Raw genomic sequence first — 72,089 nt, 5'->3', positions numbered from 1 at the left:
GCCCCACCGAAGATGGCCGCCACACGAGACAGGGCGAGGGACCCGCGAAATGCGGTGTTCTTCCCAATTACAGTGCAGGTAAGCGGGACAGAGGTGCAAGTATGCGAGGCCAGTTAAAAACAGGGGAATATAGAAATAAATCAAACTGATTAGACAAAAAGAGGCCATTTTAAAATATGCACGCGGAGCTGCACGATAATGCAGCGCTAGTCCTGTGATGCACCAGAGCTTGTGAGCTCTGGGTCGCTAAACCGCCCACAATTTATGTACGCTTGCTGCAGTCATGGACCATCTGGACCCTCAAGTACAGGCAGTGGCCGCCCTATTGGACGCCTCTAAGGTGTTCAATTGCCTGGAGTGGGTCTACCTCTTCCCACTGCTTCAGTGGCTAGGACTTAGCTCCACTTTTCTTCAATATACAAAATTGTTATACACGCTCCTCACAACACGCGTACGCCTGAATGGGACCCTATCAGAGCCCATACAAATCACTCGAGGAACACAATAGGGATGCCATCTTCGCCGCAATTGTTCACAATAGTGATGGAAACTCTGGCGGCCAGAATATGGCAGCATCACACGCAGCACAGAATTAGGTTCTCTTCCAGAGGTCTAATAGTTTCCCTATACGTGCCAGGCTCTGAAGGCAATATCAAATCTAAGGCAATGCAATACAAAAACTTTGTGCAGCAGCCACAGCTGTGGCTCCCTGCCAGACTGCCTGTTGACCACCTGCACCATTGACATGTTGTCTACTGAGAAAAGGACACTCTTGTGGGACAGTTGTGCCCCACAAATCATGGCAGCCTCTATCAGGGGGAAAAATTCCAAGAAGGCGATGCTGCGTCTACCCTCCCTTCATTCTGGAGGCCATTCCTCGGCACACCAGTGTCCCTGCCAGTACAGACCGAACCCTCAGGCACCGGCGGCAGTAGAGAAAATGAACACATCCCACTCCATGTCCACCCAGGATGCCAGGGGAATCCCATTGAAGGCTTGTAAAAAGACTTTCAACATGTGCAGGTCCTCCCACACCCCTGCTATCAGTCAGACATTATGATGAGGCAAAGGTTGGCCTGAAAGGGACAAACCTATGAGCCTGCAATAAGTCCTCCCTGCTCTTACCACCCTACAGGCAAAGTTCAAATGCCCCAGAAGCATTTGCACTTCCTTCACTGTCACTTTCTTTTTTGCCAGCATTATGTTCAGTGGAGACACCATTTTGGTCTTCTTAATCTTCGGCAGTCGAGCCTCCCCTGCTACAGAGTCAATTTTGATACTCATAAATGCCATCACTGTTGTGGGCCTCACTGTTTTCTCCAGGGCCAGGGGCACCACCAAAGCTGGCATCAAGCCTTGGAAACTTTCCAGTGAGTCCTGGCACTTTTTCAATGTTAATGGGTGTATGAGCCTTTTCCTCTAGATCCCCGTGCCCCACTACCCAGCCGGAATCCCCTCGTCTGTATTGGTTCCCCTGGGGCACCCCTGTCTCACTGTCTGCATTTTCTTGTTGGTGCCTGTAACCCGTGGCGGTAGAGGTGCCTGTCGTGAAGCAGGCGACCAACGCGTGTCTGCCCGAGCATTTTGAGCATTTGTGGTAGAATTTGCAGAGTTCGCTTGTGCATAAGCCTTTATTGTAGTCCCAGCATGCTTTCATTTGAGTCCCCAGGTTCCTGCTGCTCCCCCCCACCCTGCCTCAGGTGGGGTGATCCTGAAAGGGCTTGCATACTATTGGTAAACTACTGGCTGTAAATATGGTTTTGCCGAATTTTTCCAGCCCCATAGTGTGTTACCAAAAGTCTGTGTCTAGCTCCCCCATTGGGCGTCCAGGTTCACTGCCAGTCGAGCCCGGAATTCTTCATCAATTTGGGCCCAGGTATTCCCCCGAAATTTAGATGCGCCTTCTTAAAGACATCTATGTACTTGAATATGGCTACCGCCCTCTCTGGGAACTTTTCACAGTACACACTGGCATATATAAGGAAAGCCACAGTCCAGTTCTCAATAGTCACCGGAACTCTTGGGCTTTTGGATATCTCTAACTCCTCCTCTTTAGAGCCCTCTTTGGACCTGAGTTCCCTGTGTAGTAGTTTAAGGATCTCGACATACTCCCCTTTACAAATCTTCTCCTTCATCGACGACATTAGATGCGCTCCTAAAGGTTTTGCTGTCTCCATGTACGGTAACTTCTTAAATTACACTTCTATACTCTCTTTTCTGTCCCCGAGTCCTGCTGGTCACCCTTGTGCCCCCTCCTCCTGTCCTACCCTTGAATCCCCTTTGCGCTCTTCTGTCTTTGCTGGGGTTGGCACTTCCAGGGCCATGCGCACAGGGGGGTCTTCTATCTCTACTATGGTGTCTCGCACGTAGCGCCCTTTCCTTAAGTGGGCCTCCACGCTGGCTTTGGGCTCCTCAGCCTCCACCCTTATGGATACCATAGTTAACTGGGCCTCCCCACTTGCTGAAGGCTCTCTGGCTTTAATCCCCACTGAGACCTTCTACACGCCGGCCTCCTCACCGAATGTGTCCCCCCGGACACTCCCTACCCTCTGTAACTGCATGCACCTCCTGTTTCGTCTTCTTACCTGATGCCAAGGTCAGTGCATGCTCCGGGGCCCACCTTTTCATCAGCAACTGTGGAACATGGCTCTCTGGACCCACCCTGTATTGCTGGGTTCTCTCCTCCTGAAAAATACTAGTAGCACATACGTCAGCGGACTCCCCCCACTGCTCCCTTCTCCCACCATTGGGCTTCCATCTCCTCCCTCAGCTCTTCTTCCTCCAGACTTTCCTCATTGTAATCTTGCTTCATGTGTGTTCCCTCACCAGCGCTATCACCCAAACACTGCGCCGGGGACTTAAATGGGGGCTGTACCCTGCCCCCCATCTTCTTACTGGTATCAAGTACGTACGCCCTTGATCCAAAGTCGTGGAGTATTCTCAGAATCCTTCCACCTGTTGCACCACTGGGGTTGTGCTGTACCCACTTGTGGCCATGATCTTGGGGTCCAACATTTCATGCCACGCTTCTCTTCTCCTCTGGGCCGCTGAGCCGCACGTGGCCCACCCAAGTCAGGCCCTCCTTAGGCGTTCCGCCCTGCAGAAAAAGAACATGGTCCGGTATGCTGGTCAAGTCAAAACCTTTACCTAGTGGTTCCCCCAACCCATGCTGTGTTGCCCTGCTCGCGGCAATGGTACCCCAGTTTGGAGTCCACCCCTTGTCCCTGCCCCCACCCTCAACACGGCCCCCCTTAGGCACCAGAATTGCTCACGACCCCCAACGTGTCATAGACCCTGCTTGGGGGCTTAATCACCCGCGGCCTGCCCGGTGCCCAATCCTTCCCTCCCCCCCCTCCCAGCTCCTCCCCTTCACTCCGTTCCAAGGCATTCACCAGCCTGCCTGAACACTCAAATCCGGAGACTCCTGCTCTGGGATCCCCAGTACCCTCCCCAGGCCCCCCCTTGCAAAGCCCTTGCGCAACCCCTCTCTGGCTTCAGAAGGAGCTCTGTCAATCCATGAGTCCATCTCCCATGCCACTCCCTGTCCCACCCTGCCCCCTTGGTCCCCACCTGGCACTTTCCCACCTCATCCCCCCTCCAGCCACTGCCTGTACACTTACCTGAAATCCACTTCAGGCCAAGGGGCCTTGTGTGCCCTCAAGTCCCTGAGGTGGCTTATTTTGCCCTCCAAACCCCCCCCCCCCCCATGTCTGCTGACCAGGATTACCCTCCTGCCTTCCCTCCTGCCTTTTTTGGCTACGTGGGGCTGCTGGCTCCTCTGCCATGGCAGGAGGGGCGCCTTATATGTGCTCAGCAAGGCAGTGAAGCCTTGCTGGGCACATATAAAGCCTTACGCTGTCTGGCCACGCCCCCTGAAGCGTCATGCGAGGCCTCCGCTGGGCCCCAGGAGGCCTTGCAGTCAGCAATGTCTTTTTCCTCAGGCGAGACCTCCCCTTCCCCATCGGAGGCCTCGCCAGCCATGTGCACACTTACACATCGGCCCTGCTGCCCATGAGGGGCTGGGCTCGCCCCAGACTCTCACCATTGCCAGCAGCCTCAGTCCCTGCATGCAGGACAGCACTCGTGAGCGGCCCCTCCCTCTCACCAGCCGTAGGGGTGGAGTCCTGTGCTCCGGGACGCAGGCCAGAACCACAGCAGCAACCCCCGCGGACTTCTGCGGGGGGCACGACTTCACTCCGGACAACATCCTTCAACAGTTCAAGCCTTCCTAGCTATTCCTAACTTTTTAAATAGGGGAACAGAACCTTCACCCCTGCACCTACCTAACTACGCTACCACGGACCAAAACTAGCAGAGTGACCAAAAACTAGCAGAGTGTGCCAGCCACCATGCCACCAAGTTAAAATGGTGGCTGGCACACAAAGTGTGTGTGCTATATATGTTGGGCTACTATAACATAGCCCAAATAAGGCCCAACCCACCATGGACTGCGCCACCCCGGAGGGCAGACCTCCCTCTGGCCGACCGTCCCCCAAATCCTCACTGTCTGCAATAGCTTCTCCTTTTGGCTAAGCACAGGGTACCAATGAAATGGAGCAGAAAACTAGCACAGAGCGTGAACGACTAGCTATTTGACGTGGTTTAATGCTCCGATCAATTGTCGCACTACTGGAGCATGCTGCCATCAAGATCCCGTCCCAAGGACATTTGGGAACCCTTGCTGAAATATTTAAGATCCAGAGACGCTACAGACTAACCGCTACCAAGAATCCACTCCTATATGTCTCAATACAAAGATTTCTCATCAACACCCCTTTTATCGAAATATGGAAGGCACTTCTCCTATGGTAAAATTATTTAAAACTCTGTACAATACTTGTAGAAATCGGTTACAATGTAATACCCTGTATAGCAATGTTGAATACGGAACAAAAGAATGTGCACCCTGTACACGATGACTAATGGTTGAAGATGGAGTTTCCTACACTCACTGCATGTCAGACAATAGGGGAGAGGATGTGGCCTCATGGCCAGAGCGGTCGACCTCAAAGCTGGGGAACCGGGATTGAGTCTTGGCAAGGACGCTCAATATCCTGTGATTCTGGGCAAATCACTGAGGGCTAGATGTAGGTAATTGTAAATTACCGATTCGAAAATACCGAATTTTCACGATTCAGTATTTTCGAATCGGTAATTGCAATGTAGATAATAATTCGGTAAAAAATACTGAATCGGTAAGATTCGGTATTTACATTACGGTATTACACTATCCACAAGTACAAGCTCTTATGGGTATTGTCCATCATTAATAGTACAAGAGGTCAAGCATCAATAGCATCTATGTGTCAATATGAAGATAGCAGCATATCTCCGGTTATTTTCCAGCCTGAGGGATGTAACCAATCAGTGGTGGGTGTGATGCTCGCTGCATATATCTGCCTTGATACGCTCTGTTTGACCTGGCACTCATTCATTCATTCATTAGAAACTTTATTCGGTTATTATCATTAAAAACAACTACTCACCAGGAAGCAACACCATCCCCACTTTGTGGACATGCAGACAAGGGCATGTGGTCTTGACAACACTGCTGAAGGCTCCACTCTTCTTAGCCGTTTGCTGCAGAGAACAGTCCTGGAAAGCCAGATTTCCTAAAATTCAAGCAGTGCAGCGCCATAAAATCTGCAGTGCTTCTGGGCTCAAAGGGTAAACAATTGTGCAGCGTCGGCGATGCGGCGAGCGCAAGGTAAGTGGTTTTATTTACTTTTTTATTTTACTTTCCGTATCCCATCTTCAGTTGACTTCCCACGCGCCCCACACGGCCCCTGCCCAGCCTCACTGCTGTGACCTGTGTTGGCCGCGCACGTTGAATTGAATGCAGAATATTGCATCGACAGCTCTCGCAAAAAGTTGTTGTAACTGCTCATAGTAAATCTCATAATGTATATAATTTTGAGCAAAAGACATGTATTATACAGAGAAAAATCAAGGGATTATCTTTTTACGTCTCGCATACAAACAGTTGAAGCTGTCTGGTGAGAGGTTAATATACACATTCACACACAGAATGAGCAAAAATGCAGCCCCCGCATCTCACCTCCCCCTGTCTTGTCAGTGATACCGCTGGGCCACTCCATATTTTTCTTCAGAGCACCAGGCGGCAACAAAATGCCTTCGCGCCTTTAAAAGTGTGAATCCACTTTGAGATTCAGATCTTATCACTCGGGTGATCCATCACTAACAGATTCTCTCTATTTAGCATGAGAGGTGTTTGACAACTGCTGTTATTTATCCTGCATTTTCTTGCTGCGATAAGAGGTGAAAATGTGTTCAGGCGCGGTGCGTCCATTAGTGCGTGGGGGCGTAGCCCCCCCCCCCGCCCGCAGCCGCCCGCAACTCCGACGTTTCTGAACTTAAGTAAACTGAATAGTTTACTTAAGTTCAAAGACCGACGCCGAGGGAGAACTGACAATGCATGCCAGCCAGCATGGCGTCTGACCGCCCACCTCCTGGGCGGTCTAGCCTCATGTTGCCTGACATGCATTGTCAGACATAGGGGCAGCAGGCAGCAGCACAACACAAGTGCGCATGAGAGGGGACGGAGGGCGAATTTTCGCACTGTGCCCACTCATGCGCACTTGTGTTTTAACTTGTTAGCGCATGCCCATTAGGAGCCCCTCGGTCTCCTAATGGGCGTGCTGCGGGCAGGATTAACTATGCCCTGGCGTTGCAGATTGGCTTAGGGGTTGCCACTCAGTGCTGCTGTTCCTGTTCCGGTTTCTGTTTGAAGATGAGGAGCCAACGCGGACCAGGAGCACAGGCGGTCAGGTAAGGTTTCTTAATGTTATTCTCCCTTGGCGCACCCCCCACTGCGACAACCTCCCCCCGCAACCCCCCCCGCAACCCCCCACCCTCACGAGTACTGCATTGATTTGTCAGTTTGTTAAAGAAGATGAAGATAAGGCGTGTAACCACTGTTCAGGAGACCGCTTCCAGGCACCGAGGGAAGATCAGTGCTTAGTTGAGTCTGTGTGTGAGAGACTACAGGCCTCAACACTCACTGTCACTCCCACATGTTATTGAGGCTTTTGGATACAACGCAAGGGTGGGCAAAGGGACTAAAGTGATGAGCTCAAGAAAAAGGCCAGATACCAAGGAACAGGAAAAAGTGGCTGAATGCCAGCACGGTCCCACTTTCCTTTGCAGTGTAGGGTGTTGCAGTGACGAACAGCCCAGTGTCTGTGGGGGGGCTGCTTGCATTCTTGGGTCTGTGCTGAGCACCCCCAGCTGCTCAGAGGCCCCAGCTGACGTGGTGTTATGTACTGGAGTCTGTCACCAGGCAATGTCGGGCCTAGGCAGGCTGAAAGATATGAAACCTATTGAGTGCAGTGCATTGAAGGGTGAGTGATGTCTGTGTGAGTGCAGGGTGAGCAGTGTGCCTGTGTGAGTCCAGGGTGAGTGATGTCTGTGTGAGTATAGGGTGAGCAGTGTGCCTGTGTGAGTCCTGGGTGAGTGATGTCTGTGTGAGTGCAGGGTCAGCAGTGTGCCTGTGTGAGTGATGTCTGTGACAGTGCAGGGTCGGTGATGTCTGTGTGAGCGCAGGGTGAGCAGTGGGCCTGTGTGAGTCCAGGGTGAGTAATGTCTGTGACAGTGCAGGGTTGGTGATGTCTGTGTAAGCGCAGGGTGAGCAGTGTGCCCGTGTGAGTCCAGGGTGAGTGATGTCTGTGTGAGTGCAGGTTGAGCAGTGTGCCTGTGTGAGTCCAGAGTGAGTGATGTGGATGGGTGAATGCTGGCTTAGTGATGTGTCAGGTAAGGGTGAGTAATGGGTCTATGAGTGCAGGGTGACTGTGCCTATGCGAATGCAGGGAGAGAGATGTATCTGTGCAAGTGCAAAGAGACTTGTCTGGCTACTCCCATAGATGTATTGGCCAAGATACCTCTTTCTCAAATGTGCTTAAGAATGCACCATTTGCCCACTCTTTTTTCAAAATGTTCTCGTGGGAGAACCCCCGAGTCCCCCATAGGTGGTTGGGCCTCGCTCGCTGCGCGCGCTCGTCACAGTGCAGTATTTACACCTTACCACTTTCAAATGACACCAGCCGCCCCTGAATGTGTTGCAAATTAAGATTTTTGTACCTATCTGGCAGGTCAATACGGCTGACACATGTACTCCACTCAGATCCTTTTCTTGTCCTTTGTCTATGTCGGACTGGAGTAGTTATAATCCATGTAGGTGAGTCTAATGACATCAGCCTACCCTGTACTTTACTACGGAAAGAAAGTCACTAACAAAAAGTTTTGTAAAGAAAGCAAGACTTCAATAGTTTAAATGACTGAATGCAAGAAATACGCTACACTGAAATGCAACCCCACTACCTTTGTTCACATTGCTTTTTGGCCATAGGGCACTGACCAATGACAACTTGTAGTGTGAAAAAGCTCACTTTGATGAAGCAGCCGCACATGAGAAATATTTATATATCCATAGGTAAATTACCTTAGAAAACTATACCCCTCACTAAACATCAAACTTAACGTACCGCTTTGATTACCCCCTAGCCAAATTGCCCCCCACAATTCCCCCCCCCCTCGACTGTCTGTCACTATACCTATACTCCACATGCTGAACTAACCTTACGTCTTAAACATTTTGGGGCAGATTTACAAGCCCCTGCGCCACTTTTGCGTCACTTTTCCCATGTTAAAAGTGACGCAAAAGTAGCGCAAGCGGCTTGTAAATATGCCCCTTTAAACTTTAACTTCCTGTCTTCTGCAAGTGTAAACTTACTGCCACGGTGCCACCCTCCCATTCAAGCTGCTTTAACCACCACATCAGCAATAAAACCGATTAAAACCTTGAAAACATCTCTGCAAATCAGCAGCTAAGCACCTGCCCACATTGCTTAATTTGCAAAACAATGAGTGCCGGTGCCCAAGGCCCTGCTGGAATTCCGCAGCTGGTGCTAATTAATGTTGGTGTGACGAATGCCAATGTTGGGTAGCCCTCAGTCATTCTCAGGCCTCTTTAATTCGCTATCAGACACTGACTGCCTCTTTAACCCCTTCGATGCTGATGACGAGCTCAGCTCGTCATCAGCCACGGGTGGCTTGTGCTGATGACGAGCTGAGCTCGTCATGTAACGCGGTAATTAGAAAATAGCCGCACAGCGCAAAAATAACCGCAGCAGCGATGCGGGTAACTCTCTCGTAACTGTCCCTGCTTTCTCCCTGTGTGAATGATTTTCTGTCTTTCTCTTCCTGTTTGTGTTTTTCCCTCTTTTGCTCTATTTGTTAATATCTGTTTCAGAAATGTAAGTGGCTGTCCCCAAAAATTACCACTGGCTCAAATTAAGCACCTCCACACAAATCACCCCTCCAACCCTTAACAAAGGGGGATGGAAGAACGGATTAAAAAACCTGGCTCTGACTAGGTAACCAGCCATCGTGCCAGAGTGGTGACTGATACCCCAAACCCCCTGTGAAATGAAATGTAATTTTATCAATATCATACCAGAACACTTGCAGAAATAAAATATGGTCGGCCCCATTAAATCCCGAATGTGTTTTTTTTGTCAGCATTACATGTGGTTTGTATGAATAAAATCAATTAATTCTGAAGTTATTACATTAATAATGTTTTTTTAATGAAGCATATTGGGTTAGGCTGTAACTGAGAGTTGCTGTCTTGTTCTCATGTGCTGAATGCACTGAACAGTCAGTGACTGGTTTCCTGGCAAATTAGAGAATTTGCTAAATTGATTGTGGTCTTTTTTTGTTTTTTATTAGCATCCCATATCACATCTGGCTACTAGGTATGGTGACAATAAGTAACAGGAAGCAGAAGGCACACATCACATTTCCGTAATATCCATAAACAGGAACTCCAGATATGGGACATATTCAAGCAGGAAAGGTACTGGCAAGGAGCACAAAATGACACCTTGATAATGAGCCTTTGCAACACAAATAAGCCTGGCTTATAACTGCAAGTGCAAGCCAGATCTATTGGCCCAGGCATTGCTTGTTTCTTCTTCCTCTTATCATAATTATTATTCCTGCAAAGGGTTTCTTCCCCACACATTCCTGCCTTTTTTTATTAGTAGTTAGTAGTTCATTATTCGATCAAAACAGAGATCATTCACAAAAATCGTAAACAACGATCTTCCTAATAAATTACATTATACAATATTAAAATAGGAGGCATGAGATAAAAAGATCAACAATTCTAGGATGGATAAAGAACAAAACAAATGTGGTAATATGCTGTTAAAGACAAGTGATATCATCAGTCTCGTAATGACATTTGCTTATTGTGTCTGTATTTGTGTTGTACCAGGCTTTACCCCACGAATAGCATCTTGGACCTAATGCGCCAGGTATATAGCAGGTACAGTAATATGGCGAATGCTAAGCACTTTGTGGGGTCTGATCGAAATATTCGCATCGCCTCTACTTGTTGCTTAATTGATAAGAGCCGACATACAGGTATTAGCCATTTTTTCCTAGTCTGTGCATAGCAGGGACAAAAAAACATGTAGTGATCTAATGTTTTCGAACTAAGGAAACATGCTGGGCACGTCTGGGTTACAGAAGCCTGAGTCCACCTACTTCTAAAGTACTTTAGTGGTAAAGTACCATACCTAACTTGTAAATAATGTGCACATGCTGTCACGAGTATATCAATGATGATCAAGCGAGGGATGGGAACGTGTAGGAACTGCGGTGGAAAGGGATTTCCTGTAACAAAAAAAATAACATTAATACTGGGCAGTAATCCTATCTACTCTCATATGATTTTCGCTAGAATGTAAACTATACCTTATAAGTCTTTCCAAAACATGAGGTTTTTTCTTGTGAACAGAACGCTAATCAACACCACGCCAGTAACTGTGTATGGAAACACCAAAAACCTATTATCCAATCATACTCACATCCACACCCCGTATTTCCCAGAACAAAAATAGAACAGAACAGTTTGTCTCCAAAAATCAAGGAATATATTTCCCATCCAATAAGTTCCTGGTAGAAACCACTCGGTCTCAGTCTTTAGCAACAGAAACAAAAAACACCCAGGATAGGTTATCCTTATACGTGTGAAACTCCAAGGTAAATCCAGGACTTTAGTCTCCCAACAAAATTAATGTCTTGAACAGTTTGAAAGTCACTAGTTCAAATAAGCATGGGGCCAAGTCTTGCGCTAGAATAAGGTACTGCCATACACTCAGTAGAAAGTACAGGATGAAATGCTGCTCTGCTCCTTACCGAGAAAACCCCAGACTCGATAGGAATCCACCAGGTCTCTGCCTCCGCGAGAGTACTCTTCTTCTTCGATCCTCGCGCTCAGCCAAACGGTGATCAAGAATGCAGCCCGCCGCAGCTGCGAGCGGGCAAAAGCGAAGGGTCCGGTCGCGCTCATACAGAATGGGAGACGCGAGTAGTTGACGTGGCTCAGCCGAGCCTCTGGATTCTCCCCAGAACAATTATCCGAGAAAAAGGAAGGAACGCAGGATCCCCAGTCTCCAACAGCACGACTGTTGGCAGAAGCAAGTAAAGCCAGAATTACGTACAACGCTATCGCCTTGTCATGTGATTTTTATCAACAAGCGCTGACATGTAGTTTTTGATGTCTGTAGCAATGTAGGCGCATACAACTCTCAGTTCCTGACAGTACGCCCTCTTCCCAAGCGCCTTCTCACACTTGGTTTACCGGGATGACGAGCATGGAAAAGGCAAACGGCTCTTGGAGCATGAATCACCGAGCAAGGCTCCCAAGACCTCCGCCGAATATCCTTTCCAGGACACCAGATACCACAAACGCCCCTGACGTGTCTTGGAGTCCAGAATACGTCGGACCTCATATTCAAGTTGACCATCCCGGACTGGAGGTGGAGCCGCACGACGAGCAGCCCTAGCAGGTTTCAACAAACTGCAGTGGAGCACGGGATGTATCCGCAAGGACGCAGGAAGCTTCAATTTTGGTCCGAAACGATTACCCTGGGCAGTCCATTTGCTCGCACCACATGTTGCAGAAGTAACTGGGAGGTTTGACATGCTGTGGGTAGGTTCTTGCAAGGTATAAAATGACCGATTTTTGTCAGACTGTCTATCACTACCCCTGGTCCAGCGGTAACCCCAGAACAAAGTCAAAACTGATGGTATGCCAAGGCTGGGAAGGTGTGGGAAGAGGCATCAGTTGTCCTTTACTTTTGCTATGTTCACCTTTTGCCCTAGCACAAGTCTCGCATTCGCCCACCCAGGCGTTCACTTTTTTCACCATTCCTTCCAACCAGAACCGTCTTTTGATCAAATGCAATGTCTTAACGGCACCAGGATGCCCTGCCACCACTGCATCATGACACCAATTGAATGCCTTGAGTCTCAAAGCATGGCTAGGCAAATACAGTTTGTCTTCATACATCGGTATTCCATGCTTCAGTCAACGATGATCGTTTTGTCCCGCCCAATGCTGCCATTGATTCAAGGTTCTGTGGTGTCTGACTTGATCCAGAAATTGTTCCACGGTAACCTCACATATCACTCGTTCTGGAGTCACGATGCTGTTGGAGGTTTCCTGACGAGGTAATGTATCTACTCCCTGTTTGGACAGTGAATCCGCTTTTTTGTTGATGGCCCCTGGCCTGAAGGTGATTAGGAAGTCATATTCCGTGAAAAATAACATCCAGCGCGTTTGTCTTTGTGACAGGTGTCGTGCGCTTCTCATGTACTGAAGGTTCCTGTGGTCGGTATACACCGTGATGGTGTGAAGAGCCCCCCCCACAGATAATGTCTCCACTCCTGGAATGCTCGTGTTATGGCATACAGTTCTTTTTCGGCCACTGTATTATTAATTTCTGCGGCGTTCAATTTTTTGGAGAGGAAAGCTACGTGATGTAACAGGCCGGTATGTCGATCACGCTGAGACAACACCGCTCCGATCGCTTCGTCAGAGGCATCCGCTTCTACCACAAATAGAACGCCAGTTTGAGGGTGTCGCAAAATCGGAGCAGTACAAATAGGAGCAGTACAAAAAGCCTGTTTCATTTGACTGAAAGCCTCTGACGCTTCGACAGACCACTGATATGGTGTCCCTTTTCGTAATAAACGTGTGATGGGTGCGGCCAGCAATGAGAACTGCGAGATGAATCTCCTATATTAATTGGAGAAACCCAAAAAACATTGCATCTCTTGGAGATTCTTGGGTACAGGCCAGTTCTGTACTGTTTCAATCTTTCTCACAGACATACCTAACCCCTCAGGGGTCATAATCACCCCTAAGAATTCCACTTCCTCTACATGAAACTCACATTTACTGAGTTTGCAGAACAATCCATTTTCCTGTAATCTCTTTAGAATCAGTAGAACGTGGCTTTGATGCTGTTCTGTAGCAGCTGAATAAACCAAGATGTCGTCAATATAGACGATAACAAACAGATCAATGTTTTCCTTCAAAAAGTCGTTGAGGAAGTACTGGAATGCCGCCGGGGCATTGCAAAGCCCGAATGGCATTACCAGATAATTAAACAACCCATACCGCGTTTTGAAGGCTGTTTTCCACTCATCCCCTTTGCGGATCCATACCAAGTGGTAGGCCCCCGTGAGGTCCAAACGGGTGTATATTTGGGCCTCCTTCACCTGATCCAACAATACGGGGATGAGTGGAAGAGGAGACCGTTTATTTATGGTGTTCTTGTTCAACATGCGATAATCGATGCACGTCCTCAATTCACCATTTGCTTTTGCAGTGAAGAAAAGAGGAGATGCAGCAGGTGATCGTAATGGTCGGATGAAGCCAATTGAACAATAGTGATCCAGGTATTCCCTCAGGTGTTTGGTTTTGGGATTAGAATAGACGTGCCCTCCACCAGATCGATGCGACAGTCGTAGTCGCGATGTGGTGGTAGAGCCTCAGCCTGTATTTCGCTGAACACCGCAGCATATGCCTCATATTCTTTGGGTAGGATGGTCTCTTTTTCCGCAGCTGTCGTTATTTGGTAACCCCGAGTCAGTGCCAGAACATCTGAAAACGCGTTTATCATACAATTGTCAACGCATTGAGACGACTGGAAACTAAGTGTTTTCAACCTCCAATCCAAGGTGGGTTTGTGTTGCCATAACCAAGGCATACCCAAGATCACCTCATATTTGGGAGCCTCGATGATGTTCAAAATGAGATTTTCCACATGATCTGGAGGATCAAACGTAGCTCTTCAGTGTGTTCTGAGATGGGCCCAGATTTTAACGGAGTGCCAACTACCGCTAGTACTTTCCCTGGTTTCTCACTGGGTACTCTAACCAGTCCCAGTCTTTGAACTAATCCATCATCGATGAGATTGCCTGTGGCCCCGGTATCGATCATGGTTAGTACCTTATGGGTTTGTTGACCTGTCTTCAGAATCATTAACAGTACTATGTGGGATTCCGTATTTCTATGTTCAGTAACTGCAAGAGACGTCAGTTTCCATTCCCTACTCCCTGTCTCACCTCCCGAGACCGCGGCCATCGTGGTGCTTTCTTTGTCGGGGTCTCCTCTGAAGGTGACCGCTACTTGTTTACTGGGCATAAACAACCCTCTTCTCTTAGGTTTAATCGGACATTCCCTAACCAAATGACCCTTTTTGCCGCAGTACATGCAAAGGCCTTGAGCCCGCCGGCTTTCTCTCTCAGCTTTGGTCAAAGGGGGTCTAACCGCACCCACATCCATGGGTTCGTGGTCAGCTTCCCTGAAGAAGGCCGGTAGCGTATCTCTGGATGATTACCCAACATCCCTCTCTCTCCTCTTCTCCTGACACCACTCCTCTCCCCCATTCTATGGTCTAACCGTATGTGAGGTTAATTATATCAGTACAAGAGGTGGGTTGTGGATCTATTTGAGCCAACACGTCCTCTATGTCATCCCTCAAACCCTGATAGTTTAAAGCCATTCGCTTCTCCTCTGGCCATGCTGTTTCAACTACTACTCGATTAAAATGTGTCATTTATGTTACTAGGTCTTTTTTAACTTGATGTAGATCTAAGAGTTCTCGGTCAGCATTGAGCGTGGTGGCCCTACGATCGAACACTCTCTCGAATTCCTTCCGAAAAGCGGCCCACTCGGAGAGGATCGGATCATCATTCCTAACAAAAGACACTGCCCAGTTTGCTGCATCCCCCGTTAAATATGAAATGGCAAAGGCCACTCTGGACAAGTTGGTGGGAAAAGAGATTGGTCGACATGAGAAATGAAGAGTGATCTGAGTTTAGAAAATCTGTATCTTAAGGGGGTCCCCTGCATACCGTTCAGGACTGGCTAGAGAAATTGGTGGAGGTACGGTTACCTGTATTTGTGGATTCCCTGTAGCGGCAACGAAAGGATTCCTGCCCTGCCTGTCCATTCTCTCTTTCAATGCTGCGGTTTCTGCCCTGAATGTTGCCAATTCCTGTTGTACTAAGACTAAGGCCTGCAATACATTATCTAGGGACGCCATACCAAGAGCGACCCTGATCAGGAGGAGTATTATTTCGTGGGTACGTGATTTTGTCACATCCTCTCTAGCTCCTCAGGATCAGGGTGATGTTAAATGGGGTCCACCTCCTGACTTCCCCTACACTCTGACTATAAATATATACAGAGTATAGAGATGATCAAGCGAGGGATGGGAAAGGGTAAGAACTGCGGTGGAAAGGGATTTCCTGTAACAAAAAAATAACATTAATACTGTACAGTAATCCTATCTACTCTCATATGATTCTCGCTAGAATCTAAACTATACCTTATAAGTCTTTCCAAAACATGAGTTTTTTTCTTGTGAACAGAACGCCCCCTGTAAGAGACAAGAACCACTAATCAACACCACTCCAGTAACTGTGTATGGAAACACCATAAAACTTATTATCCAATCATACTCACATCCACACCCCGTATTTCCCAGAACAAAAATAGAACAGAACAGTTTGTCTCCAAAAATCAAGGAATAGATTTCACATCCAATAAGTTCCTGGTAGAAACCACTCAGTGTCAGTCTTTAGCAACGGAAACAAAAAACACCCAGGATAGGTTATCCTTATACGTGTGAAACTCCAAGGTAAATCCAGGACTTTAGTCTCCCAACAAAATTAAAGTCTTGAACTCCGCAAGAGTACTCTTCTTCTTCGATCCACGCGCTTAGCCGAGCGGTGATCAGGAATGCGGCCCACCGCAGCCGCGAGCGGGCGAGAAACAGGAGAAGTTCACGCTCAGATGAGCGGAACACGAGAAGACGCCCACCGCAGCCGCGAGCGGGCAAAAGCGAAGGGTCCAGTCTCTCTCATACAGAATGGGAGACACGAGTAGTTGACGCGGCTCAGCCGAGCCTCCGGATTCTCCCCAGAACAATTATCCGAGAACAAGGAAGGAACGCAGGATCCCCAGTCTCCATCAGTACGGCTGTTGGCAGAAGCAAGAAAAGCCAGAATCACGTACAACGCTATCGCGTTGTCACATGATTTTTATCAATAAGCGCTGTTTCCGCCTAGAAGGCATTCTGGGGCATGTAGTTTTTGATGTCTGTAGCAATGTAGGCGCATACCACTCTCAGTTCCTGACACATGCATGTGGTGATTCAATTTCATCCAAAATATCCTCAAATAAAAAAGTATATTTAACATCTGAAAATCTTCCTGTTAAAATGCCCTGTGCTGCAGCAAAGTAACTGGAGTCTTCGATGTAAGCCCAGAATTTCGCTTTTAAAAGGGGTAGTGCATTTTTCATCTGGGATTTAGGGTCTTCAACCCTAGTCTCCTTAGCCAGTGTCTCACCTCTCCAAACCACTTCACCCGACCTGCTACATCGAGGTTCAGAACTTCCTCAATGGCTTCTTTCACTGGAATTTGGATTTGACCTGTCCCTATTCTAACGCAAAACAATAGAGATTTCAATTCTGCTATGTGATTTAACATCTTAGACAAAGGTCTAACCAGACCGGAAGAAGTGGGGTACTGTTTGCCAGTTTCAATAATGACCTTATACATTTATTTTCAGCTAATTATAGACTCTTACGTCTGGTCTAGGCCCCATAATTCTGCTCATGGAGAGTCGCCCCAGACCTTTGGCTCGATGAATTTCTAAAACCGGAGAGATAGGACAATTTTTTATTATTATTTCCCACCTTTTATCCAATGGCTTTGCAACTCTTAGTCTTTACTTGACTGCTAAACTTATGTCAAAATATTCCACTCACTTTCACAGGAGCTGTTCCACTAAAAGTTATTTAGTTTCCATTGGGTAGCTAATATTTATGAAAACAATCTCAAAATCAGGTTGACACCTAACATCTAAATACTGCCAGTCTGTAGAGGTGTAATGGTGTCCATCCATTGCTCTATCCTTAACACTTACATGTCTGGCATTTTTTTTTACCACACCCATGGTGAAACCTCAGAATCTTCTTGACCTTTTTCAGCTTTGTCTCCCTTATAAGCTTATTGTCGAGATTGACTACTGATGGAATGTTAAGTAGTTGCTATGAGTTTGGAATGTTGTTTCTTGAAGTGGGAACAGACATTGGAGTTGTAGCGATGAAGCTGGAGGTCTAGTTTCTCTTCTACTACCAATAAAGATATTTCAACTTCTTTCCTGAGTTGGAGTAATCTTTACACTTCCCTTATGACATTAATGGATATTCTTCTTTGGATAGACAATCCCTTGGATCTTTTTGTAAATACTTTTATTTCCTCACCTCCTGAAATTTGTCACCAATAATTGGTGTCATATCTTTCATACAGTAAGGTACACAGACTAGGCTCTCTTTTCTCAAAAAATTAAAATGTTCCATGTTAAGTATTCTTCCGGTCATTTGGGCAGATCATCTCCATATCTCTTTATCTATCCTTGTCTATGCCCAGACTTAATCTTTCTGTTGCAAGTATTTCAGGGTAAATCTTTAATTGGATTTGCTAGCCCACCACATGAAAGATTTGGAAAGCAACACGCTAATCATCAGGATTCTTATTGTGAAGACGTCTTTATTTTTAATATGTGCCTAGACAAGCTCTTATCTGCTTTGTTCTTCTAGCTAAATTCAGGGCTCAAACTCACTTCACCCTGTGGCATGACCTTTCATTAAAACAAATGAAAGAGGCTAATTATAGGATATGTCCAGGTGGAAGAGTCATTTGCATATGCAGGATAAAATTATCCATCGCTCACTAATGAAGGATTCTAAAACAGCAATTCTACAGGTATACCTCACCCCTCCCTTTAATATTATGGACCAATTTGTTCTCTTTAGCAGGTTAGCCTCTAGCACAAATGGTAATGAAGTCATCTTTAAATGGTTGTAATCTTTTTGAGTCAGTAAGCCCAGATGTTTTACCTGGTCCCTTCTTGTCAGGTGAAGTCGCTTCGATGTGTGCTCATCATTAAATCTTATTCAGTAAATATACAACTTTATATGGAAATTGTCAAAGATTGCTTACTGGCGAAAGACCTCCAAGAGTCCTAGGAGAATTGGAAGTCAAGTTTCTACAACTAAATAGTACCAAAACAGAATTCATTCCTTTCTGAATAAATGGTGACACATTCTATTCTCTTTATCCTCTATAGTCCCCCCTTCCATTTTCAATCTGAGGTTCACAGTCTAAAATAAAGTAAAAATCTTGGCTTTACTTTTGATTAAGACCCATCTAGCGACAACCAGGTCAACACAGTATTGGGAATATTTTATCAACTTCAGGCTCAAGAACCCATAAACACTTTTCAGATCCCAAGCTCTACCCCTTGACCTCTGGTTATATCGAAAGGAATTCATTAAAAAATGGAGAACCAAATATACTAATTCAAAGAAGACATAATAATAAATGCTCACCTCTAGATAGATAGGCAACAGCCAATTTCAACTTCACATAGTACTGCGAGGGTCATTATCCAGTACAAGGTGAAATTAACTGGGGCTTTCATGTGAGTCAACATTAATCCCTACTTAAAATGAGTGTGTTGGTCAGTCACCAGAGGCAATTTGTGTTTTCTGCGAACTTCACCCTCCTCTACCTCCTTGCTGATGCCTGACCCACATGACAAATATCCCAGCATATTACGAAATTTCTCCTATACCCAGAAACATAACAATTGTCTTAATTTCAGATGGTGTAGTACCCCCAATAGAATCTACATTTCAATTTACAATACAGTCATGAGCACACAATATTTGAAAAGCAGACTTCCCATAAAAAAAGAAAAAAAGTCTCACTTCTCAATGCAATCATACTGTCATATCTATCATTTAAACTTGACAGAGTGATTGTATGGAGAAGTGGGACATTTTTTCCATACAAAACCACCTGAAATTAAGACCATTTTCTTTATGATTCTGGATATGGGAGAAATGTAGTTTCTATGCTGGGATATTTGGCACATGGATATACAAAGTGAGTTAATTTTTTAGGATCTTAATCTAGATAGTGACATTCTTATCAAGCAACAAAATGTAGGGAAGTGTAGTAAAACAAATGAGGGATCGAAGCATAATAATTTAGGACATATTGAAAGCAAAAATATTGGTCTTTTGATGGGATGTGGCCATATGGAATTTATAATGATGCTGATATAAATGGTGGGAGGTTTTTAAGAAAATTGTTTGGTGCATTTTGGGTTACAGGATGTATATCGGTAGGGAGTCGTGTAATGTTTGTAAATTGTTTTTTTATGTAATGTATTTGATTCTTATATGTATTATTGTTGGAAATGTTGTATTTATGTACATATATTATATGTTGTCTGTATATGTTTTAAATTCACAGCCTAGATGAAGTCCTATTAGACGAAATGCTTTGGATGGGCTGATTGACTTTTTGATGAAGGAATCAATATAATTGGATCTTAACATAAATACACGACTCTTGATGGACTGAATTCGATTGGATTTGCGGCTTTTGGATAACTAAATATTATGCTTTGAACTTTCATTTTTCATACTGAGACATACTAATTATGATTATTTGTACTCCTTTTTCAGTTGTTGTGTACATGTTTTGACGAAGTATGATTCTTAAGCAGTGGGGGTCAATAAAAGTTGAGTGAAACAGTTTTTATATAAAAAACGACAGACACACTAGTGCGACACAAGATTGCCTACTCTGATTATGTTAAGTTTCTTGTACCTAAGAAGCAACTAGCTAATTATCAAGGTTCCTTTTGCGAGACCATCTACATTTCTAGCATCTGTCTAGATGAGCTCCTATCTGCTTCGTTCCACTAACTAAATCCTGGGCTTAAACTCACAACACCTGTGGCATAATCTGGCATTGCAATTCCCATTCCATGTCTGACCAGTACTCACTCAACCCCAAACCATATCTTAATATGACTCCGCATCAGAGTCTAGCTTTGCTACCAAACAAAGTTATTGCTAAGAGGTGACTACTGTTACGATCTTCGAAGGCCTACCAGGCAGATATCACTTTAAACAAGCTAACCACGTGCACTCTTTTCCTACCAACAATCAGGACTGGTGTCAGGTCATGGGGATGGAAGTGCTGCTTACCGTGAAGTTGGATTCATGTCTGAGGAAGCATTACCTTTCAGTAAAGGGAATGTTTGTGGTTAATACAGATTGTGGGGTGCTGATTGGCTACAAACTGCATCTTTTGGGAATTTGTTACTCTCTCTCTCTCTCTCTCTCTCTCTCTCTCTCTCTCTCTCTCTCTCTGTCTCTCTCTCTCTCTCTCTCTCTCTCTCTCTCTCTCTCTCTGTCTCCTAAGAGCCCCTGTGATAGAACACGAGTCTCTAACAGGACATTTCTTATGTACGCAATTATTAATACTCAAACTGTGTCAATTCCACAGCAGCCTGGTAGAAACTATATTCACATTATACAAATGATCGCATAGTGGCATAGCTTGAAATTTCTTGAAATCTCCATGCACTGTCAAAGCACAGAGAGTTGGTTATACAGAGATTGACTACAACCTGCAGACCACCTTGACACCGGAAGTGACAAGTGTGGAGATCAATTCTACTGTCAGCAATCAGCTATGTAGAAACACACAACACGTTTGTGGTTCATAGGTCTAGCACCTTTTCTGCACCGAATGCATACTTTTTCTTTATAAAACCACCTGAGACTAAAGTGTTTCCACATTTACACCTGAAATTACTGTCCCTCAGGAGATACTAAGATATACTTTCATAATTATTATTAAGGTTTTTTTTCCTACTGTATTTTTGATCAGGAATGTTCAAGCCCCAGGCTTACTGGCCATAGAGGGCGGGGAAACGTGTTGGCAGCCGCTCCTAGATGATTACTGACTGTGGATTGTATCTACATCACCTAGTGATCACCTTACACTCATGCCATGAAACGTGCATGAACAAAGTCATCTTCATCGTACATAATACATATCTGAAATATTATAATGAAACATCAAATGCTGATGTATGACACTCCGTTTACTCTATTCCTGTATTAATTGACAGGGAAGTAGACGCATCCCGCCCTGAGTGTGCAAAAAAGGCAATTATCAACATTAATACTACAATTATTCTAATAGATGGTCACTCTGGGGGCTGGGCCTCCAATGGTATTCTTGTTTATCCATTAAAAGGAGACTTTCAAAGCTCATCAACATCACAACAATGGCTTTCAGAACCGATAAAGAAATTCCTTTCCTTCTATCAAAAAGCCCCTTCTTGCATCCATCCAGCCAACCAACCCCTTCCTGCTGAGAAAGTCCAAATCCATTTATCCTTTTACCTGTCTTTTTTTGCAAACCCTAGTGCAGTTAGCCATACAGCTACCTATGGACTGATCCATACCTTTCTATAAGCTCATAAAACGAGCTGTGACATAGGCTCCTAACTAGCTGCAGACCATGCAGGTAAGAGTGGTGGGGCGGGGGTGGAGGGAGTGGTTTGACAGACGACAAGGGAAAATGTATTATTTATTTAATTTTCCCTCATGGTCGTCTGTCGTATCACCCCTACCCGGCCTCACCACTCTTACCTGCACGGGCCAGCCTCACTACTCTTACCTGCACGGGCCAGGGCTGCTCCTAACAGTGGTGAAACACAAAATCATGGGGGTCCTCAGCAGAATGTGGCAAGGGGCCCCCAAGTCTCTCATATCTCACAGATATTCATTGGCTTTATGCTGATTGGGGTCGTCTTGATTGCTTGGGTGGCCCTGGCGTGTTGCCACCCCACCCCACCCCAGCATTGTAGATGCTGCAAGGGCCTGTTTTATGCCCTGCCTCCTAAGAAAGCGATAGCCAGGAGGATTCCCCATACTTTCTTACAGAAGACCTAAACTTTGAACACCTCATTCATAACCACAACATTCTTCAATCAAAATCGGTCTATCCAATGCCATTATGAGTGTGTATCATATCGATCAAACAATGTGTTATGGTGAGTAGAAACAAAAAGGGATAATATAGCAATTATTGATGTGACTAAGAAGGCTGAATGTAAATCAGCCAGGGATTGATCATTTAAGGTGTTTATGTAGAACTATTTCCTTTGCGAAAGTGGCGAAGATGTAAATATACATGTGAGCAAGCATCTCAGTACAGTCTTTGCTTTGTTGCAGGAGGAAAAAGCTGCAACTCTTTTAAGATATTATCTCTGAAGCGTCAATAAACCAGTGTGAAAAGACCACGTAAACTAAGGACTGCAAAGCGTTTACGAAGGGGATCCTATGAAATGCTTGGGCAAACTTTATCTGGAGGAAATGCAGGGCACTTAGGGCCTTCTTACGATGGTGGTCAGATAAGCATCCGACCACCATCGCAGCAGTTGTGGGACAGCCAGACAAGTAGTCGGAGGTCCCACCCACCAGATTTTGATGGTACCACTGTGTAGGTGCTCAGAAACATCAGTTTTCCTATTGCGTCTTATGCTGCAGCCGAGAAGAGGGCCACAGCACAAGCTGCAATAGGAAAAGGGATGTTTTTAAACATCCATGTACCGTGTGCCAGGCACCAGGTGGTGCCTGGCACACAGTGCAAGGATGTTTCGGGGGAACCACATGTACCCCCCTGGCCACATAATGGAGGCCCGTGAGGGATGGGGGCCCTTCTAGGGGTCCCAAAGTCTCTTTCTGACAGCCTTTCCCTGGCCATGGGAACACCATAGAAAGGATGTGGGAAATGGACATTGGAATCCCTACGTCAGTACCTACGTAGGTACTGTCTTCATTGTAGGGATTACGGTCCGATCAATAACTTGACGGGCTCCTTGACCCTGTCGGAGGCGTCGATCTGTCCCTCTAACTACTGCGGTCGGTTAGACTGCATCATAATGTGGCAGTCGGACCGCTGTCCTGAATGTCAGTGGGACCGCCACCAATGGCCTGTCGGTGGTGGTCCCACCAACATCCTAATGAGGACCTAAGTGTTATTAGGTAAAACCAAGCCACATCCAGTGTTACCATGTTAGCTATAGTAGTTGTCGCCGACGTTATGGGCAAAAAAAACGTTTTTTATTGTTCTATAAGTCCAGTTCAGAATCTATTGCAATGAGTAATGGGATGCCACTAGCTAGATGTCCCGCTCAGCTGTTCTCCTGCCAGCTTGTACAATGGTATTTAATTATAAAGGTATTTGCAGAGGTCAGACCTAATTTAGGTGCAGGTTGTATGTCAAAATTGTAAGGTCAATAATACCGGCCTGGACATAGGTTTGTGTATAGATTTAGCGCTGGAATGCCGCCGGCTAGCCATGCGCTCTAGAAATGCCTTTTCAATTCAATTCAATTCAATATTGATTACAAACATATTGTCAAGTTAAGCATACACGTGGATGCGAAGATTAAGGGTGGGCGTAAAATCCGTTTAGCGGGCGAATTTGCGGATTTTCCGCGATTTCGCGAACCGCGAATCTCGCGAAATCGCGGTAAAATCCGCGAATCAGCGGGGACGAATTTTCAGCCAAGCAAGGGTTACAGCAGCAGGTGCAAAAGTTGAACGTAATTTCTTTGTAACCTTTTACAAAAGGGTTACAAACAAATTAACTTCAACTTGGACACCTGCTGCTAATTGCTTCCTGGCGCCTCGTTGCCTACTTGCAACTATTCTCTGACCGTTCTGACCCTTGAAGCAGGGTCAGAGAATATTTACAAGTAGGCAACGAGGCACCTGTCCAAGGAATTAAACCTCATCAGGAAGCACTTACAGATATAAAAAACAGGAAGAAGGGAGAGGATGGCAAATACACCCATTTTGAGTTGTCAGGAGGGGTTAAACTAAAAGAGACCTTTACAGCACAATTTTCATATGCATTTTGCTAAAAATAAAAAGCTGTATGTTCTGTAGGGGCAACTCAGGAATCTGGCCCTTCAGAGATCCGGCCTCTCTTTATTTCTCTCGTTCTCTCTCTCCCTCTCCCTTTCCCTCTCTTTCTATCTATCTATCTATCTATCTATCTATCTATCTATCTATCTATCTATCTATCTATCTATCTCTCTCTCCCTCAATCTCCCATAAACGACTGCATGGGTAACTTCGCTATGCAAGCGGCTCGCGAAGACGCAAAAAGCCCCGCGAACACGCAAAAAACCCTGAGAACACGCAAAAAAACCAGCGAACACGCAAAAAAACAAAAATTCGCACAAATTCATGAATTTTGCGGATCGCGAATTCGCAAATTCACGGATCGCAAATTCGCAAAATTCGCCCATGCTTAGCGAAGATGCGCTATTCTTAATTCCACATTACTTACTTGACGATATGGTTATAGTCAAATAGGTGTAAGTGAATGATGGCATAAAAAAAAGACTCAAAACCCAAGGGCGATGAAGGGGTTTCCAGAGAAAACAAATACACAGGATCTGAACATTCAATTTCTGAGGGAAAAGAGTAAGGTTTGCCCCTTTTCTAATGTCTTCCAAAGCGGTGGGTCTTTGAGTGCTTAGAGACGTCATGAACGTTGGGGTGAATTTCAATTCCTCAGATTAAAAAATTCTACAGTTCACAGCGTTGCAATGGTTGTAAATAGAGTTATAATAAATGTTGAAATCCTGTTTTAAAGCCACGGGAGTCTTTGTTTTGAAAAGACGAATTACAGTTACAGAGACACTAAACAAAGCTTAATGTATGCTGCTATTTGGATGAGCGCTGTGCTGGCGTTCTTAAACTGACATGCCTTGGACTCATAAATAATTTAGACGCTTTTCAGAATGACAGTAAAAGAATATCTATGTAAACCATGCAAGGCTTTAACATACGCAGTATGTATAAATATGTTGGTAAGTGGTTGTAAATTTGGAAACACAAGACGGTTTAAGTTCTTTCTTCGATTGCAGATGCTGAGCACAGCGCAGGATGCAAGAAGCAAGCCTGAACAAGGACGAATGAACTGGAAGTTGCACCTGTGTTAAATCATTGCATTTACGTTTTAAATATTTTACAAATAATCCATTTATGTTTTTTTGTACTAAATATTTTGTGCAGAATATACTGCAATGCAGATACCTGAAATTTCAATTGGACACTAGCTAAAAGGATTGTCACTAAGGTGTACTTGTTAGAAGAAGTGAGTTCAGCCACTAGTAGTCTCAAGTAACAATCAGTAGGACTTTCTTCTCAGGTAATCCTACATTTTTGCCTTTTACATACCATATTTGTATTTCAGAACTTTATTCAGGATCAATTTTCCTTCATGGGAAATTCAAATGATATCTTTTCCTATCCCAGGATTCCCAGACTGTATACAAAAGGAGAGAACACACTGCCTGGCATACCAGCACACAATTAGCCCAGATGCATTGTGGTAAAGGCAGTGCATGATAAAGCACATTATAGTTGAGAGTCATTAGTGGTCACCATTGTTGGTGCACCCAGTGCAGTGTATCTCTAGGCACTTGATTCAGGATTGTTGCCCTTCTTCAGTAGAGAGTAACGTGAAATTTGGGGGTGCTGGCAATGCTGCTCACAGTCTTCTTAGGTATAGTACGAAGTTCCGGTGGCGCTAGAGAGCACGGAGTTCAGCAGTTCAGGAGCAGAGAAGGAGAGCAAACAAGCGCGGCCGTGAACGCGAGCGCCGTGAAGAAAAAAGCAGCGAAAAATCGCGGAGAAAGCCGCGGGAGAACAGACCCCGCGGGAGAAGCCGCCAGAGAAAACTGGGAGAACCCGGACGAGGCCGGGAGACGTCGCCCGACCCGAGCCCGAGTGTGCCGTGCCTTTACCCGCTTTAACTGCCTCAACTGGAGCCAGACCAGGGTCCACAAACACCCCCCCCCCCCAGAATATGGGGTGGAGCTGCGGCGGCGGCGGGGTAACTGGTTTTACGGGCATATGGGCACCCAGGCACCTAGGTATTCGGATCTCAGCACTCAACCGCAACCCCCAGTGACCCCCAGCGGTGGGGAGAGGAGAGGAGAGCCGCGGCAAGCAGTGAAGCAGCGGGCGGGTAGCAACGAAAGGAGCGCAGTCACGCGTAAAGGCCGCGCAACGGTCCTGACTCACTTGTATTCACTTGTACTCACCTTGGACTGCTAGCACTGCTGCCAGACTATAGCAGCCCCCTCCAGCACCCTCCAGGACTTACAGCCTGATTCATCAAGCCGAAATCGGCTCGCAAAGGGCCAGATTCTCAGAATCTGGCCCTTTGCGAGTGCGATTTTTGCATTTGGGATTCATCATCCCAAATGCAAAAATCGCTATTTAGAAACTCGCAAATTTGCGAGGAATAGCATTTAAGGAATCTCTATTAGAGATTCCTTAAATGCTATTCTTGAAACATTTTAAAATTGCGAAATCGCAAATTTCGGTCGCTATTTACCGCGAGGTCAAACCTCGTGGTAAATAGCGAAAACTTAGAAAAATGCTTTTAAAAGCATTTTTCTAAGTTGCGTGTTACACACACACATGTCCTTAGGACATGTGTGTGCGCAACACCTGTTGAAATGTGCATTTAAGGGGTGCTACAGGGTGTCCTTTGGACACCCCTGGCACCCTTCAAATCGCTATCTTATTTGCGATTAGCAAATTGCTAATCGCAAATAAGGAATACTCCCCATTCATTCCTATGGGCCTTTTGGCCCATAGGGATGAATGGGGAGTTATTCCTTATTTGCGATTAGCAATTTGCTAATCGCAAATAAGGAATCTGTAGGAATCGCATTTAATTTTGCGATTCCTACATGAATCCCGTTTTGCGAGTCTGTAATAGCGATTCTTTATGAATCGTTATTTCAGACTCGCAAAACGGGTCTTTCATGAATCTGGCCATTAGTGAGGGTTAGAAGGGGGGTGCAAAGTAACAGTCAAGACAACAGGCGACCGCCACCCTTGCGCTACGAGGGTGATAAGGGCAATAAGGGTACGAACAGTGGATGGATGCCCGTAGCCCAGCAAGATAAGCAGATAAGCAGACAGACAGACAGAAAATTGAAGAGCCAGGCTCACGGACGAAGATATTCTTCAGGAGGAAGAGGGAGCCCGGTTCTTCTATTCTTGGCTCACAAACCCAAAACCTGCATTTCTTCCTCCATATACTGCTGTGTAGGTTGGTACTGGACCACGCCAAGACCTCAGTACCCCTCTATTAAGGCACACAGGGGGACTAGGAGGGGATAAAGAGTCACCAGGAAGAGCATAAGGAGGTGACAGGAGCATATCCCTAGCGTATCCCCAGCTCCAGTTGTGGAAATGAGATCTGGGAAAATGCGTCTACCAGCGGAAAGTAAAAAGCCCCCAAAAAAACATTAAGGAAGACAAACGCGGAAGACAAACCAACAGGGGTCCTATTGAGCCCAAGGGAGAGGTTGGTTTCAGCACCAACCCCAGAAACTACAACGAATCCCACACGAAAAACTGGGCTCTTAAAATTCTTTTACTTAAAGGACCCAATCGCTGCGATCTACGCACCAACAGCCGAAACCAGCAAACTGCCAAACCCCATATCCCCGATTAACGTATCCTCCCCACTGCCCAAAAGCCCGTCGAACAAGACCAATGAGCAACAAGGTTCAAATCCCTCTCCGCAGTCCACGGGCCCTCTACCCCAGGGAAAATAAATGGCTGTTACTGCCCAAGTGCATCACCCAAACCCCTATTCAGGGGCAAAAGACTACACTGAAATTTCAAAGGACACTGCGGATGATCCACTTGCAAATGTTTCCCATCAGAACGTGAACAATAGCGCAACATCCACCGAACTGGTTGAAGAAACAGCTCTTAAGGGCTCAAGAAGCCCAAAGGAGGGAACCGCAAGACACAGCAATTCATCCTTTTCATCCCCTCGTGAAGGGGATCCATGGCTAAAACCGCTGTTTTTATCAAATGACTCTGAATTATCCATGTACTTAGATACACAAGGTAGAACCCTACAAACTGAACCTAGTTCCAAAATCATCAGCTGAGCTCTGGCATGGCGATGTCTACTCCACGCTGCCCAGCGGAAAAAAGAGACCAAGAAAACCTTACAATAAACGACAGCCATATTATGCCAATAAATTACTGCCACCCAAACCAAACTGCACCGATAACCATTTCATCAGGCAGCATGACGGACTCAGATCTTAAAGATTTAAGCAAGACTCAAGGAGATCAGCCATCTACATCATGGACCAGGACCTTATTAAGCTCCTTAGATCAAGCCATTAAGGTCCTGAACTACCAATCGAACAAAATGGAGGTGCAGATTGACCTTATTACTTTAGTGGCGGGCCACATTGCGGGCATAAACTCAAAATTGGATTCAATTTCGTCACTAGTAATAAATCAGGGGAAATCAGATGCCAACACCTGCTTTAACAAACTACAGTGTAACTGTGGATGCGGAATTATAACCGAAAAGTTAGCAACTTTGCCAGCCATCCTGTCGGATATCGTAGGGGATGTAAAACAGTCCTGCAATCCGGTTAAAAAAGAAACTGACTTTATATTGGGAATGTCGCCTTCAGTTAACACGACGAGCAGAAACGAGCTCATAAGTAGTAATCCGCAAATGGTTACAGAATACAACCTAAGAGAAGCGGGGCAAAAAAAGTCAGCATTAGACCTGGAAGCAACACAGCCCACTCAAAAAACCCAGAGGGGGGAAAAACCAACCAAGAGACAAAAGAAAAAAGTCAGGAAAGCCAGGTTAAAGTACAAAAAGCAACAAAACACAGACCTAGCCAACTTTATCCCGATTTTCAAAACAAATACCGTGCAGGAATCCAACGCTTCATTGCTGATCACGCCACAGGGCGGAAATGAGGGATTAATTTACTCGCCAGACAAGTTGGGCATTCACATCTCCAAGAGGGATGGAGAACCAAGTCAGGGAGCCATAACAATACCCTCCAAACAACACAGTATCACAAGCTTCTCATCGACTACAGCCGATAGTCATAAAAGAGAAACTAGATCAGCCTCAACGAAAGTTCATAAACCGCGGCAAGGATTTATAGACCCTACGAATATTATTGATAACGGAGGCCCTGAGCAAACAAAGTTAAAACGAGCCGTGGGAGAAAATATCGGCACACAAAGTTTGCCCAAAACAGACATCAACCAAGGCCCAGTGTTTACAAGCATGCAGAAAACACCTGCACAATTGGGTACAATCTTAAACGAAAAACAAGGAGGATTATCAGAACCAAAGTCTAAATTGGTACAATCCCGCATGTGCGTTACAGTTTCAGAAAACAAACGTAGCTGCACGCTATTTCAAAGGGAGCCTATACCTTTTCCAAACGAGCAACATAATTCCTTACAAAACCAAAATACAATAAACTCAACGAAGGTAGTGAAAACGGACCAGGAACGAGAACCCTCCACCAAAAGAAGCCCTGTTAATGAATCCATCAAGCCTATATCGTTTAAAGCAGGCTTTTCACAATTGTCCGAAGAACTCCTCTACCATCCTGAATCACCAAATCACAAATTAATATTTATCCCAGAATATCCAAAAAAGGGGCCACAGGACACCCTCAATCATGGCAACCTTTTAAAACTGTTTTACGCAACTCCAGCAGTAAGAGAGATAACGAAGGCAACGAAGACACAGTAACAACTTGGGCCTCAAAGGCCATCGCAGATAAGATATTCTCCACAAAACCCCATTTCGAAACATGGGGTATATCAATTGCCTGACATAAACATCTAAGATATCCTTAACCCTTACAAAACAATTCCCACAACGAAACAAAGGGGAACGGAAAAAGAGGACCTCCCTTTCCTGTTTACTAGGTGCTCATGCCATCTCACCGGTTGCATCAAGTACAAGGGATGGGGCACCCCGAAAGAAAATGAGCAAAGAACTAGTCAGCATGGCCGGGAAAGAATGGATTGGACTTGGATCTCCATGGTACTGAGCAATAAGGCTACTTAACCCAGATCAAAAATCCTCTAGGGAATCCTGCACAAGGAAGGAAATACTGAGTGTAAACAAACCAACAAGTCTCTCATTTTGTTCCTAGAATGTACACGGCTTCCAAGAAATGGAGATAGACCATGACACACAAGCCTTTTTCTATCAACAAGATGTAATCATGATTCAGGAGTCATGGAAATTAACACCCACAGTAATATCAGGATTTAAAGACCACCACATCTTGGCAGAAAGACTCTCAAACTTCGGGCACCCACGGGGGGGCTTATCAACCTATATAGCGCTAAAATACAACTGGGAATCGGAAGAACTGGATGTGGGATTAAATTGGGCTCAAGTGATTAGAATTTCTGAAACTTTGAAAGCTGGGCTCGAACAGTGGCAAATCTTAATTATCAACGTTTACATTCATCCAGACAGGAAGTTACATCAAGAAAAACATGCAAGCTTAACATCTCTGATAAAATTGATGCAAAGAACGTACTCAGGATGTCCACTGTTCATCTCTGGGGATTTCAACTGCGATCTAATTGGCAAAAAGAGGGCAAAAGGAAACGTGCCATCGTCCAGCGGCGGACTCAGGCTTTCAACCATCATAAGAGAACTAGGCCTGACGATTTTAAATGGCAACACAAGGGGGGACAGGCCGGCAGGTATTACATACCTGATTGGAAGGGTCCACTCCACAATTGAATATACCATAGTAAGCGATGAGCTAATCCCAGGCATTGAGGTATTTCAAATCGCTCAACGGTCAGAAAGTGATCATTTCCCCCAAATAACCAGTTTGAATTCAGTGCTCACCCTGGCACAGAATATGCCCTGCCTTTTGCATTATGCTTCAAAATTCAACTTAAAGAAATTAAAATGGCGAGGAGAAGGGTTGGAAAAAATTCAGTCCGCCGCAAAAGCTCGAATATCTGACCTGGGGTCACAATAAGACGAAGCCCTCGTAAGAAATTGGGAGGAATTGATCTCGGACTTGCTTCACAAGTTCCCAATAACACAAGGGAAACAGAGTAAGTTTATCTTCAAGAAGGAGCCCTGGTTTAATACGGAATTAAGAACAAAAAAAAGAAGGGTAGCTAAAGAGGTTCGAGCACTAGCCCTCCAAAAAAAACTGGGGTTACAGACAAACAAGGGGAACCTGATTGAAGCCAGAAGCTCTTACAGAAAGTCACTGGGTGTTACAAAGTCTGCCTTTAAGGAAAAGTTGTAGAATAAACTTCTAAGTGCAGGAAAACACCCTAACTGTCAGGACTTTTGGGGCATTATTAATGATCTAAATAAAGGATCAAAACTTCATCAAGAAGCAGGTGTGGGAGCTGATTCTTGGGTCCTGCACGTACAAACCTTATATTGCACAACAGCTGCAGGCCTTACAAATGGACTATGGGCAATAAACACAAATGAGGAAGAACCAATTGATACAAATAACATTGATACCAAAGGCTTGGAGTCGGAGGAGGTTTTAAAAGAGGCGACCATAACTCCGGAATTAACCACCAAAGGGGAACTGGGTAAATTAATATTAAGACTAAAGGCAGAAGGTGCAGCAGGCCCAAATGGGCTGCCAAATGATATCTTCAGACATGACCCGGCCTTTTGGGCAGAGACTCTAACGCCACTTTTCAATCACATCTACAAAGAAGACCAGGTCCCTGCTTCGTTTAAGGGCAACATTATTCACCCAATATATAAGCATGGTGACCATCGTAAACCAACAAATTACAGGCTTATATCTTTGATATGTGTGGAGGCAAAGCTCTATGCCTCTTGCATTCTTTTAAACCTGCAAGATTGGATTGAAGAAACAAACAGAATTCCCCGGTTCCAAACAGGCTTTAGGCAGAAAATGGGAACAATCACCAAGTTGACATGGCTGTCATTACTAATAGACAGATCGGTAGTAAAGGGAGCACGGCTGTATGCCTGTTTTGTCGACATCAAATTGGCATTCGACCGGGTTAACAGAGAGTGTCTATGGGGAAAATTAAAGACCTGGGGTATGCAGACCAAACTTTTAGAGGCAACAAAAGCTCTATACTAAAATACCTGGGCAAGAGTGAAACTGGGAAATGGAGGTTATACAACGAGGAGTATACCAACACACCAAGGACTAAAACAAGGCTGCGTTTTAGCTCCTACTCTCTTCAATCTTTTCCTTTCCGACCTTTCAATTGTATTGGAGTCGGATGAAGTTCACCCACCATCACTGTCTAATCATCGAATTCCTTGTTTGCAATATGCAGACGATATAGTATTGCTGAGTAAAACGCCAATTGGATTACAAAGAGCATTAAATAAATTAGCAGCATACTTGATACAGGTAGTCCTGGACTTAAATAAAGAAAAAACAAAAGTGGTCCGCCTGGTTGACCCCCAAAAACTTAAGTATACATGGATGGCGAATGGGGCAAAGGTGGACGAACAAGGGTCTCATAAGTATCTTGGAATTACAATATCCCAGGGAGCAAAACAAATGGAGCATAAAACAACAATTCGTGCAAAAGCCCAAACTCTAACTTTTGCTTACCGTTTACTAAAAACAAAAATGGACTGTCCAAATTATAAGCACCTGTTGAAAGTCATATCGGCCCAAATTTTACCCACCCTGTCCTATGGTCTGGTCATCTAGTGTGGCAAGGAAGCTGACTTACTAAACGATCTGCAAACCAAAATCTATAAAGCTGTTTTTAACCTTCCAAAATGTGCCTCAGCATCGCAAGTCAGGCTTGAATTTGGTCTGCAAAACCAGAAATACAGGAGCATGAGCGGCTTCGTAAAACTGTGTTATAAACTGAGATCTGCAGATCCGGATTCCTTGGACTTGCTAAGCTGGGAAGAAATAAAAAATCAAGGGGAGACCGGATCCCCCTGCTCCTGGGGAAAGTATTTGAAAGTCTGTGTGAAAGAGCTGTAGCTAGAAGCTGCATGGGAATCCGGAATGGACAAAGCAGGCTTAACCAGATCGGCCAACATGGCAGCAAAAAAGAAATCTTTTCAAGAAGATAAAGGTACATTCATAAAACGGCGGCATGGCTGGACCATCATCAACTCTTTTATAGCAGGAAAACCACAAGTTTATTTAACTTCCCACTTCAATGAGTATTTAAAAAGAGCTTTTATTGACTACAGGATGGGTATGCATATCTTGAAGGACTTACAACCATCCTGGAAAGGTGTCCACCAGACGGAGCAATGTCGAATATGTGGCTACAAAACAGAATCTTTAGCCCATTTTCTGTGTGTCTTCCCGGCACTTATGGAACAGAGACAACGACTTTTAAAATTCACCTTTAACGAACTAAAGATCCGTACCTGCAGACAAGCTGTAACATGTTGGTTGGGAGGGAATTCTATTATTATGGCATGCCGGGGAACAAAATTTTTGTCTGAGGTGAAAAAACGCCTGAGTCAAATTGAACAGGGGGTAGGCCAAGAAGCGGGACATTATGGCCACCTTAATGCGAGGGTTTGTAAAAGATCTCAAGAATTTGAAAAATCACTCTGAGATTCCTAGATCGCAGGAAACAAGTATTTTTAAAACACCATTTTTATAATATTTCCTAACTGTGGAGGAGTAAGAATTTTAGTAAAATGTATTAAATTTCGTATTATTATTTTATAATGTGAAAATTGCAATAATTTTAATTAATTATGCAATAAACCTTTTGACTTTGATTTTGTATAGCACCACTCCCAGAGCACAGGTGCATCTCAGAGCTCACCAGCCAAACACATTAGCAAAGAGCAAGTCACAAAAGGAGGATGGAGCCGGACTGGGAACAGAAACCAGCCCTGGCAAACTGCTCAGCTGCCCCCTCCATGGCACCCAGGGCGGGGGGGCAGCTGAGCAGTTTGCGAGGGCCGGTTTCGGCCGATTTTGTTAACGGGGGCCAATATGCTGACCCCCGGTAACAAAAATGGCCCCCAGGGGCCCAAAACTGGCCCCACCCTAGCAGCTTACAGGGGAAACGCCTGGTGCACGCTATGGCCAGAACAGCCCTGCTACTGGCATACCAGCACACAATTAGCCCAGATGCATTGTGGTAAATGCAGTGTATGATAACACTAATTTTAGTAGAAAGTCTTTAGTATTTACCATTGTTGATGCAGCCAGTGCTGTTTATATCTAGACACATGTTGTAGGATTGTTGAGTAGTGAGTAACAAGTGAAATTATGAGGTGCTGACAATGCTTTTTTTCTAATCAATAATTTCATTGCAAATGTTGCAGTGATATTATCAATGATGATATTGGAGATGTCATGAGTGATGCAATATGAGGGGTATTTAAAAGTGCATGGTGTGGGATCGAGTCATAGTTACTTGAGATAACTATAACTGGTGAATTTCTGTCTTTTGTTTTAGTTTAAAACATTATGTTGCTTCTGAAACTTCAGAATTTCACCTATTAACTTTACTTTAACCTTCAGTTTTTTTCATGTAAACCCAAACCCTCGCTCCGCAAGACCTTTTTCTGTGCGTAGTGGGGATTTGGACACCGGTCCTGGACTGCGATCTCCCCTGTATCCAATGACCCCAGCACAGAAGAGAATAGGAAGGCACATTATGAAGCACAGACAAACTACTATAAAAACATTAAAAAGGCTCGAAAGAGCAGCCTTGCCCAGCAACTTGCAGAGGCAGGCAATTCCCTGAAGGAATTATATAAAATATTGGAAGCATTTGTCAAACCAACAGCTTGTGCTAGCCCAGATGACTTCTCACTATCCCTATGCAATGAAATGTCACTGTTTTTTGAAAATAAAATAAACTCAATCTATGAGAAAATCCTGAAAGCCACGAGCTCTAATTGTAGTATTCCTGCCTCCTCCATACCCACTCAAAGAAAAGTCTCTCTAATAACCTTTCCACCAGTAACTGACATAGATCTTCCCCTCCCTACCAGCCATATAAAATCGGGATCCCCCAACGATTTTGTACCAGCTAAAATGATGGCCCCCCTGAGTACCCTGCTAGGACCTCAAATCCAAGCAGTAATAAATCACTCCCTCAGGGAAGGACATGTGCCAGTGGAATGGAAAAAAGCAGTGGTCAACCCTATCCGAAAGAGTGCCGCACTTTCATGCACGGACCTTTCCAATCTCCGACCTATCTCCCTCCTGCCCTATCTAAGCAAATTGACCGAGAAGCATGTGAACACTCACCTGTCAAATTGCATCGAGGCAGCGGAGGGCCTGGACCACTCTCAATCTCGTTTCAGGCCCAATCACAGCACCAAATCGGCCCTCCTCTCAGTGACTGATAACATCAGGATGTCACTTGATGGAGGGGGCTCAATGATTCTGGTGCTGTTAGATTTATCCGCTGCCTTTGACACGGTGTCACATGAACTTCTTCTCGGCTGATTGAGAGATGTGGGCATAGGAGGTGTGGCTCTGTCATGGTTGGAAAGCTTTCTTTCGGGTCGTTCACAAGGTGTCAAGTTGGGCTCCCACTTCTCCACCTTTAGGGAGCTCACCAAGGGAGTGCCACAGGGCTCATGCCTAAGCCCCACACTTTTTAACGTGTATGTGGCCCCCTTGGCAAACATTATAAGATCTTATGGGTTCACCCCGGTGTCATACGCCGATGACACCCAGCTTTTATTTCCTTTCCATACTCTCAGACCCGCAATCCAAAAATCATTTGCGGACGGAATGAGAGCAGTGGCACACTGGATGGCACAGAACTGCCTCCAATGCAACGTGACCAAAACTGAGGTCATGTTGTTTGGGAGGGCAACTCTAATGTGGTCCCCAGACTGGTGGCCCTTAGAGTTAGGACCTGTCCCAAGTCCGAAACAAATAGTCAAAAATCTTGGTATACGGCTGGATCAAGCACTCCTACTTAAGGAACACACTACCCAAGTCATAGGTGCATGCTTCCGTGTGGTTGGGCTGCTTCGGCGCGTCTTTCCATTTCTGCCCGACAACCACAGGAAAACGCTTGTTCAGTCTTTAATAATAAGTAGGATGGACTACTGTAATGGCCTATACATCTTGGCCAATGAGGAACAACTGGAAAAATTACAAGTGGTCCAAAACACTGCAGCGAGGCTAGTTCTCAATGCCCCCCCCAGAACTCCCTCTCGTCCCCTTCTTCACCAACTCCACTGGTTACCGGTAAAGCAGCGTGTTAAATTTAGGATATGTTGTACCATACATAAATGCCTGTTTGGCACTGGACCCAGATACTTAAAGGAAAAATTTGTTCCATACACCCCTGGACGTACTTTACGTTCCAGTAGCCACCAATTGCTTCAGGTTCCAAGGTTTAGAAGAGCCAGACAGGGAGGTCGGGCCCTTTCTTACAAAGGCCCTGTCCTTTGGAACTCCCTACCCCCTGTGCTGAAACAAATTACCAGCCTTGAATCCTTCAGAAAAAAACTAAAAACCTATCTCTTTACCCTGCCTTAGGTATAACTTTTCCTATAAAACAGCTAAAAACTCTGATAGAGACTAACCAGTAGAAGCACAAGCGCAGAGATATCCCTTTGGGAATTGAATCAGGCGCTATATAAGGAAATAAATAAATAAATGAATAAATAAACCCCGCTGGTTCACCACTCCCTTTTTTGTGGGGGGGTGCGGCTTCCATGGATACATGGAGCCATGTGAAACCTATGGGAATTCCCTCCAGATAGGACCCAATATCCTGAGGTGTCACGTTGGGTGTTGATTGGATCTGCAAATCCAAGGAACACCCCCCGAAAAAATGTATTTGTTTTTTAATTGGACCTCAGGCTGGTGCCTCTGGGAACCCCCACAAGTCCTAGGGGATCAGTGTGCTATTGCCCTTCCACCTCATACGTTATTTTTATTTTATTTTTCAGGACTCGAGGAGCAAGTCCTAAGATGGCGGATGCACCTTTTCCTTCAGGTTGATCAAGCCAATCACAATGCATGGTTGAGTGTGCGGATCAGTGAAATATACAGTTTTTGAGCCTTAATTGCTCAAAAACTACTGACCAGATTTACTCCAATTCCTAAATAGCGCTGACTCCTTCTGGGCCAAGATCTAGCTTTCTGTCAAATGAAGCTGTATCTGAAGTTTCTATAGAAAACATGAATGGGGAAAATATGTTTTAGGACCACCATTTTTCTCGGCCCCCACTTGACAGGTAACCTCGAAGCTTTCTAAGCGCAAACTAGGCAAAACTTAGTACTTTTTGGAAAGTTTTGTGAAGATTTGTCAAACAGCGCCAAAGTTATAAGCAATGCAAAAAAGGTATTTCCTATGGAAACATAATTCTAACTATAACTACTCATATAATTATATATATTTACACATTTTGTTTAATGATGACGAAAATGGCTGAAGGTGGACTCTCAGTGATCTATCTTGTAGAAACGACCTCACCCACGAAAAGGTTTTCCTTGCTCACCTGCCCTATTGAATCTCTCTAAGATGTGGCATGAGAGACTGTGTCCTATGCTCCCGATAGTTCTAATGGGACGACCATCGCTGTGTGTTCGCTATCAAGATGTTTTTTAATAAGTTCCATGACTTCCAGTAAGGCTATCACAGTGCTCACTCCTTGACGGAAATCTGATTGCCGGTTGTGCAGCAGGCCAATTGATTCCAAATAAGCAGAGAGTTGTCTATTAATCAGTTTTTCTGTTGCTCAGTATGCCTGAATCGACCATAGGTTTTTTCAACAGTGCTCGAAAAAAAGGCTTGTTTCTATTTTGATGGAAAGAGACCCACTTTGATTGAGTCAGAATCCTGTTCAAAATTGGATTCATCATAGGTTTGTTTTGCCAGTTGCGGCCGGCATGACTCGCAGGCAGGGGTGTGGGGGGTCACGCAGGGAGAAGGGTCGTGCAGTGGGTTAATTTAATAATAATAAAAAAATTAAACTTACCTTCCCGCCTGCCAGGTCTGGTGTCATCTCTGCACCTCTCCTGCTCTCCTGCCTCTGGCAAGAACTGGAAGCAGGCAGCCAGGCTCCCACCCCTAAGCCAATCAGCATTGTGTGATTGGTCGGGACTCCGCCCGGCCAGGGGCTAATGGACCGGCTATGTTCTCCATATAGGCTGCATTGTCCCGACCAGAACTTCGGAAATAGAAGTGATAAGAAAGGCTCAAAGTACACAGAAAAAGAGACAGAATAGTACAAAAGAATAAACCTGTAAGTCAGAGAATAACCACCTCACTTAAAAGCCAAAGGCAGACCCCCCTGAGATACCGTAATCTGGAAGATAAATCTCATTCGCACGAGCTAGAAATGGGAGCAACAGGGAAGAAAGGACCTAGACAGATAACCATAGTGCCCCCAGAGAAAAGATATGATCAGGGGAACAATAAATGGGTCTACTTAGAACCAGCTGAAGAAGGCCAAAGGGGTAAGAAGTCAAGAAAAATAAAACCCCTAAATAGATCACAAATTTTGGCGATCTTCTCTAAATGTGTAAGCCTGAGTGGGATCGATACAAAAGATCTAAGACAGGTGGGTTTTATAGATAGCACGCCAGGTAGGGAAATAACAAAAGTATTGTTATACTCAGACCCGGTAAAAAAGGCAATTCTGAGGGCAGCCAGTGAGATTCTTCAAGAGGGAGTAAAGGTGTTCACTGAAAAAGATCTAAGGGGAAATGCACTTCCAGGAAGGAACTTCCTAAATTGCCATGCAGGTCTGAGGAAGAGACAGGTGAGACTACACCAGGGTAAAGAGGAAGAGAGTAACCATCTAAAGGTAGTGATAAATAACACTGCGAAAGAGGATTGGTGGGGCAATTGGAGTCAATGCAGTTATTAAGGTGACTCAATTGAGTGCGATTTGGATGGAAGTGGGGTAGCTGGTTACTGCTATTACTGGTCAATAGCCCCGTTCCACCACGGCTGGTGCCGTTTGAGTGGAGGGCTCAGGACCAATAGCTGGGCTAGATCGGGCTCCCCCTGGTGACGCACGTCCGGGGGCGGGCTGCAGGCGGGCCTTCCCTGGGATATCCTCACTTAAGGGAAAGGCGAGCCCTTCTGCGCCTGTCCGCGCCAGTTCGGGCCCAGGGGCCAAGACCCCTGGCTCTATCACTGTCTACTCTAGACAGTCTTTGCTATGCTATAACTCACCCGTCCACAAACTACCGGATAGGGTATTGTCGAAACTTAATCGGGAAGGACTCCTGAGACCTAATGCTAGCCTTAAATTAGCAAGTGGACCTCCCCTACAGGACACTCTGCCGAAACAGACTAGCAGGCAGGGATGTAGGTTTGCACTACTTAACACCCGATCCCTGCAGAAGCACTGCCTTGAAGTCTTTTCCCTCTTGCAGGAGGATACCGTTGATATCCTATGCATTACCGAATCCTGGCTTAATGACTTCGCTACCCCAGACTTAGTGGCAGCCCTCCCCCTAAATTTCTCTGCCACTTATGCCAACCGGCCAAACAATGTTATGGGGGGTGGTGTAGCTTTCCTCTTTAACAACACCTTGAAGACAGAAACTATATATTCTGAGTGCATTGAAGGCGTAGACGTCCTGGGAGTGAAATTCTGCTCCCCCACAGACTGTGTAACCTTCCTGTTAGTCTACCGCCCTCCAAATACACCTGTAAAGTTCCTGGAACCATTTTTGAAGACGGTCCAGGACCTCCGTACTCGCTATGAAGGGTTGGTGGTACTAGGGGACTTCAACTTCCACTGGGAAATCTCCCCAAAGAATAGTCAGGCAAATCAACTGGATGAAGTCCTTACGCATCTAGGACTCACTCAGGTAGTTGAGGAGCCCACCCACCTGAAGGGCCACACGTTGGACCTGATCTGGTCCTCCTGCCCTATCCTAGCTCCCCCGGTGATCTCCCCTTGTCCCTGGTCGGATCATTACCTGATTAAAGGTCAATTTCCTCTCTTGCTAGGACAGCGAGAAGTTAAATCTCAGTGGAAATTCCTTCGGAGCTGGAAGCAGGTTAAAGCTGATGAATTAATTACTGCCCTTTCTTATACCACATATCCCTTGTCACCAAATGACGATGTGAACACTATAAGCACCGCCTTGCAGATCTCCCTCAAAGAAGCTATTGAGGCTGTTGCCCCTGCTCGCAAAATCAGAATGAGAGACAAGGGCAAAGCCGCAGGATGGTTTAACAAAGATCTCAGGGAGCTAAAGCAAGTTCTACGTCAACGTGAAAGAGCCTGGCGGAAGTCCCGTGCGTCCACGAAACATGAAGCCTATACACTGCAGCTAGCACTTTATAAAAAAGCCATCCGTTTGAGAAAGGCCAAATTTTATGAAACAGCCATACTAACGGCAGCTAACCCCCAGAAAGAGGTTTTTAAAGTCCTGAATGACCTACGTACTATCAAAGAGCCAAAACCTTCTTTTGACTCCAAAGATTGTCAGGACTTTCAAGACTTCTTCATGAATAAAATTAAGAAATTGGTCTCAGAAATCAATCATACTCCTATCCTCCCATGCTCTGTAGAACCCCTCTCACCTCCCTCCAGACTCACCACGCAAAAATTATCAGTTCTACCAGCTCTAACAAAGGAGCGCCTAGTGACTATACTGAACCGGGTGAAATCTGGCTCTCCAGCTGACCCATGTCCACCTCAGATTTTTAAGCTGGGCTGGCCTGGATTGGAGGACAACGTCCTTACGCTGCTAAACCACTCTATAGAGCAGGGTTTCGTGCCCTCTAACTTTAAAGAGGCCAGGGTGGTTCCGCTACTTAAGAAAGCTGGTGCGGACCCAAAAAACCTAAAGAACTTCAGGCCAATTTCCAAGCTTCCCTTTCTTGCGAAGATCCTGGAGCAGCATGTTCTACATTCTCTCACCCACTTCTGGGAAAGCAACCACCTTCTTGAGCCTAACCAGGCGGGTTTGAGAGCGCACCACATCACGGAACTGGTGATGCTATCCGTGCTGGATGACCTGAGACTCATGGCGGATAATAAGAAACCTTGTGCCCTGATCCTCTTGGACTTATCCGCGGCATTTGATACCGTTAATCACTGCCAACTTCTATCGCGGATACAGGACCTGGGGATTCAGGCCACAGTCCTAGCCTGGTTGACATCCTTCCTTGAAGATAGGTCGCAACGAGTGCAGCTTGCTGATCTTATATCCAAACCAGCAAAACTGACTTGCGGCGTGCCCCAAGGCTCGGCCCTCTCACCCCTACTTTTTACCACATACCTTCAGCCACTGATCACGTTACTGAACAGGATGGACTGTAGAGTCTACAATTACGCAGACGACACACAAATCCTAATTCGGATCGACGACACCGTTCAGGCCCATTTGAAAATGCAGAACACTCTCAAATTTATAATCAGCTGGATGTCCAACAACTCCCTAAAAATAAACCCTGACAAAACGGAAGTCTTGGCAATCACTACAGCTGCCAATCCTTGGTGCGACCAGTTTTGGCCAGCTGAATTGGGGCCACTCCCAGCCCCAGCACCAGCAGTTAAAAGTCTGGGCATCAAAATTGATGCCCGACTATCGATGACTCAGCAGGTATCATCCGTGGTTGGCATCTGTGTAAGTCTGATACGCCAGCTGAGGAAACTCTCCCCATTTCTATCCTTTTCTACTATGAGGCTGGCGGTCTCCGCCTTAGTCCTGGGACGGCTGGACTATGGTAATTCCCTTTACTATGGCCTCCCAAACAACCTTCTGGCCCGACTACAGGTTGTAATGAATGATGCGGCGAGGGTCATTTTTAAAAAAACCCAGGCATACTTGTGCTACGCCCCTACTCCACAGCTTACATTGGCTGCCCATTGCCCAAGGAACTAAATGTAAAAGTCTCTGCATTGCACACAAAGCGGTTTACGGCTCAGCCCCTAAATATATCAAAGATCGACTCCCTAGGTATCTACCCACTAGGTCTCTCCGGTCGGCTGAGGCATGTAACCTACTTTGCCCTCGGTACAACCTCACATCCAAGGGCGGCAGAGCCTTCTCTAGCATTTTCCCCCTGGCATGGAACCTCCTCCCGGTTGAACTCAGGAAGGAGACAAACCTATTGCTGTTCAGGAAAAAGCTGAAGACAGTGCTTTTTGCGGAGGAATGGGGACCTCTGTGATCTGCTTTTTTTCACCTACTGATGTTGTGTATCCGCTGATAGCGCTTAGATACCCCTGGGTGATATAGCGCTTTACAAACTCATAATAACATAACATAAAATAACATAACATAACATTAAGCGAGATAGAATAGGAGAGAGGGGTGCCGCCTGCCCTAAGTCTCTTAACGTGGAATGTAAATGGGCTAGGCAATGACCTAAAAAGGGAACAGATAAAGAATCGAGTAAATGAAGTAGCAATTGCCTGCCTACAAGAGACTTGGGCATGCGGAGAAACGCCTATCTTCGAGGGCTACTACCAGCTAAATCAACCGGCAACAAGACAACGACTTGGTCGCCCCTCGGGGGAATAATGACGCTTATCTCAACGAAAATATTAAGAAATCTGACATTGCTAAAAGTAAAGTGTAAATGGTTATTGGTGTGCAGGATAAACCATCTCTCCCAGGATAAGACATATGAAAAGTTAATTGTCATAAATGTATATATACAGTGGGACAATGTAGGTGATTACGTAAGAGAGATGGGAAACTACAAACAGAATGTAGAGGATATTTCTGAAAGGTACTCCTCAGATATATTATTAATTTTAGGGGACTTTAATCACAAGCTATACCCAATGAAGACCGATCGTTGGTACACAGAATTATTAGACACCTATGGAATAAGCTATGCTAGTTTTCCAACATGTGACCCCTCAAAGCTGGATTGGGAATTGGTCAATTATCTGGGGGAAAAGGGACTTTTTTGCCTAAATGGCAGGTTTAAAACAGACTGCCCTGCAAAGAAGACCTTTAAAAAAGGATTACAAAATGCCCCAATTGACTATGTCTTTATGCCAGCTTGGAACTTCCCCTCAGTGCAGGACTTCAAGGTACTTCACGGTGAGGGTAGTGACCATAACCTGCTCTCCGTGAGTTTAAAATGGGGAAGGGTGGAACCAAAGGAAAAGGTGATTCACCAAGAAGTGGATTACCCAAAAAGGGCAACAACCAGAGTAACCGAAGAGTTTGTGGACAAGTCAAAATCGTTCCAACAAAAGACAGAATTAGTAAATCTAGAAAAGTTAAATTTAAAATGGTACGAGGAGAAAATTGCCCAATCAGTCCAATGCCTTAGGATAGAATTAAAAAAGAATAAAAGAAAAGGTTTAATAAATCATGCCAGCCGTCTGAAATGGTTTTCAATGGACTGTCAAATTAAAAAAAGGGAGATAAGGGCAGAAGCTAGAAAACAAAAGAAAGAATTCAACCAAGAGAGGAAAAAATATATTACTTCTCTAAAAGTAGAGTTTAAAAAGATGGTCCTCGCCGCAAAAAGGGAGTTTAAAGAGAAATGCTGGGGAGAGCTGCTAGAATCAATTAAAAACAAGAGCTTGAGACAATTTTGGAATTTGATAAAAGCAGCATCGTCTCCCCCAGCTGGAGACATGATTTGCGTCGTAAGTGAGGCAGCCTGGGACAAATACGTAAGGGAACTGTACGAAGCGAGGTTAGTCTCAGGAGCAAGAGTACCCCCAGGTTGGCAGGAAATCTCAGATGAATTTAAATCAGACTTCGCAGAAGACCATGTTGTAGAAATAATTAAAAAGCTGAATTTAACTAGAGCGGCAGGGCCAGATAACCTCCCAGCTATAATCCTTAAATCCCAAACAAAATGGTGGGCAAAGTTTTTCTCCCACCTTTTCCAATTAATCCTAACAGAGGGAAAAATGCCAATAAACTGGAAGGGGGCAATAATCAGACCTATCCACAAAAAGGGTAGCCCAGGGGAACCGCAAAATTATAGATTGATAAACCTCCTAGACATAGGGAAAAAGGTCTTTTCAAAACTAGTCTTAAATAGACTAAATGACTGGGTTGAGGAGAACTCAATAATATCGATCGAACAGGGAGGGTTCAGAGCAGGACATTCAACTATAGATCATTGCTTCTCCTTATGGGCAATGGCAAGGAAGTCGACGGAGCAGAACGGAAAACTCTGTTGCTGCTTCATTGACTTCCGAGCCGGGTTTGACTCTGTGGACAGGGACTATCTCTGGGGAATATTAACAAAGAAAAATATCCCAAGAGACTTGTTGACGGTATTAAAAGAATTGCACCAGGAAAATTGGGCTCAAGTGATCAGGGATACTGAGGGGTCACTGACGCCGAAAATTCCTATCGGAAATGGTCCGAGGCAAGGCTGCATGCTGGCCTCCCAGTTATTCTCCATCTTCCTATCTGAATTACCGAAATGCCTTGAAGTGAAGGGTAGTGCCAGCCCAAGAATGGATGGCATAAATGTGCCGTGTCTGCTATACGCAGATGATCTAGTACCAGAAATTGGGCTTCAAAGGAAACTAAATTCTTTTAATGAATATTGTAAAAAGTTATTTTTAAAGGTAAATCTAGACAAGACGAAAATCCTGTGCTTTGGGAAAAAAGCGATTAAGTTTAATTGGTTTTTAGGGGATCTTAAATTAGAATCCGTAAATGAATACCGATACCTAGGTGTGTGGTTCGATAAAAAATTAAATTGGCAAACACACCTCGAAGCCCAAAAAGCGAAGTCACAACCTTCAATTGCTGGTTTAAAAATGTTTAACCGGGATTATGGGGATAAGTCTCACAGACCACTATTGAAAACTTTTAATGCGATGATTCCACCACAAGTCCTCTACGGAGCAGAAATCCTTTATTTGAGTGGTAAGGGAGTCTGGGACCTAGAGGAAAGAAAATGCTTAAAAACGCTCCTATCCCTACCCCCATCGGCAATGGTGCAAGCCATAAGAACAGAGCTAGGGACAATTGCTTGGGGGTCCAGGCACAATGTGCAGTAATTAGATTTTGGAAACGCCTTGAAAACGATCAAAAAGTTGCACATTGGTGTCGAAATGAAATACAACAAAGTGACCTAAAATGGGCAAAAATGTGTAGGAAGATAATGTTACAGGTCTGCAAAAATATAAAAGTGGATATATCTTGTGATTCGCTAACAATAGAGTGCTCAAAACATGAGCTAAGAACTAATGGACAAGCTGCTACTAGAAGCATGGATAGGGAATATCTTGGTAAGAAAATATTGGTGGATTTTATGATGAATGCATGGGCAAAGGAAACCTGGTTCCCTTACTTGGATCTATTGCCTAACCTGTGGTTTAGACAAGAGATCCTAAGGTTACGCATTGGGATCAATCCATGGATATCAAATAAAGAATTTAAAACCAAAATGTTGGACCCTAATGGGCACTGTAAATGCAGGTTGGGTACAAAAGGGGATACAGTGCACTTTTTGTTGGACTGTACAAATATTTTAGAACAGCGTAAACTTTGGTTGCGTCCAATATTTATAAAATATGATATAAGAAATAGGAGACAAGCACTTGAGCTAATTACAGAACTTCCAAGCATTGATATTGTAATTGCACTTGGGAAATTTATAAAGGTTGTACAGAGTTTTATAATAAGTCAGAAATAGATTTTAATGTTTTAAATAGGATTGTGTCTAGAGATAACCGGTTTTATGAATTTTATTAGGAAAAAAAATAAAAAATCATTAGGAGTAATTGATAATACGTGTACCCAGTTCTAAATGTCATATGACTGGGGGAAGTCCATTTACACCTTTCTTTTAAAGGAACGAGATTTTAATGAGAATTTTGTAAGAATTGTTGTCGATAGATAATATTTTAATGCAAGTAAATACTGTGTATTGGTTTAAAGATTATGATCTAAATAAACCTACCTCTTGACTTGCGTCATGAGTGATATGAAACACAGCTATTTAGCTATGTCTGTTTCCTCCTGTGCTGGATGCAACAGGTGAGAGGGACAGGTTTAAGCAGCAGAACATATTACCACTGCATAAATCATGGGACAGCCTTCATACTGTGTCTTTTGTCCAGTTCTGGAGCCCTCATCTGGAGTATTGTGTCCAGCTCTGCAGTTCTGGCCTCGAGTATTGTGTCCACTTCTTGAAAGACAAGCCTATAATATATTCCTAATTACATTTTCACATAACTTTTTTTCTTGTGAATTTCATAGGTCTTTTTCAAATGTAAAGTATGATATTATTACAATTCCTTAGTGAAAATGCATTTAATGCCCAGTGGCGGTCACCAATGGGTAGGTATAGTTAGGATTGCTTTTCCATAGACTAGCCATTTTATGGTTTGGTAATAACTTTGGCGCTGTTTGATTAATCTTCACAAAACCTTCCCCCCAAAAAAAGCAAGTTTAATCCAGCTGAATCTGGGAAATTTCTGTATGATCTATCAAGTGGGGCTTAGAAAAAAGTGGTCTTCAAAAGTCAATTTCGCCATGCATTTTCCATAGACTTCTGTAAGCGGGGCTATACAAAAACTGATTCATGGAATTACACCAAATTTGGCAGGAAGCTAGATCTTGGTCCACAGATAGCTCTTTTTTTTGATTTGATGTACCTCTGTTCAGTAGTTTTTGAAAAATAAAGATACAAAAATATTTGTGAAGCTGGACTGTTGGGTTTGTAAGATTCTCTCGGGAGCGCCAGTTCAAAGAAAGAGCATTGTGAGTTGCATGGGGAGCATTTTTTACTTGGGCCATCTCTGGAGTGATCGTTCTGATTGGCTGCCAGCAACATGGGAAGAATGTTGCTGGCATCCATTACATGACTCTGGACTTAGTTCTCTGTCCTTAAGTTAAAAAAAAGATATAAGGGCGCAGGGTAGGGATACACTACACCTATGCCCAATGGTGGGGGGGCCCGGAGAGACCCTGAGGCATGGCCAGCTCGTTGGGGACCACAGGGGAGCCTCGAGGCCCCCGTGGTCACTGCTGGCTCCCCGCCTTAGCAGCTTCCATTGCTTTTGGACAAAGGGAGTTGCAAACATGCAGCTCCCTCTGTCCAAAAGCACTTCTGCTTCGCTTCATGGAAGCAGGAGCATTTTCATTGCTCTCCTTTCCCTGAAGAGTTTGAAATGGCTTCGCAGGAGCAGTACAGAGCATAGCAAACTGCAATGTTTTGGGGTGGGCACCCTGGGACATTGCTGGAGTCCACCCTTGGGGGTGGAGGTCCCCAAGGCCATTTATGGCTCCATGAGGGGGGGCCACGTGGCCTCCCTGTATTTTAGTGTATTAGCCCTACAGAGGTGGCAGTCCCCGGGACTGCGTGGGAGGGCCATGTGCCCCCTGCATTTCACTGTATTAACCCCAGGGAGATGGCAGTCCCTGGGGCTGCGTACGGTGGACTTGATCCCCCCCCCACACATTATGTTTTAATATAACCCCAGCGAGGTGTCAGTCCCTGAGGAAGTGGAGGGGCCAACATTTCAGTGAATCAGCCCGAATTTGTTGTTGCCCCTGGGATCTGGCCCACCCGGGGGCCTAAATTAAATGAAGCACGGGAGCCTGCGCTTCGTTTTGAAAAATAATTTCAGCTATATTCGTTGACCCACTGTAACTCCCGTCTAACATTTAAAAAAAATGTTGGCCCTGGGGGTCCCTATGGGGCCCCCTGAACAGTCCTAGGGGTCAGGGTGTTCCTACCCTGCCCCCTTTTCTATTTATTTTACAGTTTTTCTTGTGTCTTGTTTCAACCGAGTCACAAAATAGCTGCCAACACTTCCTGGTTTGGGGTGTTGATAGGTCATGGATCCAACGCCGCCAGTCGTATATCTGAATTTTTTTTAAATTTCTCAGAAACTACTGAATGGTTTTACACCATTTACAAAAAGGTCACTTTCTGGACCAAGCACTACCTTTTTGCTAAATTTGGTGTAATTCCATCCAGCAGTTCGGGCTGTAGCCGTGTCTATAGTTTCCCATGGAAATTAACATGGAGAAAAAGCGTTTTGGGACCCTTCTTTTTCTCTGCCGCACCTGATGAATCACCCTGATATTTTCAGGACAGCAGCCGAGGTGACTGTCCCAATAGTTTTTAAAATTACAGGAATATTCGCTAAACAACGCCAAAGTTATTGGCAAATCAAAAAACTCTCTTTCTATGGAAACTATAACTATAACTACCTACAGGCGACCTCCATAGGGGGAGGGTGTCAGTGAGCCACCCCTCCTTAGCCTATTTATGGCCCTGGATTCTCCATCTCGCAGGACTAGGTACATTCGAGGGGAGGGAGGTGCATGGCCCACACCCCAAGCCAATGGTGACCCCATGCCTGGGCTGATTTGGTATAATGGGGGAGCCATGTGCCCTCCATCCCCGAACCTGTGAAGGACCCCCTTTTTTTTAAGGGAGGTGGGTTGCACACCCCCCGCCCTGGGCCAAATTAGGTCCTGGGTACCCCATCCCCTAGGGCTTCAACTTAAATTAAAAGGGAAAGGGACCACAGGGCCTCCTCCATGAGCCTTCAATTGCACCAGAGCCGGCTCACCTACTATGTCCCGGGAAGCCCACAGTAGTAGCATTTTTAAATCTCCCGCCAAACGGAAGAAACCACTAAGTCTGCTCTCAGCTGGCAGAAGATTTTAAAATGCGCCCGCCAGCTATGAGCAGACTTGTGTTCTGTTACCCTGCCCACATTGATTTGGGCAGGGAAACAAATCATATATTGCTCCTGCTGGAGGGAGCATGTAATAAGCAGCCGCTTCCTCCAGGTGGGAGCAATGCTGGCTCCCGCATCATGCGGAGAGCATTCTGTGGCAGCGGAGGTCCTGGAGCTCCCCCAACACTTCCCAACATGTTGATTAGTAGGTGCTCAGGGTGGGCGCTGGGACATCCACATATCATAAAGGCAGACCCCAGTAGATGGGGTCCCCTTGACCAAGATGGCTCGGAAAGGGGGCCATGCATCTTCCTCCCCTCTATAATAAAATATGGCACAAGTGGATGGAGTCCCAGGTGCCTATGACGGCTCAGGGAGATTGGCAGCACACCTCCCTTTTTGGAATACATACGTCCCTGTGGGATGAGGTACCCAGGGCCTAATGAGGCTCAGGGAGGGGGGACATGTGGCTCCCTTCCCTTTTTATAATTATATTTCGGCCCAGGATGGGGTTCCCGTGGCCAAATAAGGCTTGGTGAGGGGGACCAAGCAGCCCCCTCCCCCTTTTTTATTGTATTTGGCCCAGGGGATGTGGTTCCCAGGGTCTATTAGGGCTCTGGGAGGGGGGCTGCATGCCCCCTTCCCCTTAGATTTGGCCTTGGGAATTGGGTCCCTGGGGTCCAAAGATGGCTCAGGGAGGGGATTGCATGGCCCCTCTCCCTTGTTTGAGGGCTGGCCCTGGGGGACCTGGTCCCTGGCTCCAAAAAAACTTGGGGCGGTAGGGCCAAACGACCCCCAGCTTTTTATATTTTGCCCAAGGGGATGGGGTCTCTGGCGCCTTTTAGGGCTCAAGGGTTTGCATGCCCCCCACCCCTTGGATGTTGGCCCTGGGGTTGAGGTCCCAGGTGCCCAAGAAAGCTTGGGGAGGGGGTGGAGCCGGTCCCCTCCGCAATTGTATTATATTTGGCCCCGGAGGCTGAGATTCCAGGTGCACACAGTCTTCAATGTTATGTAGAAATTGTCATACTGAGACGATTCTGACTAATAACCAGAGGTTGCTTACAATACTTGGTATGTAGTATGTAGCATCTTTGCCCTGTTAAAATCTTTGTTGTGCAGTACCAAAAAACTTGTGTGTAACATGTTCAATACCTCTACACACCTATGTTGCATTAGGAGCATATGCGTTTTTTAAACACTTACACTCATTAGCTGGCCACAGGCTGTACCAAATTAGGTAGAAAAGTCATAGGGTTGTTACCTGCGACCATGTAAACTATAGAACAAACTAACTCACTAATTTCAGAGTTTTTTTGCTCAAAATGTTAATGTTGTCACTAACATTTTCATCTAACTATAATGTCAATTTAACCTTTGCTTTTTACAATGACCCCCCCACGCCCCCCCCCACTCCCTGCCCCCCCCCCCCCGGGGGGGCGGGGAGTGGGGGGGGGGCGTGGGGGGGTCAACACTTCAACAGTTCTTTCTTTTTACCAGGCAATGAAAGAAGTGAGAAATGCTTGTCAAAAGCAGGACCATCTATTGAAACTGCTAGTCCACTTTCTACTATGAAGTGTTTTGGCACAAAGCCAGGTAGAAAGAACAATATTTACCAAGCTCATGGAGTAAGAGAATAATTTGAACATGAGGATAGAAAGCCCTCCACTCAGAGATGGATGTAGCACAACCTATTCTTTTTAGCATTGCTACTTAGACTAAGAAGGCTCAGCACTTTGAACATTTATTAATGTGATTTTATACAGCGCCTTGGCTGTTTTTGATGGTGATGCTGCACATGTACAGCCTGACTGACTCCCTTCCCAGCTCTTCAGGGTGTGAACAGATGGCCTAACATTAACATATCTCCTTCGACTTCATTTAAATTAATTCAAGCCTTTGGCTTGCCCTTGGCAAGGGTGACACATGTGTGCAGGTTTTTTTCTTTTTTTACTTTAGTGCAGATTCCCAGATGGCATAATTTCTTTGTTCGGGGACTGGCAAGGAAATAAGTACAGATGGGCTCAGTTTTATTGGTTGTATGGGAACATAAATCGGAGGCATTCAGAACAATTTGTAGAACATAAAATATAAAAAAACAAGGAAATTGCAATCGTGTTAAAGATGAAGGAGAAATCCAGTTTGGAGGTGATTTCTCAGGAAAGTTCTAGAAAGATCGCAGAGACAAATTTCAATGGAAAAATTCTAAGGGACGGTAAAAAAAAAATATTGTTTCTCGATTGACCTGTTATCCCTGGCATCCTTAGGGTGGTCTTTCCCCAGACTTTTTGACTTTTGCCTCTCATTTTTGCTGATTCTTTATCTTGGCCTTAGGACTCTGAGCACTTTACCACTGCAACCAGTGCTAAAGATGATGTGCTTTTCCCCTATACATGATGGCATTTGTGTATACCTGACTGGCATATTTGCTTTACTGGTAACTCCCTAGTAAAGTGGTATACCAAATACCCAGGGCATGTACTTCAAATGCTACTACTGGGCTTCAGCACTGACTGGGTCACTGTAGTTTCAAGTTTCAAAACTTTATTTCGATTTCATGAAGAAACCATAAAAGTAAACATAGACAATTTTTAAAAAGACATTGGAATTAATCAACCATAAAATCACAATACATGTTTACAAAAATTTTCTAAAACCAAATTCCATCAATATCTATTTCTGATCACCAAAGCTGATCTTATAAAGCTTAAAACGGCATTATTTTTAAAAAAAGAGAAAAGGGGATCAGGGAAACCAAAAACTTTTCATAGCTAGAAAAAAATATTATACGAAATTCTAATGAAAGAAGAAACAACATTTTTACGTTGGCCCTTGTGTTCTTGATATCTGGGTGGATGGAAAGCTTGGATAAAAGTCATGTAAGTCCCAGATACGAATTGGGCCATCCCCCTCTTTATACTTGCAGGATCGTAAGTAAGGGGCTGTTTTCCTTTGCTTGAACCTAATTAGGACCAAGTCCCCTGGAATGTTTTTTGGCAAAGTGCCCAACCACCCCACCCTCCTAACACTTAAGATACCCCCATCTAGGACAGGTGGCAGAGGTCTGTTAGTCTGTAACGGAGACGGAGGTCCTCATCCTGGGCTCCTCACCCTCCGCCTGGGACGACTCCTGGTGGCCTCCCGCCCTGGGCACCGCACCCAAACCGACAGACCATGCACGAAACCTGGGCTTCATCCTGGACTCCTCCCTCGCCATGACCAGGCAAGTCAACAGCGTCTCCTCGGCGTGCTTCAACATCCTACGCATGCTACGGAAGATCTTCTGGTGGATCCCCACAGAGACCAGGAAGACCGTCACCCAGGCCCTCGTCACCAGCCGACTGGACTACGGCAACGCCCTCTACGCCGGGACCACCGTCAAGCTCCAGAAGAGACTCCAGCGGATCCAAAACGCCTCAGCCAGACTCATCCTCGACATCCCACGATTCAGCCACATCTCCGGACATCTGAGAGACCTTCACTGGCTCCCCGTCAACAAGAGAATCACCTTCCGCCTCCTCACCCACGCACACAAAGCCCTACACGACCAAGGCCCGAGCTACCTCAACAGCCGAGTCAACTTCTACGCTCCCAAACGCCACCTCCGATCAGCCAACCACGCCCTCGCCGCCGTCCCCCGCATCCGAAGAGCGACTACAGGAGGAAGGTCCTTCTCCTACCTGGCCGCCAAGACCTGGAACTCCCTCCCGTCCGACCTGCGCCTGACCCAAGACCACCTCTCCTTCTGGAAGAAGCTGAAGACCTGGCTGTTCGAGCAGTAGCGGCACCCCCCCCCCCAGCGCCTTGAGACCCTACGGGTATGTAGCGCGCTTTATAAGTGTCACTGATTGATTGATTGATTGTAACCAAAACATGGCCTTATGTAGTAAGTCTTGGCGTGTTTCAACTTTTCCGTGAGTTAGTGGTGGAATCCCGGAGACAACGGTCACATAGGGGGCGGCTTCGGGGGGTAGGTTTATTCGTGGCATTCTAATAGGTTCAATTTTTGCCTCAATGTGGTTTGTTTGTACCAACGATATAGTTTGAGAATGCGCATTCCTGCGGGAATTCAGTATGGGTTTTTCCAGAGCAATGAGGGGGATCGGAGGGTCTGATGATGCTGGTTTGGTTCCTGATGGAATATGTGTTTTAACTATCAGTTCAATGTTAGATATCCTGTCCCCCAGATCGTTGATTTTTTCCACCAATGGTGAAATTAAGGAGGTTAATAGGTGCTCGAGCTGGGCCAATAAAGTTGGTTGTGGGAATGATGGGGAGTTTTCCATTTTTCCATGCTCCATATTCCCCGACACAAAGCTGACATTGGAGTGGTGCTGAGAGGGACTGGGGGATAGTTTTGGAGTTTTGGCTGGCTTCCCGTTGATGATGGCATCATCGGTCTTTCTTTTGGTGTTCTGCCCACCCGGTAGTGCTATGAGTGGAGATTGGAGTTTGTTAACACACAGAGGTGACATCTGAAGGGTGGCGTTAAAAACCTCTGGGTTGGTGTCTGTGCTTATGGAGGGTAAGAGGTCAGGGATATATTGAGTTCCACACATGGCATTAAGCTCCTCCCAGATAGACATGGTATGATGCAAAATAGCAAACCGTGGGCTGATAGAAATGGTAAGGGGAATCACAGTACCTCTTTGATGAAAAGGAATAGTAAGGTTGGTGGCCCGTCCCGGCCTCTTTGTGCCTCTGAGGGCCACAGAGGGCCCGCCCTTTGCCCGGGCTTAGCCCGGCGTCCCGCTCGCGTCCCACGGTGCGGAGCAGAGCTCTCCTTAAGGCGCCTCCTGGCGCTGTCCTGGTGCGTGTGTAGCAGCGCCGCCGCTAGGGCCGCCGGGATGTGTAGTCCCGGAGCGGCAGCGCTATAGGCTGCTGGACTGGACTCCTGGCGGTGGCTGCAAGAGTGAGGGCTTGCTCTCCTCCCCCCTCCTCGTTTCAGGTAAGTTCTAATGCCCCCCGCGCTCCGCCGAGCAGAGCTCTCCTTAAGGCGCCTCCTGGCGCTGTCCTGGTGCGTGTGTAGCAGCGCCGCCGCTAGGGCTGCCGGGATGTGTAGTCCCGGAGCGGCGGCGCTGTAGGCTGCTGGACTGGACTCCTGGCGGTGGCGGCAAGAGTGAGGGCTTGCTCTCCTCCCCCCTCCTCGTTTCAGGTAAGTTCGAATGCCCCCCGCGCTCCGCCGAGCAGAGCCCTCCTTAAGGCGCCTCCTGGCGCTGTCCTGGTGCGTGTGTAGCAGCACCGCCGCTAGGGCTGCCGGGATGTGTAGTCCCGGAGCGGCGGCGCTGTAGGCTGCTGGACTGGACTCCTGGCGGTGGCGGCAAGAGTGAGGGCTTGCTCTCCTCCCCCCTCCTCGTTTCAGGTAAGTTATAATGCCCCCCTGGGTCACTGTAAGAATCTGGGGGCATATTACCAAGCAATAGCGATAATTATCGCTATTGCTTGGTTAGAGACAAAAATTTACCGCTGAGCTGCGGCGATTTTTACCACAAATAAACCTTGGTATTACCAAGGTTTATCGCAAATGCGATAAAAATCGCCGCAATGCATAAATATCGCTGAAAAGTCAGCAATATTCATGCATTACCGAGCTAATGCTCTTAGCCATGTTATCCACCTCCCATTGGATAACATGGCTAAGAACTGCTCAGGGCAGGTGTTAGCTTTTGGAGATATTCGCGCTTAGCGCGAATATCTCCAAAAGTTGGTAATAGGAGATAGCGATGTCAGCGACTGTTTTCAGTCGCTAACATCTTGGCACGCCCACTTTGCATGTCATTAGTGATAAATATCACTGACATGCAAAGTGGGGCCCAAGATGGTCGCTATCTCCTACTAGCTGTCGCTAACTGGTGTTAGCGACAGCTAGGTAATAGGGAGATAATTTTATCTCCGCTTTCTTGGCTTTTAAAGCCAAAAAAGCGGAGATAAACCCCCTTGATAATATGCCCCCTGGCTCTTTATATAGTATACCGAAAAGAGGTATACTGTAAAAAGAGTCCAGGTATTCCATTATAAGTGGAGAGGGTCTTGCTCTAGCAATCCCAAGATGCTCTTCTAGGGAATAGTGTGGTTGAGCAGCCTTAGGCTTATTAGAGAGGTGTGTTACACATCTGCAATACACACAGTCAATAAATGATGTGTCAACATGGATATTGATGAGTTTTTTAATAAAAATTAGTATCGTCCTTATTAATAGAATCACCCATCATGAACTCCACATCTTCCTCGACACACAAGTATTTAGTTAGGTAGGCCCTGCGACCGTGGCCCCGGATTACTGATTGATCGGTCACAGGTCTAAAGGTGCATACACATGGGCAGGAAATTCTTGATCAACCCCACATTTACAGTGTTCAAGTGGGATTGCCCCCAATAAAGGACACATGGCCCGAGGGGGCACGCGTGCTTCGGAAAGCACCATAAAGTCAGATGCGCCATGAGATAGGAACACAGCCAATCAGGATCTAGCACACGTAGTGATCACACGCTCTCCATGCCGGACATCTGGCCACATTCACCACTGGCCACACTGTCTCCACGCAAGCTCGAGACCCACCTGTAGTAACCATTTGACCATTAATTTTTACTCTAAGGCAGTAACCAACATTCCTCACCATATATGGTACAACGGAACCTTTTATTACTTGTTGTAACTTTGTATATAAGATGGATGCAAACCTAATGTAAATTGAGACAGTCCTCAAACCTTGTGCCTATAGCTGTTCTTTCGAATAAATTGTTTAATTAAACAAACTGTTCCGATTTGGCCAAGGAATTTGAACCCTAGCAACAGACACATCTCAATAAGGAGGTCCACACTAATTTATAAAAATAACTCTTATCTTATATATGTTTTGCTAACAAGATCATCAAAATTAGGTAAGTACGCTTTGAGATAGAAATACTTTTAGGTTTCAAAAGTTGACACATTGCAATTTTTAGTGGCGGCAATGTTATCCTATGTAAGAAAAACACATACTACAGGGACTTCACAGCAACTTAGAGGACCAATCTCCTGTACGTAAGTTAAGTAAGCAGCAAGGTGCAAGGCAGCCCCAACAGGGCACCTCAGGCAGCACTGGGGTGGCCGGGTGCAGAGTTGATTTTCAGAGTAGGTTGCCCAATGTTATCCTATGGGGGAAAAACATGTACTGCGTTCAGGCACTTCGAGGCGATCTAAGGAACCAATCTTCTGGACTTATGGAGAGTATGGGACAAGGTCCAAGGCCTGAGGCCACACCAATAGGTCACCTCCGGAGGCTCTTGCGAGCCCAGGTGCAGAGGTGTGTTTCAGTGTTGAATGCCCAATGTTATTCTATGGAGGAAAACATGTAGTACATTCAGACACTTCACGACGACTTACAGGCCCAATCGCCTAGGTTTAAGGTGAGCATGGGGCAAGTCCAAGGTCAGACAAACAGGTCACCTCGGGAGGCTCTGGGGCATCTGGGTACAGAGGTGTGTTAGGGTGTTGGATGCCCAATGTTATCCTATGGGGAAAACGTATTGCATTCAGGCACTTCAAGGTGACTTACAGGCCCAATTGCCTGGGTTTAAGGTGAGTATGGGGCAAGGTCCAAGGCCACACCAACAGGTCATCTCAGGATCTCTGGGGCGTCCGGGTGCAGAGGTGTGTCAGGGCGATGGGTGCCCAATGTTGGTCAAGCAGGATCGGTCCGGTCAGAAAGAGGCTGCAGGTACTGATTAGTAAACCAGACAGGCTAAACCAAAAAGGGGGCACAGGTCTCATAATGCTCGGAGACATTGGGACACTTTAGTCCACTTTCACATGGGCCAGTGGCAATAAGTGCAGAGGTGTCTTGAGACGTCGGGATTTTCACTGCTGAGTCACTCGCGGTCAGGGTGGGGGCCACAAAGAGGCTGCAAGTGGCTGCGAGGAGTCTTCTTCTGGGATATCCAGGTTGTGCTTCTTCTCTGGAGGGCTGGGGGACTACGCTGGCACCATTGGCCCGTTTCTACTTGTGCTTGGAGCAACGGGTGCAGTCGGGCTGGCTGTTGTCGTGTTTATAAGGTCCGGAGTCCTCACAATTCTTTCTCTGGTACTCTGGTGGCAGACTTTTGGAGGCACAGTGGCTTAAAGGGTAAGTCGACTTTGGCGCAATTGTCAGAATAAGTGAATAGGCTGGTAGGGTGGATGCCAAGTCAGTTGCTCCTTCCACCGTTCTTGCTTTTTGTGGCTCTTAAGTCCTTCTTCTTTGTGGTCGTCAGGATCTGATTTCCTGGTGCCAGGGGCTCCCCTAAATACTAGATTTTAAGACGTTAGGGGAGTGTAGGGTGGCAGATAATGGGCTACTTACTCCTGGGGTCACTACACCTCCTATATGACCACTTCCTGCGAGAAGTGGGCATAACCCTCTCCCAGAGTTCTAACGTTTGCCAACACAAAGATGGCAGACTTCTAATTTTCATATTCCATTCAGGTAGCCCACCTTAGGGGTGGACCTAGCCTGAAGATGGATATGCCTCTGTGACTACTCATTTTCCCACCTGTCTAGGTGCCAAATGGGCCCTGGATGGGGGCGGGTCAGCATCCTCTCCCGTGCAAGAAACCAGATTTGCATACAAAAGTGGTGGGCTCTTTGAAGCTCCCTGCTTTGGAATTGTTGGACCTGGGGTAGCCTGGCCTAGGGCAAGACTAACATACAGAGGCTCTGTGTGAAGGTTGCAGTCCACCCAAAAGTAAAGCTACGCAATAGCACACAAAAAGAAAACACTACACCAAAAATTGTGGGAAAATACGTACTATTTTATAAAAATAATATCTTCTTTGTGGTCAAAATTTTCAGTTTATGACATTTCAAATTATCGACATTTCAGCAATTAAATCTCTTCAACTCTAACAATTTATCAAATCAATTCCCAATAACAGTTCATACAGTTTTCTAGAGATCAGGTAAACCCACTCTTCAAAGTTGACCAGTAATACAGTTCACTTTACAAAAATATGAAAATTACACTTCCAATTAGTTAGTCAAACTCAAGGTTGAGCATTAATTAACCACCTCAACAGATTCTAGACTCAGCTTCAATAGGGTATTACACGATGCCCATTACTGGACACTCACAGCACCAACCACCCTCAGGGTTAACTCTGGCAGATGAATTCCTCAGGCTTATAACTGTCCCTCCTCTCACAGGGAGGTTGCACCCACTCTGGCAAGAACTCTCCACTTTCCCCTTCCTAGTTAGCTGTTCCCCTTCCCTTCGGATGACACTCCTTACTTGCAGCAGATTTAACTGCGTGGTCCAGGGGAAGAACCTGCTTTTCAAATCAGGGGAGACTCAGTACTGCAGACACCCGGCAGCCACTTGGTAGACTTTCCTCTCTTCTCCCGCTCGCGCTATTTTTACTGCTAGCGCTCAAGCGGGGAGAGAGTTTAGAACAGCTGTCTGGCGTCTTGGCTCCTCACACTCGCCTTTCCGTTGAGCGCTTGAGGCGCACCGGGGATTCGGCGTTGCTGCAGCGGCCAGGGGAAGCTTCCGACGCCTCCTCACACGATCCTCGAGGTGCGCGCTGGTCTCCCGGGCATGCGCGTAGCTCACCGTCGTCTCCGCCTCCTCACAAGTCGCGCTACTCCCTGGAGCCTGCGCAACCACAGCCGGAAACTGCACCTCCACAGACGCTGCACTTCTGGGCCTGCTTCCGCAGCGGTGTTCTCGCGGGGGACATGCGCGGAAGCGCTTACTTCGTCAATTTCCGCGGCCGGTGCCCCCGGGGTCCCACAGCCGATTGAAGCAGCGCCGCTGCTCCTCTCCAGTTACTTCCCTCGCCGGCTTCACAGGAAGGATCTTACTGATCGGGCACTCGCTCCTCCAGGCGTTTCAGGCTCCGCAGTTCCCCAACCACCTCAAGGCGCTTCAAGGGGGTCCACGACTGGCTCGACACCCTGGTAGGTGCAGCGCTGGGCAGGGCATATAAGGCTGAGCTTCAGAACACAGGTCCTGTCAGTTTTTACAGGAATGCTGATCCAGAAGGGTCTTTCTTCTCACGTAGCTTGTTTTCTTGGCCAATAATTGATGTCTTGAGAGAGGGATCGGTCAAGGGCTAAAGGGGGAACAATCCTCTGAAGTAACTGTCAGCCTCAATGACAAACTAGCTGCTCTCAGTGTGTCCACCTCCTCTCACCACTGCCTCACTCCTCTACTCTGGGGTCAACACAAAATGGCTGCTGGTCACTGGCCTTATATAGGTTGGCCTGAGACCTGCAGAAGTCTCCAGTAGGTTCTAGAAAGTTCCTTAATGCTATCCTATGGACCTATCCTCCAGTAGTGTCCGTTATGACAGTTGGTGGACACCATTTTAGGTCCCTGGAGATCCCTAAGGTTTCAAGGGGGGTGACTAGGCCTCACAAGTGATGAGGGAAAAATGGCGTCATCGCCAAGGAACACCTAGCCCCCTGACAGCATAAAAAAACCTCCTGATGGACACATGTAAAAATAAAAATAGAAAGTCTGGGAGGCTAAGGGGGACAAAAATAAATCATGATGGTTAGAGTCTTCCCAGAAGCAGACAGGTCTAACACGCGTCCCCCCCAGCTGACAGTGGGGAGAACTACCCAACCCCTTGGGAGTCCTCATCACTAAGGCGGAAATACCTGGATAGACCGTCTGCGTTGGCATGGTCTGCCCCAGGTCGGTGTTCCACCCTAAAGTCCATTCCCTGTAGGGAGATAGACCACCTTAGCAACTTGGGATTCTCCCCCTTCATTTGCATCAGCCAACGAAGGGGGCGATGGTCAGTCTGAACTAGGAAGTGCGAACCAAACAGGTATGGTCGCAGCTTCTTCAGAGCCCAAACCACCGCAAAGGCTTCTCTCTCAATTGTACTCCACCTCCTTTCCCTGGGGAGTAGTCTCCTGGACAGGAAGACCACGGGTTGATCCAAGCCCTCATCATTTAGCTGCGATAACACTGCCCCAATGCCATGTTCTGACGCATCTGTTTGGACAATGAATTCTCTAGCAAAATCAGGGGCCTTGAGAATGGGAGCGGAACACAATGCTTGTTTCAAGGTCATGAAGGCTCGCTGGCAAGCCTCCGTCCAGACTACCCGTCGGGGTTGCTTCTTGGAAGTAAGCTCAGTGAGAGGGGCCACAATAGTGCCATACCCCTTCACGAAGCGACGGTAATATCCAGTGAGGCCCAGGAAGGCTCGGACCTCTGTTTGAGTCTTGGGGGGCTCCCAGGCGATGATAGCCTCAATCTTTGCCTGGAGGGGCTGCACCGTCCCTCTGCCCACCAAGTGACCTAGGTACACCACCGACCCCTGTCCGATCTGACACTTGCTGGCCTTGATTGTCAATCCAGCCTGTTGCAGGGCATGTAAAACAGCTTGCAGATGCTGCAAATGGTCCTCCCAGCTGCTACTGAAGACAGCAATGTCGTCCAGGTATGCAGCAGAAAAAGCTTCCATTCCAGAAAGGACCCTGTTTACCAGCCGCTGAAAAGTGGCAGGGGCATTCTTGAGCCCAAAGGGCATCACGCGAAATTGGTAGTGTCCCTCAGGTGTAGAGAAGGCTGACCTTTCCTTCGCCTCCTCTGTAAGGGAAATCTGCCAGTACCCTGAAGTTAGGTCGAAGGTACTTAAGTATTGAGCAGCTCCCAGCCGGTCAATCAGCTCATCCGCCCGGGGGATAGGATGGGCATCAGTTTTGGTCACTGAGTTCAAGCCTCGGTAGTCCACACAGAATCTCAATTCAGGTGTGGTGCCTGGTGGGGCAGCCTTTGGTACCAAAACCACCGGGCTAGACCAAGGGCTTCCAGAAGGTTCAATCACTCCCAGTTCCAGCATCTTGGCGACTTCACTCTTGATGCTGGCCTTCACCTTGTCCGACAGCCGGTAGATTTTAGACTTCACAGGTGGGCTGTCTCCTGTGTCCACGTCATGGGTACACAGGTGGGTCCTACCCGGGACAAGGGAGAACAGAGAAGAAAATTGCCCCAGGACCTGGCGGCAATCACCCTGCTGTTCAGGAGTTAGGGATGGCGAGAGAATAACTCCCTCCACCGACCCATCCTTTTCTTGGGACGAGAGAAGATCAGGGAGAGGTTCGCTTTCTTCTTCCTCTGCTCCATCGGTTACCATCATCAAGACAACCGCGGGCCTCTCATGATGTGGCTTGAGGCGATTGGCATGCAGCACCCTGTGGGGCTGCCTTGGGGCTTTAAGGTCCACCAAGTAGGTGGACTTCCCCTTCTTCTCCAACACCTCAAAGGGGCCTGTCCAACGATCCTGGAGGGCATTTAGCTCTCCAGGTTCCATCACCCACACCTTCTGTCCAGGCTCCAGTTCCACTGGGTGAGCGTTGTGGTCATACCACTCTTTCATCACCGCTTGGCTGGCCTCCAAGTTGTCTGAAGCTTGCTTCCACAACTTAGCCATTTGGCTCCGGAAGGCCAGCATGTAGCTCACCACGTCCTGGGGAAGTTTTCTGGGAGTCCGTTCCCATCCATCCTTCACCAGGCTGAGAGGTCCCCGTACAGGGTGCCCATACAAAAGTTCGAAGGGGCTGAAGCCCACTCCCTTTTGTGGCACTTCCCTGTAAGAAAACAAGAGACAGGGTAGGAGGATGTCCCATTTCCTCCGCAGGCTCTCAGGTAGACTCCTGATCATACCTTTCAAGGTTTTGTTAAACCTTTCCACAAGACCATTGGTTTGTGGGTGATAAGGAGTGGTAAACCGATAGGTAACTCCACACTCCTTCCACATAGCCCGCATGTACGCTGAAAGGAAGTTAGTCCCCCTGTCGGACACAACCTCCTTGGGGAAACCCACTCGGGTAAAGATCCCCATCAGGGCCCTTGCCACCACAGGTGCAGTGATGGTCCTCAGAGGTATGGCCTCTGGGTACCGTGTGGCATGGTCCACCAAAACCAGTATGAACCGGTGACCAGCTGAAGTTGGTGGATCCAATGGCCCAACAATGTCGATGCCCACCCTCTCAAAGGGGGTGCTAACGACAGGTAGTGGTTCCAGGGGAGCTTTAAGCTTCACTCCTGTTTTCCCACTAGCTTGGCAGGACACACACGTCCGACAGTATGTGTCAGACGCCACTTTCATTCGAGGCCAATAGAAGTGGGGGACAAGCCGGGCAAAGGTCTTGTCCTGCCCTAGATGTCCTGCCAATGGTATCTCATGAGCCAATTCCAGTAGAAAGGCTCTAAAGCACTGAGGGACCACCAAGGCTCTGGCTGAACCGTGGCCAGGTGCCTTGGGCTCACTGTAGAGGAGTCCATCCTCCCAGTAAATCCGGTAGCTCCCTTCAATGTTTCCTGCTGCCTGGGCGTTGGCCTGTTGCCGCAGCCCCTCGAGAGTAGGACACTCCTTCTGAGCTTCACAGAATTCTTCCCTGGAAGGACCTCCCTCCACATGCCATTCAGTAGGGATGGGTAGGTTCTCCAGGGAAGCAACATTCTCCCCTGTGGACTCCAGATCCACCTCCGCAGGTGGTCCAGCTGTCTCACGAGGCGGAGATGTCGAGGCAGGGTCCTCCGGCCTCTTGTCCTTCTCCTCTCTGGCAGCTGGCTGGGCCATTGTTCCAGGCTCCAGCGTAAGCAACTTTTCCCTTCGGGCAGTTGCTGACCTTGTGCTGACACAAGTCCAGTCAGGGGGTCCCAGCATCGCAGAGTGAGTCTGGTACTCCACCCTCCTCCAAGCATTGTGCTCCATATCATTCCCTAACAGGCAGTCAACAGGCACGGCAGGGCTTACGGCAACTCGAAGTGGACCTGCAACCCCTCCCCACTCAAAGGGAACCTCAGCCACAGGGTAGTGGCCCAATCTGCCGTCAGCCATTACGGCGGGATGGAGTACATCTGGGATGACCTGCTCTGGAGACACCAGCTGACTCCTTACCATAGTCATGCTGGCTCCTGTGTCTCTCAGAGCCTCCCCTCTACGGCCATTGATGGTGACCCACTGCTCATACTTAATAGTATTAGAGGGCAGCTGGGTCTTGGGAACCATCTCCTTATCTCCCAGGGACACTAAAGTGACACCCGCCCGCTCCCCTCCATTAACCAAAGGCATCTCCTCCCCGAGCACTACACTAGTGATTCCCGGGGCTTTTCCTCCAGTGGGAGGGGGTGGTCTCTTTGGGCATCTCACATCTCCTTTATAGTGTCCCACACCACCACACTCAAAACAATGAACAACCCTTGGCTGCTGGCTTTGGCCAGGGGTAGAGTTGCGAGGGGGGTTACTCTTGGGGATGAATCCTCTGCCCCTTCCTTGCGAAGTATTTTGTGGCCCTTTAGAGAACTCCCTCTTAGTTTCCCCTCCCTCTTTCTTCTGGGGGGCGCCCTGTCCTTGCTTCTGGGAATTCCCTCCAGTCCCCTTAGTCGACACCCGGGTACTAACCCAGATGTCCGCCTCCTCAGCAAGCTTCCTGGGGCTGGTCAGCTTGCTGTCCACCAGATGCTGTCTAAGCTCAGGAAGACACTTCTCGAGTAGGTGTTCCTTGAGTATGAGGTCATATAGTCCCTCATAGTCCCCTACATCGCTGCCTCTTACCCAACCCTCCAGGGCCTTCCTGGCGTAGTCCAAGAAATCTACCCAGTTTTGTGTGCCCAGCTTGTAGCTGCCCCGGAACTTTTGTCTATATTTCTCAGGGGTCAACCCAAACTTCTTAAGCAGTGCTGATTTCATAGCCGGATAATAGGTCTGTTCACTTGTGTCAAGGGCCAATAAGGTATCCCTGCCAGTGGGGGGCATGTATTTGTATAACCCACCTCCCCAGTGGACTTCCAGAATCCCATGGGCCCTCAGCGAGACCTCGTAGGCGGCTAACCATTTAGCAATGTCGTCGCTGGGTACATAACAAGCCATAATGTCTTTTGGTAGGTACGGTCTAGGTTCTCGGGGGTTGGTTTGGTTATCGCTGCCACCATTCTCTGCTTTGGGGGTACGTAAGTTTAGGGCTTGCAAATCCATCTCCTTGATGGTCCGCTCATGCTCCAACCTCTTTTCCTCCCTCACCATGTCCATCCTGGCTAGTTCTATTCTCATCCTCCTCTCCTCCCTCCTGTCTTCCAACTCGGCGTCGGTCAGGCCCCTCTCTGACACACTACTGCCCACTCTAGAAGGTGTTCTAGGACCCGTTACAAGGTTCTCCCCTCCCGCCTGGTACAGTGTTGTGGTCTCCAGGACAGTGTCCTTGTCACTCTCTTCAGGATCTACCTCCTCCCCGGAATGAGCCTCTACCCATGCCCGAATACTGGTCAGCAGCTCAACTTTCCTGGCGCCTTTCTTGAAAAACACCCCCTGCTGCTGACACCATTCCTTCAATTGGGTCACAGTATAATTTTCTAGCTCTTCCACATTTATCTCCATTTCTATTTGGAGTATAAAATGCTATACAGGAGAAATCCACAGAGTGACCTGAGGTCAACCTCCACCCACCGCCAGAAGTAAATTTAGAAAAATCAAAATGTAAATCAGGAGGGCCGCAAGGAGAAAACTCCTGGTGTAGGTTTAGTGTATTGCGTCGAATTACTAGTGAGTAGCTGCAACCAAGTCAGTATCCCACCGCTAGGCACCAATATGTTGGACCTGGGGTAGCCTGGCCTAGGGCAAGACTAACATACAGAGGCTCTGTGTGAAGGTTGCAGTCCACCCAAAAGTAAAGCTACGCAATAGCACACAAAAAGAAAACACTACACCAAAAATTGTGGGAAAATACGTACTATTTTATAAAAATAATATCTTCTTTGTGGTCAAAATTTTCAGTTTATGACATTTCAAATTATCGACATTTCAGCAATTAAATCTCTTCAACTCTAACAATTTATCAAATCAATTCCCAATAACAGTTCATACAGTTTTCTAGAGATCAGGTAAACCCACTCTTCAAAGTTGACCAGTAATACAGTTCACTTTACAAAAATATGAAAATTACACTTCCAATTAGTTAGTCAAACTCAAGGTTGAGCATTAATTAACCACCTCAACAGATTCTAGACTCAGCTTCAATAGGGTATTACACGATGCCCATTACTGGACACTCACAGCACCAACCACCCTCAGGGTTAACTCTGGCAGATGAATTCCTCAGGCTTATAACTGTCCCTCCTCTCACAGGGAGGTTGCACCCACTCTGGCAAGAACTCTCCACTTTCCCCTTCCTAGTTAGCTGTTCCCCTTCCCTTCGGATGACACTCCTTACTTGCAGCAGATTTAACTGCGTGGTCCAGGGGAAGAACCTGCTTTTCAAATCAGGGGAGACTCAGTACTGCAGACACCCGGCAGCCACTTGGTAGACTTTCCTCTCTTCTCCCGCTCGCGCTATTTTTACTGCTAGCGCTCAAGCGGGGAGAGAGTTTAGAACAGCTGTCTGGCGTCTTGGCTCCTCACACTCGCCTTTCCGTTGAGCGCTTGAGGCGCACCGGGGATTCGGCGTTGCTGCAGCGGCCAGGGGAAGCTTCCGACGCCTCCTCACACGATCCTCGAGGTGCGCGCTGGTCTCCCGGGCATGCGCGTAGCTCACCGTCGTCTCCGCCTCCTCACAAGTCGCGCTACTCCCTGGAGCCTGCGCAACCACAGCCGGAAACTGCACCTCCACAGACGCTGCACTTCTGGGCCTGCTTCCGCAGCGGTGTTCTCGCGGGGGACATGCGCGGAAGCGCTTACTTCGTCAATTTCCGCGGCCGGTGCCCCCGGGGTCCCACAGCCGATTGAAGCAGCGCCGCTGCTCCTCTCCAGTTACTTCCCTCGCCGGCTTCACAGGAAGGATCTTACTGATCGGGCACTCGCTCCTCCAGGCGTTTCAGGCTCCGCAGTTCCCCAACCACCTCAAGGCGCTTCAAGGGGGTCCACGACTGGCTCGACACCCTGGTAGGTGCAGCGCTGGGCAGGGCATATAAGGCTGAGCTTCAGAACACAGGTCCTGTCAGTTTTTACAGGAATGCTGATCCAGAAGGGTCTTTCTTCTCACGTAGCTTGTTTTCTTGGCCAATAATTGATGTCTTGAGAGAGGGATCGGTCAAGGGCTAAAGGGGGAACAATCCTCTGAAGTAACTGTCAGCCTCAATGACAAACTAGCTGCTCTCAGTGTGTCCACCTCCTCTCACCACTGCCTCACTCCTCTACTCTGGGGTCAACACAAAATGGCTGCTGGTCACTGGCCTTATATAGGTTGGCCTGAGACCTGCAGAAGTCTCCAGTAGGTTCTAGAAAGTTCCTTAATGCTATCCTATGGACCTATCCTCCAGTAGTGTCCGTTATGACAGTTGGTGGACACCATTTTAGGTCCCTGGAGATCCCTAAGGTTTCAAGGGGGGTGACTAGGCCTCACAAGTGATGAGGGAAAAATGGCGTCATCGCCAAGGAACACCTAGCCCCCTGACAGCATAAAAAAACCTCCTGATGGACACATGTAAAAATAAAAATAGAAAGTCTGGGAGGCTAAGGGGGACAAAAATAAATCATGATGGTTAGAGTCTTCCCAGAAGCAGACAGGTCTAACAGGAATGCTAATTCGCAAGTTGTCCTGTGGGAGGGGATGTACACACCCTCTGCCTGAGCAGGCTTTGCTTCTGCTCTCCTGAGAGCAAAGGCCCACACCCTTGGGGGTCAGAAACTCTTCTGTGGTGACCGGCTGGCTAAGACCAGTCAATCAGCACACTAGTAGTTGGTAGATTTTCAGGGGGTACCTCTAAGGTGCCCTCTAGGTGAATATATTATTAAATCCATCACTGGAATCAGTGTGCGTTTTTCTAATACGAGATGTTTGATATCAATGAAACCATCATGTAACTGTGGAACTTTTTTTTTTTTACTTTATTTATTGATTTTATTACTTCAAGCAGACAACGGTACATTACATCAGGGAAAGACACCCACTGCCCCCAACAGATTCCAACAGGCACTGTCAAGAACCCAAGCATAGAGCCCCAGCATGTGTATTCGATATCCCACAAGCAATCGCCCAGGACAGAAGTGGAGTATCTGCCCCCGGTCTATGTATGCCAGTGGTGCTGTAGTCAACAACAAACATGTCTTCCCTTAACCGCACCTATCCCACCACCCCTCTGAACCCGCCCTCCCTAGCCCAAGCCCAACGCCCCCCTCCCCCCCCCACCCCCCTGACCCCCAGCCCAGAACCTGGAACCGGTGTGTCTTGGGCCATGGAAATACAATAGATTACCCGTCCGGACACCCTTCCACAGGAGCCGGGGCCTATGTGAGTCTAAGCAATCGCAAATACTTAGGGCAAGTCACTTAATTACATTCTTGCACCAGCAGGGAGAGGATCGGGCACAACACCTCCTGAAAAGGAGGCTGTCGAGGCCATGACAGTAGCTTGCATGCGCTCCATGCCGATAAGGTACCATAACTTATGCAACCACCCCGTATGTGAGTGCCGAGTCTTCGAGCCCCAGAGACATAAGATATGATGTACAGCTGCACCTAGGGCTATTCCCATTTGTTTCCCCCATACAGACTTAAGTGGAAAGTTGAGTGCATTAAGGTAATCCAAGAAGGGTGTAAGCAGAGAAGCGAGGAATCTCTGTTTCAAAGGAGGTGTCTACATCTGTGAGAACTTCTTCCCAGAAGCCCTGAACCTAACTACACTCTCAAAGTAGGTGAGTCATAGTACCTGTTTCCCCACATCCCCTCCAACACTCAGAGCTACGGTCTGGATTGATTTGATGCAGGCGAGCTGGTATCAGATGCCAATAGGTGGCTACCTTTACTGCCGCTTCCCTACTCCCCACATTCCGTGCCGTGTGGTGAGCCCTGTAATAGATCTGGTGCCATTCCTTTAGCAAAAGACTACGGCCTAGTTTTGCTTCCAAGCGACGCTGACCCGCTGCAACCCTGGGGGGAGTAGCAAAGGGTACAGTTCAGAGATCGTTTTACGATCTGAGTGCTTAGAAAGGAGCCATTTCTCGAAGGCCGTAAGTTTACGGCTAACCCAGGGGCGCACATCGGGATGGAGCAGCCAATAACGAGCTGAAAATATTGAAATCGTTTGGGGTCTTTAATTTCATACCAATCAGGCAAATCCAAATAGGAAATGAAGCCCTGAAGATCAAAAAGATGACATGCTGATCTGCAGGGCGATACACGCCACTGAGGGAAAGCTCTTGCGTCATATGTAGTATGTCAAAAGGTGAGGGATCCCGAGGCCACCCTCATCAGGGGGACGAGAGGCAAAGTCACGGCGAAGCCTCAGTTGTTTCCCACCCCATATAAAATGCTGGATCTCAGACTGTAGCACCCGGATGTTGCGTTGGGGAGGTGTTGCCGGTATTGTTTGAAAAACATACAGTATCTTAGGCAATGTGGACATTTTTACCACAGCCACCCTACCCAACAGCCACAGAGGATACGTTCTCCAGCGCTGCAGAGCGGCGGTCACCTGAAGGGTGAGCTTAATGTAGTTGCGGGTGAGCGTGGAGCTAGTAGACGGGGTTAATGTGATCCCAAGGTAGGGGATTTCACTCTGGATCCTCAATCCCCCATCTCCTGAAAGACATCCGCCGGGGCGCCCTCATGGAGGCCCAGAGGTAAAAGCATAGATTTCCCCACGTTGACATTAAACCCGATACCTTGCCAAATTCTTCAAGCTCTCCCAGAAAAGCAGGCACAGAAAGCCGGGGAGAGGTGAACGACGCCAAGATGTCATCGGCGTATAAGCTGACTGTGTGCTGTTCCCCCGGAAGGGGATACCAGATATATAAGGGTGGTCTCTGATACGCTGCGCTAAGGGTTCGACATACAATGCAAAGAGCAGGGGGGAAAGGGGACACCCCTGTCTTATGCCCCGCCTAATCTCAAAAGGTTTGGAGCACAATCCATTAACCCGGACTGTCGACCTGGGTCTGTCGTAACAACTCGCCGCCCAAGCTCGAAAGCGCTCTCCCACACCAAAATGGGCCAATGTTTTATCCAGGAATCCCCAAATCCACCCGATCGAATGCTTTCTCAGCATCGACCAAGAGCAATAGGGCATCCAGGCCCACATAATGGGCTTTATCAATGAGATGCAGGATTCTCTTGGTGTTATCGCTGCTTTGCCTGTTGGGAATAAAGCCCGACTGATCAGGTTCGAATATACCTGGAAGGTGCGGGCCCAATCTAGCTGCTAAAACACCTGTGAATAATTTTAAATTGAGATTCAGGAGGGAGATCGGCCTATATGCCACGCATTGGGTGGGGTCCTTCCTGGGCTTAGGAAGATCATCAATGTCAGCTTCCAACATTTTCGCCGGAATGGACCCAGGCGCCTTGAAAGATTTGAACAAGCGCATCAACACGGGCGCCAAGGTTTGGCAAAGGGTCTTATAAAAGCCCGCGGAGAACCCGTACGGGCCTGGAGACTTCAACGGTTTGAGTCGCGCTAACGCGCTGATCACCTCCTCCACCCTAATGGGAGCGTCCAGCACCGCAGCCCCCAATGCAATGAGAGCCGTAGTCACGGCTCGGCCAAGATATTCCTCCCCTGCTCCGTCAACGGTGGGGTCCCTGCTGTACAATGAGGCGTAGAACACCCGGAATGCTTCTGCAATCTGCTCGTCCCCTTCAACCCTAACCCCATCTGAGGTATGGACAGTCGCGACCCTGAAGCGCTCCGCTCGTGCCCTAAGTTTGCAGGCAAGGAGCTTCCTTGTCCTATCAACGCCTATATATGTAGGAGTGCTTAAGCCGGAGGGCGGCATATTCCACCCGGTCAAGATCCAAACTTGCCCACTGAGCTCTGGCTGCTTTGAGTTGTCGCCACATACACGGGGCCCCTGTCCCGCTATGAACCCGCTCAAGTTCCAGCACCTTGGCTGTCAGCTCCTCCCTCTTTTCCCTACATGCATGGTTGTTAGCTGCTGAGAGCGCTATGAGCTCGCCTCTCACCACTGCTTTAAGGGCCCCCCATAGTGCTGTCAATGTAGTGCCCTCGGTATCATTAGACGCTAAGTAATCTGCCAGACATTTCCGCACTTACCGACAGGGGTCCGGCCGCTGCAGCAGAGACTCCCGTAGATGCCACTTCCCTCTTCTTCGACTCACCGATCGCCAGTCAATAGTCAGCTGTATCGCGTCTTGATCTGACAATACCGCGGGATGATGTCAACCGACCTGACCAGGGCATTAAGTTCGGAAGACCCTATAAAGTGGTCAAGGCGGGCATAGGTATGGTGGACATGGGAATAAAAGGTGTATTGCGTACTATGGGGATAGGCTACCCTCCAAATATCCACCAACCCTCTATCACAGAGCCAGCCAGCCCCCTCCTTCGAAATAGCCCCGGTAGCCCCACGCCTAAGCCCTGATCTGTCCTTATCCGGGTCCATGACTATGTTAAGGTCCCCTCCCAATAAGACCCACCTATGGTGATGACGGAGTGTATCTGAGATTGATCGACGAGAAATGGCTCTAATCCAGAGTTAGGGGCGTAGATGGAACCTATACCTACAGAGGTATCCCCAACCCAAAATCTGGACACCAAAAACCTTCCTTTCACTTCTGCCAACTTATCTCCACCCTTCCCCTGAAAGTGTTGTGCTAGGAGTATGGCTACCCCCCTCTCTTATCTGGCACGGAGGAGTAGAGCTGCTGGGGGAAGGCTCGGGACTTCATTCTATGCCAGTCTTTAGGTAGTAAATGTGTCTCCTGTAATAGACAGATAGAGGCCCCGGAATTATCTAGATAACTCAGGATTGCCACCTTTTAATTGGTTTGTTCAAACCCTTTACGTTAAGTGATAAAACCTGAGTTATGAGAAGAGACTTGGGTCTGACTATGATGTACAGCGGCTCACTGGTAGGGAAAAAAATACAAGCTGTGCCTGTGTGGACCTCTATGATGCAGAAGCTCCATGGCACTGACTCTCCAACACCCGCCTCCCACCCAGACCGCACACCGGTTCCACCTTCCCCACCACCCCACCCCACCCCTCCCCCACCCCATCCCAGCCCCCCCACCCTAACCCCAACAAAACAACTCCCCACCCGCCGCCCAACTCCAACAAAACAGCCCTCCGCCTCCTCCCCCAACCCCCCTCCCTAACCCCAACAATGCAGCCCCATCCCAACACCATTGTCCAGCACCGGATGTCCACAGTTCCCGGCAGTTGGAATATAGAAAAATTGAGGGTCTAAGTGGAGTCCAGGCACCCCAGCTCCCGCCCCCCCAGCCAGCCAAAGCATTGTGCTAAGCATACCCCAGCTGCTATTGTACAGTCACTCAACAGGGGAGGTATCCCGCTTCACCGCCTCCAGGACCGCTTCTCTTTCCTGAGCCACCGCCGTTGCGTCCAGCTTCATAGCTGATTTTGGAGAGCTCCTGCATTCCACTTTCTGCCAACCATCTCTCTACGATCGTGGCGTTGGAGGGGGAGAAGACTCACTGCTCCGCCTCTCGATGCCAAGCAGGTCGCAGGATTCCTGAAGGGATCTCAGCTGCTATAACTTGCCGTCCCACTTAAAAATTATGCGGAAGGGGTGTCCCCACGAATACGGTACCCCTTTGTCCCTTAGATAGGAGGTCACTTCTTTAAAGGCTTTCCTCTTTTGTAATGTAATGGAGGCAAGGTCTTGATAGAGAGCTACAGCATGACCCTGGCACTGGAGAGGCTGTTTCTTCCTAGCCTCCTGCAAAATACGCTCTTTTAGGACGAAGTCTGGTAGGAAAGACAAAATATCTGGAGGGGGCTGGCTCCCGTCTACCCAGGCCCACCTAATGTGCCCTGTCAATGCGTATCTCAAAGTCGCAGCTTCGCCCAAAATGTCTCGGAAGAGGCCTTGAAGGTAGCCCACCATGTCGGACCCTTCTTCCCACGATGGGACTCCTCTGCCGCCGCGCCGGGACCTATTTTCTAGGTCCTCAGCGTGAGCTTGAAGGTCCAATTGTTGGTCCTTTAGGCGAATGATTTTCTGTTGCAGGGCCTCAATGTCCTCACAGTTGGAGTGTGCGCTCTCCTTGACAGCGACGACCCACTTCCCCAGTCCATCAACATCTCTGCGAATTTCTCTTACTTCGCCCGCTACGTCTTCCTTTAGTGACCAGAAATCCTCCCGGAGAGTGTTGAATAGTGTCTCCAGGAACTCCCTCGTCACAGGGTTCTCCGAAGGCCCCGGAGCCTGTGGCAGCCGGGCAGTCGGCCGAGACACCCCGCCGGCATTCCCTGTAGAGGGTGATTTAATGAGCATTTCCTTGAGGGAGCGCTCCCCCTTCTTCCTCGTGGTAGCCATGACCCACCCTTGCCAGGGCAAGCAGATAGCACGGAGGACCATGCTGTCGCAGGGCCCTCACTGTAGGGCATTACTCTGGTGGTGCGGTAACTATAGTGCTGGACCCCTTTGCGTGTGTGGAAGCACCGTTGACCTTTGCACCAGCCGCTGCC

Source organism: Lissotriton vulgaris, unplaced genomic scaffold, assembly GCF_964263255.1.
Source record: "Lissotriton vulgaris unplaced genomic scaffold, aLisVul1.2 SCAFFOLD_1313, whole genome shotgun sequence".
NCBI lineage: Eukaryota > Metazoa > Chordata > Amphibia > Caudata > Salamandridae > Lissotriton > Lissotriton vulgaris.
This window is presented reverse-complemented; position numbering follows the sequence as displayed.